Raw genomic sequence first — 72,089 nt, 5'->3', positions numbered from 1 at the left:
AGCATGAGGCAGCAGATGAACAGCAATCAGAGGAAGGGAGGACTAGGCTCAGATGGGCAGTTGCTGTGGGACCCACAGCATTTGTACTTGCTATACTAAGCTGCACTTATTAATCAGCAGAGGTTCTTCATACTGCCTTTTGAGAACTTTCAGAGATCCTCGAATGGGATAGGAGAGAACATGCAGCAATGCTGCTCCAACATCTGTCGAGGCATGCAAGATAGTTTTACAAACTTGCAGAGCACCATGGAATGAGCGACAACTCCAGAGGGCCCAAGTGCTGATGCAGTTTCGTTTGACATCACTGCTTTCGCGGCTAATTCTAATTTACAGGAGGTGGTCACTTCTGGTCTGCAGAGGCTAGGCGATTGGTTTGAGAGGACTTTGAACAGCTTCCATGTTCTTTGGTGTTGCCCATGGGTCTGTCCCCACAGATCCTGGTCATCTACAAAGGGGAGCCAGCAAGTGGTGCATAGCAGGATGAGAGACAGGTGTGGGAGGGCTTGACGTGGTAATTATCAACTTCATCGTCTGGGTGGTACTGTGGCGAAGTGGATCGCCAGCCTGTTATAGAATTTATCTGATTTTCAACCCATTGATAAAATGGTTGAACTTGCTTTGAAAAGTTTGGTTATGATTTGTTAGCCACAGCAAACATGCGAATGATGGCAAGCCCAATGGAATGTGCTTGCGAGGAACAAATAGGGGCAGCAGCAGTGCCATTGATGGAGATACGCACCAAAGGGTGCTGACTTGAAGTAAACCATTAGCAAGCAGCAGAAAAAAATGAATGCGCTGGCTCTAATGCCGCAGTTCAGTTCGTCAAGTTGAAAACAGCAGTCCAAATGCAGCTCTCTCCAAAATTGCAATCTTGCTGTAAGTGGTAATATTCTGGATAGAACAACAACAACTTGCATTTATATAGCACCTTGAACATAGTAAAATGTCCCAAGGTGCTTCACAGGAGCGTTATCAAACAAAATTTGACACCGAGCCACATAAGGAGATATTAGGACAGGTGACCAAAAGCTTGGTAAGGAGGGGCGAGGCTGTAGAGGGATTTGAAAACCAGGATATGAATTTTAAAATCAAGGCCCTGCTGGACCGGGAACCAATGTAGGTCAGTGAGCACAGGAGTGATGGGTGAACAGTTTGGAGGCCACTCACTGCCCATTTTATACAGGCACTCAGGAATCAGGAGCGGCACTACAGACAGCACAGGCAATTTGTCAAGGATGGCTTTGCATCCGTTTGAATAATGTTGTCGGGTCTAATAAGGCCAGTGCAAGCACACGGTAAGACCTCAAAAAAACAGAAATTCTTCTTCTCCCAAAGAAAGGAGAGTTCAGTGTCGAGCAGGCTGAGGCTGAGGCCTACCTTCCCGATTCCATAGGTGTCAGCTGCTACTAACAAGGGGCTGTTCCCAAGTGCTACATCAAAGAATATGCCCTATTGCGTTTTCTGCCTGCTGTATCCCCCAGATGCAAGCAGGTAATTTGAGTGTGTACCTTCGTGCAGTAGGCCTGAGAATGTGTGTGACTAAGCCTGAGTGGTCTATAGAAAATCTATGGGTTAATATAGAAGCTCGTATATGCGTCTACTCAATTACACTTTGGCCTTGCTTGAATATATTACACTTCATCACTCTCGCATCTGAGTCAGAAGGTTGTGGTTTCAAATCCCACTCCAGAGCCTTAAGCACAAAATCCAGGCTGACATTCCAATGCAGTAGAGAGGGAATGCTGCACTGTTGGAGTTGCCATATTTAGGATCAGACGTTAATCCGAGGCCCCATCTGCTGTAAAGTCAATGGAAATAAAAATAGGGAGAGATGTAACACTGGCTTTAGTGTTTTACACTATTGCACAAAGTCAAGATCTACCCCGCAACGATCTGAATGCTAGTTAAATTTTATAAAAGGCAAATTGTGTTAAATTAACTTGATTTGAGTTTTTTGATGAGGGCAATGTGGTTGATGTTGTGTATATGGACTTCGAAAAGGCGTTTGATAAAGTGCCACATAATAGGCTTGTCAGCAAAACTGAAGCCCATGGAATAAAGGGGGCAGTGGCAGCATGGATATGAAATTGGCTAAGTGACAAGAAACAGAGAGTATTGGTGAATGTTGTTTTTTGGACTGGAGGAAGATACACAGTGATGTTCCCCAGGGGTCGGTACTAGGACCACTGCTTTTCTTGATATATATTAATGACTTGGACATGGGTGTACAGGGCACAGTTTCAAAATTTGCAGATGACACAAAACTTTGAAGTGTAGTGAACAGTGAGGAGGATAATAATAGACATCAAGAGGATATAGACAAGCTGGTGGAATGGATGGACACATGGCAGATGAAATTTAACACAAAGAAGTGCAAAGTGATACATTTTGGCAGGAAGAAAGAGGAAAGGTAGTATAAATTAAATGGTATAATTCTAAAGTGGGTGCAGGAACAGAGAGACCTGGGGGTATATGTGCACAAATCTTTGAAGGTGCAGGACAGGTTGAGAAAGCGGTTAAAAAAGCATACAGGATCCTGGGCTTCATAAATAGAGCGATAGAGTACAAAAGCAGGGAAGTTATGTTGAACCTTTTATAAAACTCTGGTTCGACCACAGCTGGAGTATTGTGTCTAATTCTGGGCACTGCACTTAAGGAAGGATGTGAAAGCCTTAGAGAAGGTGCAGAAAAGATTTACTAGCATAGTTCCAGGGATGAGGGACTTCAGTTATGTGGATAGACTGGAGAAGCTGGGGTTGTTCTCCATAGAGCAGAGAAGGTTAAGAGGAGATTTGACAGAAGTGTTCAAAATCATGAAGGATTTAGATAAAGTAAATAAAGAGAAACTGTTCCCATTGGTGTAAGAACCAGAGGACACAGATTTAAGGTGATTGGTAAAAGAACCAAAGGCGACATGAGGAAATACTTTTTTACGCAGCGAGTAATTATGATCTGGAATGCATTGCCTAAAAGGGTGGTGGAAGCTGATTCAATCGTGGCTTTCCAAAAGGAATTATATAAATACTTGAAGGGAAAAAATTTGCAGGGCTACGGGGAAAGAGCGGGGAGTGGGACTATCTGGATTGCTCTTAAAGAGCTGCCATGGGCTCGATGGGCTGAAAGGCTTCCTTCTGTGCTGTAACCATTCTTTGATTTCAATGTTAGGAGAGAGCTAACATCAAAATAGAGTTTAAGAATCTCCCGGACAATTTAATGGTCGTCTGGCAATTCTTTAAACTTAGCTTCACAGGGGCTGCAGTTATTAATGCGGTCAATGAGAAGCTGAAGAAATGTGAAACTATCTCCTGGAGATGGCCTCACACCTCTTACTTTATGTGTGTTTCAGGTGACTTTGCACTGGAATTATAGTCACTGTAAATCGTCCCGGTTAACGGACTTAAAGTAACTCTTAGCTTATTACTGGTAGAATTTCACTGAACATCCAGCAAACAAAATCTGGTCAAAAACTAGCTAGAACCCAACAGCCTTTAAATTACACTGTGCAGATATGGCATTTACAGAATAAAACATGCTAGTCTGCATAAGCTGTAGTGTGACATCAGTGTGTTCAGCAGGTTTTGTGGCAACATGCACAGCAATTAGAGACAAGGTAATTATTTTCTGTCATTTTAACAGTGTTTGCGTGCTGTAGTATGTATAACTATACTAGCTCCAGGCTGTAGATTCATTTTTTGTTCTTGTCAAGGCATGTTTACTATGCTTTGGTCCTATGTCCTCAAAAGGCACACCCCTTTAAAAAAATAGACTAAATAAGGAAGAAAAGCAAGAGATGGACTGAAAATTCAAACCAGATCTCTTGAAAGATTAACAGGTTATTAACATTCTGGTCAGACATTGGATGGGAACGTCTTTTGCCATTCTCAATGAATTCCCATTCTGACACATTTGTTTCAACATAATGAGGAACTGTCAGCAGCAAAAAGGGCTATAAATTGCAACACTGAATATCGTGTGAAAAAATTCTGGTTTCTTTTTGTTGCCGGACAGGTGTTTGATAATTGTTGGGAAAGGGAGATTTTGTAACGTTGTTAAAAAGTTCAAATTTATTGCATCTACTTCAAAAAGAAATCTTGCAGTGTTAAAAGATGGAATTATGTTTAATTATTTTGAAGGAATTTTTACAAGACAGTTTCTGAGGCATGGGAGGGTTTTGTTTGTGTAACAGGGTAAAGCATAGAGTCCGAGCTAATAACGGGTGGTTATGTAAAGTTTTTTTACATGGTTGTTTATATAACTTAGAAACTGCAACTGCTAGTTTTCTTAAATTTGGAGGGTATATTGGTTACACTCAAATGATGGACCACAGGAATAGAGTGATACAGTGAGGTAGCACAACACCTTTCCATCTCCAGGGCCCAGCATCAAGCTCAGCCCAAATTATTAGGTGAAAAGAGTCCTCTCTGCCATTATAAAATGATGTGGAGATGCCGGTGATGGACTCGGGTTGACAAATGTAAGGAATCTTACAAGACCAGTTTACAGTCCAACTGTTTTATTTGAAAATCACAAGCTTTCGGAGGCTTTCTCCTTCGTCAGGTGAGTGTGGGATTCCATGGAAGGTTACCGCATTTATAGTCAGAGAACAATACCTGGTGATTACAGATAATCTTTCTAACTGCCCGTTGTCAAGGCAATCAAAGTGTTCAGACTGAGATGTTAACTACAGGACCACCGAATATACAAACGGCCAGAACACAAAACAGAGAGAGAGAGGGAGAAACATCCGAAAGGAAGAGAAAGACAGAAAATGACCCGTTGTATTAAAAACAGATAACTTTTATTCGCTGGTGGGGTTACGTGTAGCATGACATGAACCCAAGATCCCGGCCGAGGCCGTCCCCATGGGCGCGGAACCCGGCCATCAATTTCTGCTCGACGATTCCGCGTTGTCGTGTGTCTCGAAGGCCGCCTTGGAGAACGCTTACCCGAAGATCGGTGGCTGAATGTCCTTGACTGCTGAAGTGTTCCCCGACTGGGAGGGAACCCTCCTGTTTGGCGATTGTTGCGCGGTGTCCGTTCATCCGTTGTCGCAGTGTCTGCATGGTCTCGCCAATGTACCATGCTCCGGGGATCCTTTCCTGCAACGTATGAGGTAGACAACGTTGGCCGAGTCACAGGAGTATGAACCATGTACCTGGTGGGTGATGTCCTCTCGTGTGATGGTGGTATCTGTGTCGAAGATCTGGCATGTATTGCAGAGGTTGCCGTGGCAGAGTTGTGTGGTGTCATGGACGCTGTTCTCCTGAAAGCTGGGTAATTTGCTGCGAACGATGGTCTGTTTGAGGTTGGGTGGCTGTTTGAAGGCGAGTAGTGGAGGTGTGGGGATGGCCTTAGCGAGGTGTTCGTCGTCATCGATGACATGTTTTCCCAAAGGTAGGGGAGTCTATAACGAGGGGGCACAGATTTAAGGTGAGAGGGGAGAGATACAAAAGGATCCAGAGGGGCAATTTTTTCACTCAAAGGGTGGTGAGTGTCTGGAACGAGCTGCCAGAGGCAGTAGTAGAGGCGGGTACAATTTTGTCTTTCAAAAAGCATTTGGACAGTTACATGGGGAAGATGGGAATCGAGGGATATGGGCCAAGTGCAGGCAATTGGGACTAGCTTAGTGGTATAAACTGGGCGACATGGACATGTTGGGCCGAAGGGCCTGTTTCCATGTTGTAACTTCTATGATTCTATGATTCTATGATGTTGAAGGCTGCGGAGAACATGGCGTAGTTTCTCCGCTCCGGGGAAGTACTGGACGACGAAGTGTACTCTGTTGGTTGTGTCCCGTGTTAGTCTTCTGAGGAGGTCTATGCGATTTTTCGCTGTGGCATGTCGGAACTGTTGATCGACGAGTCGAGCGTCATATCCCGTTCTTACGAGGGCGTCTTTCAGAGTCTGTAGGTGTCCATCGCGTTCCCCCTCATCTGAGCAGATCCTGTGTATGCACAGGGCCTGTCCATAGGGGATGGCCTCTTTGACGTGGTTAGGGTGGGAGCTGGAAAAGTGGAGCATCGTGAGGTTGTCCGTGGGCTTGCAGTAGAGTGAGGTGCTGAGGTGCCCGCCTTTGATGGAGATTCGTGTGTCCAAGAAAGAAACCGATTCTGAGGAGTAGTCCATGGTGAGCTTGATGGTGGGATGGAACTTGTTGATGTTATCGTGTAGTCTCTTCAGTGATTCTTCGCCATGGGTCCATAGGAAGAAAATGTCGTCGATGTATCTGGTGTATAGCGTTGGTTGGAGGTCCTGTGCAGTGAAGAAGTCCTGCTCGAACTTGTGCATGAAAATGTTGGCGTATTGGGGTGCGAATTTGGTCCCCATGGCTGTTCCTTGTGTTTGGGGAAAGAACTGGTTATCGAAGGTAAAGACATTGTGATCCAGGATGAAGCTGATGAGTTGTAGGATGGCGTCTGGGGATTGGCTGTTGTTGGTGTTGAGTACTGATGCTGTTGCAGCGATGCCGTCATCGTGGGGGATACTGGTGTAGAGTGCCGAGACGTCCATCGTGGTGAGGAGTGTTCCTGGTTCAACTGGTCCGTGGGTGCTGAGTTTTTGTAGGAAGTCTGTAGTGTCGCGACAGAAGCTGGGAGTTCCCTGTACGATGGGTTTCAGGATGCCCTCGATGTATCCAGAGAGGTTCTCACACAGGGTTCCGTTGCCTGATACGATAGGACGTCCGGGTGTGTTGGCTTTGTGTATCTTTGGGAGGCAGTAGAAGTCTCCCACGCGGGGAGTACGTGGGATGAGAGCGCGTAGGATGCTTTGAAGGTCTGGATCAAAGGTCTTGATCAGTTTGTTGAGCTGGTGGGTGTGTTCTTTGGTCGGATCTGCGGGTAGCCGTCTGCAGTGTTCCTGGTTGTCCAGTTGTCGGTATGCTTCTTTGCAATAGTCCGTTCTGTTCTGTATGACGATGGCTCCTCCTTTGTCCGCTGGTTTGATGACGATGTTGCGGTTGGTCTTGAGAGCGTCGATGGCGTTGCGTTGTGCTCGGGTGACATTCTGGACTGTCTTCTGAGTGCGGCTGATGAATCTGGCATTGACGCATTTCCTGACAGCTTGAGCATACATGTCAAGCTTAGGGCAGCGACCCTCCGGAGGAGTCCAGTTTGACTCTTTCTTCTTCGGTTGCTGTACCGTGGATCCCTCTGTCTGCTGTTCCGGATCGTTGATTGTCTCATTGGGTTCGCTGCTGAAATCTTGGGATTTGTGGAAGAATTCCCGGTGCCTCATTCTCCTGATGAATTACTCTGTGTCCGCCGCGAGACCAATGGGGTCCATTGCCCCGGAGCATGGTACATTGGCGAGACCATGCAGACACTGCGACAACGGATGAACGGACACCGCGCAACAATCGCCAGACAGGAGGGTTCCCTCCCAGTCGGGGAACACTTCAGCAGTCAAGGACATTCAGCCACCGATCTTCGGGTAAGCGTTCTCCAAGTCGGCCTTCGAGACACACAACAACTCAAAATCGTCGAGCAGAAATTGATAGCCAAGTTCCGCACCCATGAGGACGGCCTCAACCGGGATCTTGGGTTCATGTCACGCTACACGTAACCCCACCAGCGGGAAAAAAAGTTATCTGTTTTTAATACTACGGGTCATTCTCTGTCTTTCTCTTCCTTTCGGATGTTTCTCTCTCTCTCTCTCTGTCTGTCTTTTGTCCTGGCCGTTTGTATATTCGGTGGTCCTGTAGGTAACATCTCTCTGTCTGAACACTTTGATTGCCTTGACAACGGGCAGTTGGAAAGATTATCTGTAATCACCAGATATTGTTCTCTGGCTATAAATGCGGTAACCTTCCATGGAATCCCACACTCACCTGACGAAGGAGAAAGCCTCCGAAAGCTTGTGATTTTTAAATAAAACAGTTGGACTATAACCTGGTGTTGGAAGATTCCTTACAATTATAAAATGATGTGGAGATGCCGGTGATGGACTGGGGTGTACAAATGTAAGGAATCTTACAAAACCAGGTTATAGTCCAACAGTTTTATTTGAAAATCACAAGCTTTCGGAGGCTTTCTCTTTCGTCAGGTGAGTGTCGAGATTCATTGAAAATTACCGCATATATAGTCATAGAATAATGCCTGGTGATTACAGATAATCTTTCCAACTGCCGGTTATCAAGGCCATCAAATGAATTGAATAATGCTCAGATAGAGAAACCTTAGATACCCCAGACAACTGAATATACAAACGGCCAGAACCAAAGAAAGAGAGGGAGAGAGAGAGTGAAACATCCGAAAGGAAGAAACATCAGAAAGGTTACCCGCAGATCCGGCCAAAGAACACACCCACCAGCTCAACAAACTGATCAAGACTTTCGACCCAGACCTTCAAAGCATCCTACGCGCTCTCATCCCACGTACTCCCCGCGTGGGAGACTTCTACTGCCTCCCAAAGATACACAAAGCCAACACACCCGGACGTCCTATCGTATCAGGCAACGGAACCCTGTGTGAGAACCTCTCTGGATACATCAAGGCATCCTGAAACCCATCGTACAGGCAACCCCCAGCTTCTGTCGTGACACTACAGACTTCCTACAAAAACTCAGCACCCACGGACCAGTTGAACCAGGAACACTTCTCACCATGATGGACGTCTTGGCACTCTACACCAGTATCCCCCACGATGACGACATCGCTGCAACAGCCTCAGTACTCAACACCAACAACAGCCAATCTCTAGACGCCATCCTACAACTCATCTGCTTCATCCTGGATCACAATGTCTTCACCTTCGACAACCAGTTCTTTCCCCAAACACACGGAACAGCCATGGGGACCAAATTCGCTCCCCAATACGCCAACATTTTCATGCACAAGTTCGAGCAAGACTTCTTCACTGCACAGGACTTCCAACCAATGCTATACACCAGATACATCGACGAAATTTTCTTCCTACGGACCCACGGCGAAGTCACACTGAAGAGACTACACAATAACATCAACAAGTTCCATCCCACCATCAAACTCACCATGGACTACTCCTCAGAATCGGTTTCTTTCTTGGACACACGAATCTCCATCAAAGATGGGCACCTCAGCACCTCACTCTACCACAAGTCCACGGACAACCTCACGATGCTCCACTTTTCCAGCTTCCACCCTAACCATGTCAAAGAGGCCATCCTCTATGGACAGGCCCTGCGAATACACAAGATTTGCTCAGACAAGGAGGAACACGATGGACACCTACAGACTCTGAAAGACGCCCTCGTAAGAACGGGATATGACGTTCGACTCGTTGATTGACAGTTCCGACGAGCCACATCGAAAGATCGCATAGACCTCCTCAGAAGACAAACATGGGACGCAACCAACAGAGTACCCTTCGTCGTCCAGTACTTCCCCGGAGCGGAGAATCTACGTCATGTTCTCTGCAGCCTTCAACATGTCATCGATGACGACGAACACCTCGCTAAGGCCATCCCCACACCTCCACTACTCGCCTTCAAACAGATGAACGGACACCGCGCAACAATCGCCAGACAGAAGGGTTCCCTCCCAGTCGGGGAACACTTCAGCAGTCAAGGACATTCAGCCACCGATCTTTGGGTAAGCGTTCTCCAAGGCGGCCTTCGAGACACGCGACAACGCAAAATCGTTGAGCAGAAATTGATAGCCAAGTTCCGCACCCATGAGGACGGCCTCAACCGGGATCTTGGGTTCATGTCGCGCTACACGTAACCCCACCAGGGGGAAAAAAAGTTATCTGTTTTTAATACAACTGGTCATTCTCTCTCTTTCTCTTCCTTTCGGATGTTTCTCTCTCTCTCTCCCTCTCTTTCTTTGGTTCTGGCCATTTGTATATTCAGTTGTCTGGGGTATCTAAGATTTCTCTGTCTGAACACTATTCAATTCATTTGATGGCCTTGATAACGGGCAGTTGGAAAGATTATCTGTAATCACCAGGCATTATTCTATGACTATATATGCGGTAATTTTCAATGAATCTTGACACTCACCTGATGAAGGAGAAAGCCTCCGAAAGATTTTCAAATAAAACTGTTGGACTATAACCTGGTGTTGTAAGATTCCTTACAATTATAAAATGAGCATGGTTAGCCTTAACTGAGTTCCCACTAAAAAAAAATTCAAAACACAAAATTGATTCTAATTTTGCAGTAGTGTCACAGGATGGCTAATGTGGGAAGACAAGCTACACTTAGGTAAGGGGAGATGCCCTTCTAAGGTCTTATTCAAAACATATTAGGGTAATTTTTTTCTGTGGGCCTCCAATCAGTGGTTAGTCAAGCAATGTATTAGCAGCTACTTGGCTGTTACATAGTGTCCCAAGAGCTCTGACACCATATTGGGACTGGTGGTGGGAGTTCACCAGAGTGGGAGAGCCCCTGTGGAAATTCACTCCCTATATCTAAATCCTTTCTGTGAAGAAATGGTCTTTCTGTCAAGAATCACAAAACGCAACAACCACCAATTGGAAAGTTAATTGAAATTATTTGAAATCAATCCTCTAACACGTAGGAATCAATCATTTCCTCTTTGGTAATGATTGTAGCTTTGAGCACACTATGTATCACCGAGGTCGTATTGTTTATTTTAGTGAACTATTCAATGGAACTGAAAGATGTAGTTCTAGGATGCAAACCAACAACGCCAACTAAGAAAGCCATCACCAGACCTAATCAATTAAAGCATTGCAAGTCAACAACAGTTCCAGCAGTCTATGAAATATTATGTAATGCAGAAAACACATCAACGATTTAAAACATGCTGTTAAATTCAGAATACCGCAATAATAATTGATGGAGGAACACAGCTAGAAATAAAGCTGATTGTGACAGAAAATTAATTGAAAATTCTACATTTTTTGTGTAAGTTAGTCACAGTGGCTCCTGAGCTTTCCAATTCTTGTAAGTAATAATACTGTTTGGCTGGGAATCGTTCCTGAAGCTATTGCCATTCTTCTGCCATAACGTCACTGGAAATGGGATAGGAAGTATTTAACCATTGCCAAATAATGTCTACAAATTCACTGGAAAGGCGATTGTAATTGAAGCATCTACAAGACTCCAGCAGAACAGGAAAAGCTTTAAAAAAGAACAGGATGAAGGTGGCTTTTATAATTAAAAAAACTTTCACTGCTGCTTGGAAAGCAATAGTCATCTAATTCCAAGTTACAGAATCCTATGCTGATTAGCATGACAATTTAAAATGAACAATGGAGGTTGGTTTATAGTCGCAAGTACAGTATTTCATGATTGAAATGGTACAAAAGTGTCAGCTTGGTTCAGTTGGTAGCACTCTTGTCTTAGAATGAGAAAACTGTGGACTCAAGCCCCAATTAAGGGTTTGAGGACAGGATCTAGCTTTATACTACCTTACTGAGGAAAGCATTGCATTGTTGGAGATACTATCTTTCGGATGAGATATTAAACTGAGGATCTGTCTGCCTGCTCAGGTGGATGTAAGAGGTCCTATTTCACTATTGCAAGATAAGCGGGGAGTTTTCCTAGTGCTCTGGTCAGCATTCCTCCCTCAACCATGACCACCAAATAAAGAATAATCTGGTCATTCATTCATTTGCTGTTTGTGGGGCCTTGTGCAATCTGGCCACCAAATGTGCCTTCAGACCAGCATTTCACAAGTAATCTATTTGTTGTAAAGCACTTTGGGATGTCACAAGAATGTGATAAGGTGCTATATATAAATGCATCTATAAGATGAAAAATGTCAAGCCTGGGAGATCAGCAGACACTGGAGCTGGACTGCTGACACTTGCCATTATGCTACCAACCATATTGCACACCCTGGGTCACCTACTTGGGAATGTCTGAGGAAAACTAACTCTGCAGGTTGTGGGTCAGCGTCAACCTGTGCAAAAAAGAAACAAGAAAGAACTTCTATTTGCATAGAAGCGATATTTCCATTTGTGGAAGAGTCCAAAACTAAGGGTCACAAATATAAGATAGTCGCTAATAAATCCAATAAGGAATTCAGGAGAAACTTCTTTACCCAGAGAGTAGTTAGAATGTGGAACTTGCTACCCCATGGAGTAGTTGAGGCGATTAGAATACCTTTTAAGAGGTAGCTAGATAAGGACAAGAAGGGGAAAGGAATAGAAGGATAGGCTGTTAGGGTTAGATGAAATAGGGTGGGAGGAGGCTCGTGTGGAGCATAAACACAGGCTTAGACCAGTTCGGCCGAATAGCCTGTTTCTGTGCTGTAAATTCTATGTAAAACATGTCCTCAGAATATCCCAAAGCACTGTTATTCTGTAGGCAAGTTTAAGTGTGCCAGACAAACCAGAGCTGTGCAAAATGCTGACAGGACACCTGTGGCCAACCTGCATTATCGAGAAGCCACTGCCAGGAATGACATCCCAAAGTGCTTTTCAGCCAATTAAGTACTTTTGAAGTATAGTCACTGTTGAAATGTAGGAAACGCAGCAGCCAATTTGCCCTCAAGAAGTCCCACGAACAGCAATGTGATAAGGACCAGCTAATCTGTTTCAAGTGATGCTGGTTGAGGGATAAATGTTGGCCAGGACACCAGGAGAATTCCCCAGCTCTTCTTCAAATAGTGCCATGGGACCATTTACGTCCACATGAGAGGGCAGACAGGGCCGCGGTTTAACATCTCCTCCAAAAGGTGGCATCTCCGACAGTGCAGCACTTCCTCAGTACTGCACTGGAGTGTCAGCCTAGATTATGTGCTCAAGTCTCTGGAGTGAGTCTTGAACCCACAAGCTTCTGACTCAGAAGCGAGGGAGCTGTCACGACTGACACTGAAATAATTGCCATCCCACAGACAAGAAAGCAGTTTGCTTTGGAAGATGAGACAAAATGGAGGTGGAAGCCTAGCAAGATAAACTGGATTATAGACAAACAGACAGACATGCGCATTCCTCTTGGCTGTCTTGTTCTAATCGAGACATCCTGACATGAAACAGTGCAGCTGAAAAAAGCAGCAGTTGCTCTTATGGTGGCAAAATGAGCTAAATTACCATTTCTAGAAAACTGCATCCCCACTCAAATTTCACCTTTTCAAAAACAGGTTGAAAGGTATGGTTTTACATAAAAATACTGTGAAGGAAAAATATTTTATTACCTGAGAGATAGTCAAGTTTTCCATGACACACCTTTTAGCTTAGGGCAATGAATCATTAATTGTGATGGATGAGTTAAGGTGAAATTTACTGATAACATAAGAAGCCTGTTGCTAGGAGAACCTGAGTGAATTGAGCTCTTTATTCAAAGCAACATTCTGTCAGTTTTTTGTAGCCTTTTGTGGATGCGTGTGGTGAAATGTAGTACTCCTGCTCCAATATCACTCTTGCAAGGATTAGAAAGTTTTGTATCATTATGGGAAGGTAGCCTATCGGCCAGTTTACATATGAACATGCGAAATAGAAGCAGGAGTAGGCCATCTGGCCCCTCGAGCCTGCTCCGCCATTCAATAAGATCATAGCTGATCTTTTGATAAGCTTCCACTTTAACCAACATGGTAAGTTACACTGTCAGAGGAAATGCCAAGGGAAGGCTAGGTGCTTCACGACAAGGAAGTAAATGACATTAAAGGGCATAACACATAGGTCACTTTCAAGAACCTTTGAGCGGACTGCTCACGAATGACATTTGCATAGGCATGGGAACAATTTTCTCACTTCTCAGTTGGGAATGTTACATGACGTACGGGGGTGGGGAGAGATCTAAAAACAGGTTTCAAAAGTTGACATGAAAGTGTTGTAAATTACACATAACAGAAAATGTATTTAAAAATAACTTATATAATAATTGTATTTTATGGGAGCCTATTACAAATCTTAGGTCTGCACTAGATATTTTCTCAGGTTCAGCATCACTGGGCACTCTAGTGAGTGCATCCCACATCCCCTATGAACAGGAGAGTAGCTCTACCATCTAATATCTAGTATAACCCCAGGGGGTGGGGTGGGGGATAACAAGAAGACTCTTCATTGTTTGGGCTGGATTCTGTTATCTTATATGTGCCACATGTATGTTTCTCCAATCTTCTGGAAGGTGGACTGATCAACACTCTATTGAGACAAGGCCAATTGTAAACCAATGAACTGGTTTAGTTTACATGAACTCTATAACTGAACAGAATTCAGTTTCCAGTGAATTTCACATCTATTTCCTGACTCTCCTCATAACATCAAAAATAACAAATTGCGCAAATTGAACCCTTAATATGGGCCGAGCTTCATCTTACAGTGTCAGCTGTGGCTCAGTTAGTAGCACTCTCGCCTCTGAGTCAGAAGATTGTAGGTTCATAGTCCCACACCAGAGACTTGAGCACATAATCCAGGCCAACACTGCAGTGCAGTACTGAGGGAGTGCTGCACTGTTGGAGGTGCCGTCCTTCGGATGAGACGTTAAACCGAGGCCCTGTCAGGTGGATGTAAAAGATCCCATGGCACTATTCGAAGAAGAGTCCTAGCCAATATTTATTCCTCAGCCAACATCGCTAAAACAGATTATCTGGTCATTATCACATTGCCTCTTATGGGAGCGTGCTGTGTGCAACTTGGCTGCCACGTTTCCTATATTACAACAGTGACTACACTTCAGAAGTACTTCATTGGCTGTAAAGTGCTTTGGGACCTCTTGAGGTCATGAAAGGTGTTATATAAATGCAAGTCTTCCTTTCTTTCTTACAATCAGTATTCGTTGAATTAACTAGCACTAACATTAGAAAAAGAGTTCTTTGCCTTTCTCTTTGTTTCCAAAGAAACACGGGCAGACTAAGCAGACCTCCAACCCTCCCCAGCTCTCTGTGTCAAGGAACCATCAAAACTACCATTGCACCTTTCCCTCCCCCTAAGCAGTGTGTGAGTCATAAGAACATATTGTCTGGTCAGCCCAAACTCCTGCTATGCTCAATAAAAATAATTGTAAACAATTTTACAACACCAAGTTATAGTCCAAAAATTTTATTTGAAAATCACAAGCTTTCGGAGGCTTCCTCCTTCCTCAGGTGAAGCCATTGTAGTGTTACATCCAGTTCCCCTATGGAATGTGTTAATGAACCTCATTGTCTCAAACTGATATGGTAAAGAAGAAACAAACTTCTGTTGCTTATTTCTTCTCCTCCCAATAGATCTAATCTACATCCCATATGGGACTTAACCCCTTGTAGGCTAAATTTAATTCAATAGCAACAACGTAATATGAAGTATCCCAAATTCTTTCTCCAAACTGATGTGACAAATGAGAAAAATCTCTTATTCATGTAGTGGAAAAAATGTCACACTGGTGCACTAATAGTCTGCTTGCTGAAGTTGTGTTAAGTCAATTTTTTTAGAGCAGAGTTTTAAGCCCAGAAGTTATTGTTGGAAATATTAGTGGGCAAACACTTCACACATTCTTATGGCATTCACTGAATGCTATTTTAATGGTGACATTAACCCATTTATTGTAAATGAATTAATACCTCTTAATCTAACAGCGAGAGGATGATGGACAGGCACGAGCATTCGTCTATTAATATCACCAACAAATAATTTTTAGGCCTCAAAGTTTCTGGCTCATGTTTTACAGCAACTGAGAGCATTAATGCTAACACTTAGTGCCAAAAGAGAGAGGATTCCATTTTTCATGGAAAATCAGCTGGCCCACCTTGTTTCACGATGGCAAAAATTGGCATCATGATTGTACTTTTATCCCCTGACATTGTCTCAGAATATAGGAGTTGTAATGAACATAAATCATTCCATTCTTTCCCACACCACACCTATTATGTAAATAACTACAGTTTATTTTAATCCACTCTCCAACACATATGGATTAGACATAAAGGATAAATGATGTCAAGAAGTGGGTCACTGAGAAATTACTCTGCCATGAAGCTTCAACTGCCTATTGTCCAAAAAGTATCAAAAGTTTTTGTTTCAAATTTCGACACAAAAGTCATTCCTTGTCACTTGCCTTTGTGTGGGTCTGAAATAAATTAACTTTGATTTATCCTAAGTTCATGATTTCAGGTGCGGCATGAATTGCAGTTTTAAAATAGGCAATTGTCACTCACCGTGAAATCCCATTGTGAAGCTAAAGGGTGGATGCAGACTTTGATGACTCTTTCAACATTTTCATTCTGTCTTTGACATTTAAGGTACATTGTTGTGTACATACTCCCATTCAGGGAGTTCACAAAGTACCTGATCACCTTCGAGTACAATCCTCCCAATGGGTGCCATTTGCACGATGTGATGTTAAGTTTCCAAAGGCTCCAGGAGACGTTAGGGTGAATTTCCGTGGGAGCACTCTCGATCATTCGCCTTAACCTTCACAAAAGAGCCACAGATGTTTTTCTGGGGTTTCTGCAACTCTTCCGCCGAAGTTATGGCTAATGAGCAGGAGAAACGCCAGGGAAATTCACCCCCATATCTCAGTCAGGTAACAAAGATAATATAATTGTCTTAAAACATCTTTTGTTTTTCATTCATCCTTACGATAATATACTTCAAAGACTTTTAACACATAATCTAGGCTGATAATCCAGTGCGGTACTGAGGGAGTGCTGCACTGTTGGTTGATGCCGCCTTTTGGAAGAAACATTAAACCAATGCTTTTTGAAGTAGACGTAAAAGATCCCATGGCACTATTTCGAAGAAGAGCACGGGAATTCTCCCCAGTGCCTTAGCCAATATTTATCCCTCAATACTTCATTGGCTGTAAAGCGCTTTGGGACGTCCTGAGGTCGTGAAAGGCACTATATAAATGCAAGTCTTTTTTTACATGAATATAGTCAGTTTGTGTCATTGGGAATATGGTGGGCTTTGAGGATGAATTCTAATGCTGCTTTTCTAACTAACTTGTCTTAGAAAGGAACAGCTGATTACTTTTAACAATTTTGGAAATGATGTATTCTTGTGGGACAAACCATAATTCTTCCCTTTACCTTCTCCATACTTTTGAAATCCCCCTTTCTGCCATGCTGCACATCTGAACTTCCTTTATTACTCTGTTCCAGATGTCACAGTTTTCCTATGTCTTTCACCTGCTTTCCATCCCCTTGAAATTCCCACATCCTTTCCATGTCTCAGATCTTTCCCGGTGTTTTCACATTTCCAAAATCCTCTCCTATGTTTGTGCTTTGACCTTCCCCATGCCCCTGAAACCCCTTCTCCCTCTCCATTGTCAATCTGGCTCAGTTGAGTCAGAAGGTCCAAATCTGGGATTTGAGAATATAATCTAGAATGGACACTTGAGTGCGGTACTGAGGAAGTGCTGGATTATTGGAGGTGTCATTGTCATGTGAAATATTCAACTAAGGCCCCATCTGCTTGTCCTGCTGTTTCAAACACTGTTAAAAGTCCATTGCACTATCCTTAAAAAGAACAGCAAAATCTTCCATTGTCCTTGCTGATTCTCCTTCCTCAACTAACACACCTAAAAACAGACTAACTGGTCATTCATCTCATTGTATTTGTGGGACTTTGCTGTGTACAAAATGGCTGCTGTGTTTGCACATATGAGGAGAGGTTTACATAAATGAATTTGTTTTCCATGGAAAATACTTGAAGGGGACATGATCCAGGCCTTTAAAATGTTAAAAGGCAAAGAAAAAGCAGATGTGAGCAGGTTACTTATCTTAAGCCATGATTGTAAAAGTAGGGAAGACAAAACAAAATTAAGAGACCTCAAGTGCGACTCAAGGTTTGAGTAACCTCCCTCACCAAGCAGTAGGTTTATAGAACATGTTGCCAAATGCAATTAATGTTATGTTGACTATTTCCTTTTAAAGGTTGCTGGTAGAACTTGGGATTCAAGGTTGGGAGATTATATATAGAACTAGATGATGCAACATTCTATGGAGCACTATTACCATAAGAGATAGGAGCAGGAGTAGGCCATTTGGCCCCTCGAGCCTGCTCCGCCATTTAATGAGATCATGGCTGATCTGATTTTTACCTCAACTCCACTTTCCCGCCCTTTCCCCATATCCTTTGACTCCCTTGCTGATCAAAAATTTGTCTAACTCAGCCTTGAATGTATCCAATGACTCAGCCTCCACAGCTTTTTGGGGTAAAGAATTCCAAAGATTCACGACTCTCTGGGAGAAGAAATTCCTCCTCATTTCCATCTTAAACGGGCAACCCCTTATTCTGAGACTATGCCCCCTAGATTTAGATTCCCCCATGAGGGGTAACATCCTCTCAGCATCTACCCTATCGAGTCCCCTCAGAATCTTGTATGTTTCAATCTACTATTATGGTCCCAGTCCTGCTGAAACCATGGTAATGTCATCTAAAAACTGCTATTGGTCAGGGTTTAATAGTGTAGGTTCTAATATTAGATAGTTATCCATTTTCATTTTCTGTACTTATGTTTGGAATTATTGACGTGCTCTGCCTCAAAAATACTCTAATTGTTACTTTGTAAAGGCCTCAGAAAAGCCATATGGCTAAAGATACATCACCTGATATGACAACTGCTATTAGTGAAACAATCCCACTGCTAACATTCCACTATCAACACTTCTGAAGTTACATTACGATCAATTTACAGCCCTCCAGAATTTGGTGCGCACACACCAAATCTCATGGTCAGCTCACAAAGGGCCTATTCAATGTATATACCTTGATGGTTGATGCTGTTCGATGCAGGGGAATTGTTTTTTTAAATTCAGAATCAAGAGTCATTCAATGCTAAGGAGCAAGTTACCAGTCAATAGCTGAACTCACCTGATGCTAAGACATCTCAAAGTTGCTTCCTGCCTTCCCAATTTTTGCACCAGCCAGACTCATGTATAAATACATTATTCAAGCAAGTGCATAGACAATTCGTAACTGTTGATGCTGACACATAACCATGCAGTGTGGTGGCATATGAGCCACTCAATTTTGCTCTGACTAAACATGCAAAAGTTAGATTCAGTTCTTAGCTTCAGTGCCATGAGGATAGGATTTTTGCCCCTAGTTTAAATGAGTCTTTTACAATGGAATTTGTCCCCTCTGGTAGTACTCGATAGGCTGATGGCTTTATGTGCTGGGGACCTATGTATCTGATTCCTGACACTGGATAGGTTCTTTTTGTTCGGATGCAAATGCCTGTCCAATTTTCTGCAGGGGGCCTAAAACGAGCGCTAGGTCCCTCATTTGCATAGGCAAGGGGCCTAATGCCTGTTCCAGGTGGGCGGTGGGGCAGCTGTCTATGCCAATGTGGCACGTCCTGATTCAGATAATTGATCCTTTACGCCCGTAAAATGAGCATAAGGTACACTACCCCTACCTTTTAAATCTGTGTGTCCATTATTTTAAACACAATTTGTGTATATTTTCACTTGGGTGGGAAGAGATTAATCAGAAAAATCTAATTACATTAGTCTAATCTCTAAAGAGCAATTTGCTGATGTGGGAATTAGTCACAGGTGTTGATGGTTGTCCTACCGACGTGAGACTTAATGTTCCCAGGGTAAAACCAGATGGAAAGGTTGAAGAGATTGCGTGATCAAGACGCATTTAGCACATTCCATACCTAATAACAGGTTTATTATCCTAAAGCTGTTGGATAAATTACATAAGGATGTCTGAATTGAAATCTAGATTCCTGAGGCACTTTTGTGCTAAAACCCTTTATCTGAAAATACACCTACAACCTAAAGCCAGATTCATAATCCATCCTGAAGAACTCAGTATCTGTGTAAAAACTAACTAGTGAAAATAAAAGAGAGTTGCGAGCTTTAACTCCAAGCATAGCTATGAATTCATATATTTTGGAAATGTGATGTTAGATAGCTAACAGAAATAGTGCTGAGTTATCAGCTCTGATTTTACTTCAGATTTAAGTCTCACAATTTCAAGACACCTATGACTGTGAAGATTCCCACTGGGCTCATGTGATTGACCTAATGCTGATCATTTATCACATTCTGTCACAAAAGGAAAGCATAATGTGGTGAACTAAGAATTCAGTACCAAGTTCCATCTACATGAATGTACTAAATCTGGACACTGTGAAAATGCAAATACAATAAAATTATTTGCAGTAAGGCTTAACTCGTTGTAATCCTGTAGTGGATGGAGGATCACATGTTGTACATTAACATGGACTAATTCAGTTCAGTTAAGTACTTAAGGAAAAGAAGTGTGTGTAATGTGTGTGTGTTTGTTTTGACAAAGAAAGCCAAGTGCTAAAATAAGCTGCACTAAAGCCTGCAATAAATACACATCTCTCAGTTCATTCACAATGGGAGTCACATTTAGTTATTTGTACTTTCATAGGAATGTATCTAATCTAAGCCTATTTTGCCCAGCCCAACTTGTCACCAGTTTACTGCTTAGCAGGGGTTACTTTGTTGCCATTTATTAATTGACAAATGTAAGGAATCTTACAACACCAGGTTATAGTCCAACGGTTTTATTTGAAAATCACAAGCTTTCGGAGGCTTTCTCCTTCGTCAGGTGAAGTGTGGGATTCCTTGAATGTTACCGCATTTATAGTCAGAGAACAATACCTGGTGATTACAGATAATCTTTCCAACTGCCCGTTGTCAAGGCAATCAAAGTGTTCAGACAGAGAGATGTTACATTCAGGACCACCGAATATACAAACGGCCAGAACAAAAGACAGAGAGAGAGAGAGAGAAACATCCGAAAGGAAGAGAAAGACAGAGAATGACCCGTTATATTAAAAACAGATAACTTTTTTTCCCGCTGGTGGGGTTACGTGTAGCGTGACATGAACCCAAGTTCCCGGTTGAGGCCGTCCTCATGGGTGCGGAACTTGGCTATCAATTTCTGCTCGACGATTTTGCGTTGTCGTGTGTCTCGAAGGCCGCCTTGGAGTACGCTTACCCGAAGATCGGTGGCTGAATGTCCTTGACTGCTGAAGTGTTCCCCGACTGGTAGGGAACCCTCCTGTCTGGCGATTGTTGCGCGGTGTCCGTTCATCCGTTGTTGCAGTGTCTGCATGGTCTCGCCAATGTACCATGCTCCGTGGCATCCTTTCCTGCAACGTATGAGGTAGACAACGTTGGCCGAGTCACAGGAGTATGAACCATGTACCTGGTGGGTGGTGTCCTCTCGTGTGATGGTGGTATCTGTGTCGATGATCTGGCATGTCTTGCAGAGGTTGCCGTGGCAGGGTTGTGTGGTGTCGTGGACGCTGTTCTCCTGAAAGCTGGGTAATTTGCTGCGAACGATGGTCGGCGGTAACATTCAAGGAATCCCACACTTCACCTGACGAAGGAGAAAGCCTCCGAAAGCTTGTGATTTTCAAATAAAACCGTTGGACTATAACCTGGTGTTATAAGATTCCTTACATTTGTCAACCCCAGTCCATCACCGGCATCTCCACATCACATTTATTAATTGATGAATAGGCTGGTTGTTTCATACTAAATGTAGAATCCTTTATTAACTCCATTGTAATGTGCTGAGACATCAAACACACATTACACTGTCCTGCATGAGGGTATCTCCTTAACACTCCAGCTAGATCATCCACAAATTTAGTCACTCGGGTCCTGCTACATTTAGAATTGGATTAGAATTATAGAATTTAACAGCATTGACAGAGAAGCTCAGCTCAATGCCCTTGTGCCAGTTCTCTGAATCAGCTATCGACTTAGTCCAGTTCCCCAGCCCTTTTCCCTAAACCCTTTTAAGTTTTTTTTCAAATATTTGTTCACTCTCCTTTTAGAAATGATTATGGATTCTGCTTCCACTGTTTTTCCAATCGAGCAGTTCACGTTCTTAAAAAAAACTCCTTACTTTGGTCTTTTGGTGATCATGTTAAACTTAAGCTCTCTAGTTTCACCAACATTGGCAATAATTTTTCTCTGTTTATCTGATCAAAACCTTTGATAATGTTGAACACCTCAGTCAGATCTCCTCTTAATCTTCTCTGTTTAAGTGAAAAGAGCCCCAGTTTCTCTAGTCCTTTAAAACTACAGTCTTTCATCCCAGCTATCATGTCTGTGAATCTTTTCTATCTCCTTTCCATGGGCTTATCCTCCTTCAGATGTCATCCTTGGCTCAGTGATAGCACTCTTGCTTTTGACTGAGAAGTGGAGATGCCGGTGATGGACTGGGGTGGACAAATGTAAGGAATCTTACAACACCAGGTTATAGTCCAACAGTTTTATTTGAAAATCACAAGCTTTCGGAGGCTTTCTCCTTCGTCTCCTTGTGATTTTCAAATAAAACTGTTGGACTATAACCTGGTGTTGTAAGATTCCTTACATTTGACTGAGAAGGTTGTGGGTTCTAAGCTCCACTCCAGAAACTTGATCATATAATCTCGGCTGACACTTCAGTGCAGTACTGAGGGAGTGCTACACTGTTGGAGGGGCCGTCTTTTGGATGAGACAATAAACTGACATCGGCTGTTTCAGGTGGATGTAAAAGATTCCGTGGGACTATTTGAAGAGCAGGGGCAGTGGCGGTGTCAGGCTAACATTTATCCCTCAACCAATATTAAAAACAGATTACCTGTTCATTTATCACATTGCTGTTTGTGGGACCTTGCTGTGTGCAAATAGACACCCAAGGTCAAGGGGGTGTCCGTGACTATGGGTAGGGGTGTTTATATGGGTGGAGAAATTATGGGAGGTTAGTTCACTGCCCTCCTATCCTCCCTTAATCTCTCCCTCCATATGAACTCCCCTACCCGTATTTACAGCCACCCCCTCAACCTTGCCATCTCACGTGGCCTCTCTACTCTCTCGTGTCAATCACGGATAAGGCTATCTCTGATCACTTCCTTCTATCCCTCTCCACCTACATCCCCCTTCACCCTCCCAACCCCATTTCCTTTTATGTTCACCCCTGGAAAAAACTCTCTCCCACAAGTCACATACAATGGCACTTTCAAATTCCCAACTGTCTAGCCTTTGGCTCTCCATCCACCACGACATTTCTGCAGCTACCGATCCGTTCAATCACACCCTCACCTCTATCTTTGATGCCCTTGTCCCCATTAAAACCAGTACTCTCTCACCCTGGTTGTTGCCCCTAGTACGACCCTCATCTGCTCCCTTAAGTCCAAGGGAAGCAGACTTGAACGTTTATGGCGGATAACTGGTTTATCCATTCATTGCCAGATCTAGCTGGACCACATAAAGCACTATTGGGTCCTGCTCTCCTCTGTCAAAATTGCTCACTATTGCAGGATCACCCTGGAATGCAAAGATAACCTCCGGCCTCACTTCTCCATTACAAAGAAGTGTCTTCTTAAACCACTCTTCCCTGCCTCCTCCACCCTTACCTCCAACAACAAGTGCGAGGAGCTCATGGACTATTTTGTCACCAAAAATTGAGACCATCCATTCAGCTGCTTCTGCCGGTTCCTCCCTGCCCTAGCCCTGAACTTGCATCTTTCTCTTGTTTCTCTCCTATCTCCCCTCATGCCCTTGCCAAGTTCACCTTGACTATGAGACCCACCTCCTGCTCCCTCGACCCTATTACCACCAACCTGCTGACAACCCAACTTCTCTTCCTGGCTCCCATGTTAGCTGATATTGTTAACAGTTTCCTCTCCTCAGGTACTGTCCCCTTCAAATCTGCCATCATCACCCCCCTCCTCAAAAAACCTACCCTTGACCCCTCTGCAAAATACCGCCCCATCTCCAACCTCGCTTTCCACTCTAAAGTCTTTGAATATGTTATCACCTCCCAAATCCATGCCCATCTTTCCTGCAACTTCATGTTTGAATCCCTCCAGTCAGGTTTCCACCCCTGCCACAGTACTGAAACGGCCCTTATCAAAGTCACAAATGACATCCCATGTGATGTGACTGTGGTAAACTATCCCTCCTCATCCTTCTCAACCTGTCTGCAGCCTTTGACAGGGTTGACCACACCGTCCTTCTCCAATGCCTCTCCTCCGTCGTCCAGCTGGGTGGAACTGCGCTCGCCTGGTTCCATTTTTATCTATCCAATCGTAGCCAGAGAATCACTTGCAATGGCTTCTCTTCCCACTCCCGCACCTTTACCTCTGGAGTCCCCCAAGGATCTATCCTTGGCCCCCTCCTATTTCTCAGCTACATGCTGCCCCTCGGCGACATCATCTGAAAACATATCAGGTTCCATATGTACACTGATGACGACACCCAGCTCTACCTCACCACCACCTCCCTCAACCCCTCCACTGTCTCTCATTTGTCACACTGCTTGCCCGACAAATGAACAAAAATTTCATTCAATTAAATATTGGAAGACTGAAGCCATTGTCTTTGGTCCCCACTGCAACATCCGTTCCCTAGCCACTGACTCCATTCCTCTCCTTGGCCACTGTCTGAGGCTGAACCAGACTGTTCACAACCATGGGGTCCTACTTGACCCTGAGATGAGCTTCTGACCACATATCTGCTGCACATATGGCTCGTCTCCGCCCCTGCCTCAGCTCATCTGCTGCTGAAACCCTCATCCACGCCTTTGTTACCTCTAGACTTGACTATTCCAATTCTCTCCTGGGCAGCCTCCCGTCTTCCACCCTCCGTAAACTTGAGCTCATCCAAAACTCTGTTGCCCGTATCCTAACTCACACCAAGTCCCATTCACCCAACACCTCTATGCTCACTGACCTACATTGGCTCCCAGTACGGGAACACCTCGATTTTAAAATTCACGTTCTTGTTTTCATATCCCTCCATGGTCTCGCCCCTACCTATCTCTGTAACCTCCTCCAGCCCTACAACCCTCTGAGATCTCTGTATTCCTCCAATTCTTGCCTCTTGCGCATCCCCAATTTTAATCGCTCCACCATTGGCAGCCGTGCCTTCAGCTGCCTAGGCCCTAAGCTCCCTCCTTAAATCTCTCCACCTCACTTTCCTCCTTTGAGATGCTCCTTAAAACCTATCTCTTTGACCAAGCTTTTGGACACCTGTTCTAATATCTCCTTATGTGGCTCGGTGTCAAATTTTGCTTGATAATTGCCTCTGTGAAGCACCTTGGGACGTTTTACTACGTTAAAGGTGCTATATAAATGCAAGTTGTTGTTGTGTTTCCCTACATTTTAATGGTGACTACATTTGGCTGTGAAGTGTTTGGGACCAATGAGATTCTGAAAGATGCTATATAAGTACAGATTCTTTCTTTCTTGTATAACCTATTTGGTTCAATGTTTCATGATCTGGTGACTTGCAAGTCAGTTTGTGAATCTATTTATGACCAATCTGTTTGTCTAATCATAAAGTTATTCAGGGTACACACATGTCTGTGGAACTCGCTGGGTGTAATTTTCATTATCAGAAAATCAGATGGGTTGCATAATGGTTGGAAGATCCTCTATCACCAATTTTCCACCCTTGTCACAAGTTAAACCCCCCACCCCCCCACTATTGTTATTCCTCACAATAGTTCCAATGGTCCATTCCTAAGTGCCTTTGCCATTTTTAACTGTTGTGCTTATTTTTTCTAAGGCATTGGGCAGGCTGTGGTTATAAATAATTTTCACTGATCCTGAGGCGGGAGGTAAACTGCTTTGACAGCATCTTTATTAACTTTGTTAGGGCATAGCAATACAGTAAATTATCAGCAATTTAATGTGTCTGGTGATGGATTTTCACTTTAGGGGATGGAGTGCTTCAGACGTTCAGAATACTATGATCTCTAACTAGATTGAAATATGGCTGGTCGCCTGAAGCTACTTCCCACAGCAAAGAACACCATAGGAATCAGATTCTGGAATGTGTGAACTCTACAACAGCTGTCAAAAAGTGAGCAATTAATGGAGGTAGACAGCCACAAGAGTGAGTGAACTGTGATGGACAGCGCTTGCAAGTGTAAGATAAGAAACAATAGTGTGGAAAAAGAAACTAGGTTATGAGGTGGAAAGTTGCCATGTTCCTGTTAAACAACGATCTGCCACAGTGGGGAGGAAAAATATTTATATTGTTTTTGTATTGAAAATGGTATTATATTTTTGGGTCATTTTTACCCTTCTTACTCTAGATTGTTCAGTTTCCATGTCAGATTGTCCTCACAGATGAGTCCCAACTCCCTATTACCTTGACACTATCTTCAGTAACCCAGACATCTGGATAAACTTTCAGTAACAGGCTCAGAATAATGTACAGAGAAATCTTTCTGTTAATTATTTTAGTTACTGAAATTATCCAGTACTTTCACAGAAAGTCTGGGGATGTAGCTCAGTGGTAGAGCGCATGCTTCGCGTGTATGAGGTCCTGGGTTCAATCCCCAGCGTTTCCAAAGTTATTTTTGTTTCCATGTTGTAACTTCTATGATTCTATAAGTGCAGGCAATTGGGACTAGCTTAGTGGTATAAACTGGGCGACATGGACATGTTGGGCCGAAGGGCCTGTTTCCATGTTGTAAACTTCTATGATTCTATGATTCTAAGCATTCTCCTATCAACAAAAAATGGTAGTGCAGCAGACCTCATTTTGACTGACCATAAAGCAAATGTATTTAACAACAGATAAACAAGCAAATAAATGTACTCTCTAGCTCCTCCAATGGAAACGATAAATGTTGACAAGCACTAAACTTAATTACAATTCTTTTCAATTAATATTCAACACTGATTTTTTTTCTCACATTTATCGCCGTTGTGGGAGCTGTAATGGTCTGGGATAATACTTGAAGGTTCCAAACTGATTCCTTCTGTGTTGAACAATTCAATTTAGTTATCCTTGAAACAATTGGCAAGGTGTCTTGGATTTTAAGAACTGACCACTCCACTAAAAAGTATATTTGCCACTGTAGTTGTAACATCTGTTTTCTATTGTTAATTATACACTTATTCATTAAGTATTAATGATTTTGTCTAGGAATTGCTCCATCAAGCAATTAACACAAGTGTTGGTTTGACACCTAAGGGTTAAAAGTAGGAGTTTGAAACCATATGCTAGTTCTCCTGAAAACTGATACTTGATCAGAATGAGAGGCTCATTATCACTCCCTGCTTGAAGAAAAAACTCATAAATAATGTTTGCCACGGGACAAAATCAGACTGGATTTTCTGTTCAGAAACAAAAATACATTTTTCATGGAATTTTCAGAGAATCTTGAACTCAATTTAAAGCCATTCCTATAAAGCATAATTAACCATTTACACACTTTCTCATTACATGTATTTATTTATATTGTACTTACATTGAGTTGCATTGAGTCTACAGCACAGAAACATGCCATTCAGCCCAACTGGTCCATGCCAGCGTTTATGCTCCAGACGAGCCTCCTCCATCCCTACTTCATCTACCCCTATCAGCATATCCTTCTATTCCTTTCTCCTTCATGTGCTTATCTAGCTTCCCCTTAAATTCATCTATGCTATTTGCCTCAACTACTCTGTGTTCCACATTCTTACCACTCTTTGGGTAAAGAAGTTTCTCTGGAATTCCCTATTGGATTTATTAGTGACTGTCTTATATTGATGACCTCTAGTTTTGGACTCCCTGACATGTGGAAACATTTTCTCTACATCTACCCTATCAAACCCTTTCATTATCTTAAAGACCTCTATCAGGTCACTACTCAGCCTTCTTTTTTCGAGAAAAGATCCCCAACCTGCTTAGTCTTTCCCGATAAGGATATCCTCTCAGTTTTGGAACCATCCTTGTGAATCTTTTTTGCACCTTCTCTAATGCCTCAATATCCATTTTATAACATGGAGACCAGAACTGTGCACAATGCTCCAAGTATGGTCTAACCAAGGTTCTATACAAGTTTAACATAACTTCTCTGCTTTTCAATTCTATCCCTGTAGAAATGAACCCCAATGTTTGGTTTGCCTTTTTTTTTATGATCTTGTTAACCTGCGTCGCTACTTTTAGTGATTTGTGTATCTGTGCCCTTAGATCCCTTTGTTCCTCCACCCCACTTAGACTCTTATTAACTAAGCAATATGTGACCTCCTTTTTCTTACTACCAAAATGCACCACCTCACACTTATCTATATTGAAATTAATTTGCCAAATACATGTCCACTCTGCAAGTTTATTAATGTCTTCTTGCATTTAAATGCATTTTTCCTTTTGTATTAACTACACCTCCCACCCCAATTTCATGTCATCTGCAAATTTTTGAAATTGTACTTCCAATTCCCGAGTCCAAATCACTGACGTAAATTGTGAACAACAGTGGTCCCAGTACTGATCCCTGTGGAACACCACTTCTCACCTTTTGCCAGTTTGAGTAGCTATTCTTAACCCCTACTCTCTCTTTTCTGTTTTGTAGCCAGCTTGCTATGCATTCTGCTACCTGTCTCCTGACTCCACATGCTCTGAACATAGTCATGAGTCTGTAGAATACTTTAATATTTCTTTTTATATTCCTTGATCATTTAATTTCGTAGTTCCTCTTTACTTACCTAATTGTTTTTTTGCCGTCCTTCCTAACCTCTTTGTATTCCCTTTTGTCATCATCTCCTTTATTGTCTATGTACTTAGAGTATGCCTTTCTTTTAGTTTCAATTTTACCCTTATCACTTTATTCATCCATGGTGTTTCATTATTGGCTAGATTGTTCTTGTTTTTAGATGAATATATTTCTCCTGAACTCTATTGATCACCGTTTTAAATATTTCCCACCGCTGTTCTATCCCTGTGGCTGTAAAGATGTTTTTATCCGTTTGCCTTTCCTTGTTCTATTCTCATCCCATCAAAATTAGCTTTTTTTCTATTCTATTACTTTGGTCTTTGTCTTACTTATGTCTTTCTCAATCATTATTTTAAACCTTATTATGTTATGATCGCTATTGCCTAGATGTTCCCCTAAGCTTTCTTCCCTTATCTGATCCAGTGATTCCTGTCTTGTTGGGCTTCTCACATACTGGGTAAGAAAGGAGTCATGTACACATTGTAAAAACCCATTCCATTTTCTCCTTTCCCTACCACTTCTTGCCAGTTTATTTGGGGGTAGTTGAAATCTCCCACGATTAATATTCAATATTTTTTACTTATTTCGTAGATTTTCTTACATATTTCTCCCTCCACTTCCCTTCCACTATTAGATGGTCTGTAGAATACACCTATTAATGTAATCGATCCCTTCTTATCCTTTGTCTCAATCCATATGATTTCTGTTTCTATCTTAATATTACTTATGTCACTTTTTTCTATTGCCATTATGCTGTCTCTAATTAGCATAACTACTCCACCCCACCCCCTTTTTCCTTCCCTATCCTTTCTAAATATATTCGGCGCTAAATTGGGCCATGGAGCACCTGTTGTTTTGGCACTACACGGCCTCTCCAACATCCAAGATGGCGTCTTGGATGCACATGCATATTTCCAGCCTTACATGCGCCGGACACCATCTTGGTATAGGAGTTAGCGCAGCCGCAGATAACGAACGCTGGAATCATGTAAAGTAGGGAGAAAATGGCTTCAATCCTTGTGCAATGCTGATTTAAAGTGATAGACACCATTTTGGGACTTAACGCTCCACTCAACGCACAGTCATAACTGTGTCTTAGAGTCCCTGGAGGACCCCCCCTGCGCTGTTTAAAGGGACCATGCAGGGTTTACAGGTTAGTGGCTGGATTATTGCTTCTGGCTGCTGAGACATTTGTAACTGTTTTTGGAGGTCCCCTAGACTTGAATACTAGGATGTGCGGACATAACCTAACATTTAGAGCCAGGACGTGCAGGAGTGAGGTTAGGAAATGCTTCTACATGCAAAGGGTGGGAGACGTTTGGAACGCTCTTCTGCAGATGGCAGTTGATGCAAGCTCACTTGTGAATGTTAAATCTGAGATTGATAGATTTCTGTGAACGAAGTGTATTAAGGGATATGGGGCTAAGGCGGGTATATGGAGTTAGGTCACAGGTCCACCATGATCTTAGTGAATGGTGGAACAGGCTCGAGGAGCTAAATGCCAAATGCCACTTGTTGCCTCCTGATATGCGCCACCTTCTCCTGTAAGAAAGCAGGGCGTGTGTCTGGGCGATGTGCCTGTCATGGTTGAATAGCTGCCAGTGTGTGTGGGCTGTGAGTTGTGGGTAGGTGGCTTGCAACAATGGTATTGTGTAAGGGTGAGAGGAAGCATTTGGTTGGAAGAGCTGAGTACTGATGGAAAGAGTTTGTTGGTATGTGGGTGATGGGGGGGTGTAGTGCTTGGTGCAGTTGGTAGGAGGCACCACTTGATAGTTGACCTCACTCACCTTGACCACTCATGTCAAAGCATCGAACTTCTTCCTGTACTGTATCCATGTTCATGATGCGACATTGACTTCGTTCCCCGCTGCCTCCCACTGCCTTTTGGATATATGTCTGGAGGGCCTCTTGCCCGCCCTCCCACCCCCCGCCCCCGTGCCCCTGCGGATATAGGATGTTCCTCCTTCTGTCCACCTCTTGCACCAAGGTCTCTAGTGCATCAGCAGAGAACCTTGGTGCATGCACTCTTGCAGGCCTGGTACCAACTCAAATCGGCAGATTGGTGAGGTCTGGCATGCAGATTGGAGGATGTGGGATTTAGTAGTGCACAAACTTTATTCAATGTTTTAACATAACTCATCAGTGTGTAAACATAGGGATGGGATCTGCATCTGTGTTTTACGTAAGCAATGTCTGATCTCCGTTCAGACTCCGTGCAGACAGAAGAGTATTATTTTCAGCAAATAACAGGTACCAGCTACCTTTAAGAGATTTCTAAGAAACATCCTCCCTTTAAGAGATTGCGCTCCCCGTGGTGGTGGAAAGTGCGAATTGCATTGATTCCACGTGCAAGGCCCGAGTGGAACACTGATTGCAGGCGAGTCCTCGGGCCAGACGAAACTTGTGTCCTGCCGGCGCTGGGGTCATTGGGCGTGGGGTAATAGCACATCACGCTACCTACACCCAAAAATGGCCCTTATCCAATTTTTTCCCCCCATTATATCTTGCAATATTTAACTGCCAGTCCTGTTCTTTATGTAGCCATGTTTAAGTTATCTCTACTACACCTGGCTTCTCACTATGAATTATTGCCACCAATTCCCCTGTTTTGTTTCAGATGCTGTGCACATTGCTGCACAGGCAATTTAATTTGTTTTTAGTAATTGATCCCCTCCCTTTGTTTTTAACAGTCATTTTGTACTTATGTTCTATAACAGTATTTGTTCCCTGACTGTTTATGTTACCCTTGTTCATTACCTTGGTCTGACATTTACTCTCATCTCCTATTTCTCTTTGAACATGTTATTCCTACCAGATCCCTCCCTCATCTCACTAGCTTATAGTTCTATCGACAGCCCTCTTTATCCTTTCCGCTAAGATACTGGTCCCATTCCAGTTCAGGTGGAGCCCATCCCAACGGTACAGCTCCTTCCTGTCCCAGTACTGGTGCCAGTGTCCCATTAAATGGAAGCCCTCCTTTCCACACCACTCTTTCAGCCACACATTCACCTTCTTATCTGCCTATCCCTATGCCAATTAGTACGTGGCTCAGGTAGTAATCCCGAGATTAGTGAAGAAATTCCTCCTCATCTCAGTCTCGTGCGGTCCTGTTTCTTAATTTAGTTCCTAACTTTTGATACCTCCTCCCTTTTCTTCCTTAGTAGGACCTCCTCCCTTTTCTTCCCTATGTCATTGGTCCCAACATGGACCACGACAACTGGATCTTCCCCCTCCCTTTCCAAGTTCCTTTCCAGTTTTTTAAAAATTTATTCGTTCATGGGATGTGGCCGTCGCTGGCGAGGCCGGCATTTATTGCCCATCCCTAATTGCCCTTGAGAAGGTGGCGGTGAGCCGCCTTCTTGAACCGCTGCAGTCCGTGTGGTGACGGTTTTCCCACAGTGCTGTTAGGAAGGGAGTTCCAGGATTTTGACCCAGTGACGATGAAGGAACGGAGATATATTTCCAAGTTGGGATGGTGTGTGACTTGGAGGGGAACGTGCAGGTGGTGTTGTTCCCATGTGCCTGCTGCTCTTGTCCTTCTAGGTGGTAGAGGTCGCTGGTTTGGGAGGTGCTGTCGAAGAAGCCTTGGCGAGTTGCTGCAGTGCATCCTGTGGATGGTACACACTACAGCCACAGTGCGCCGGTGGTGAAGGGAGTGAATGTTTAGGGTGGTGGATGGGGTGCCAATCAAGCGGGCTGCTTTATCTTGCATGGTGTCGAGCTCCTTGAGTGTTGTTGGAGCTGCACTGATCCAGGCAAGTGGCGAGTATTCCATCACACTCCTGACTTGTGCCTTGTAGATGGTGGAAAGGCTTTGGGGAGTCAGGAGGTGAGTCACTCGCCGCAGAATACCCAGCCTCTGACCTGCTCTCGTAGCCACAGTATTTATATGGCTGGTCCAGTTAAGTTTCTGGTCAATGGTGACCCCCAGGATGTTGATGGTGGGGGATTCGGCGATGGTAATGCCGTTGAATGTCATGGGGAGGTGGTTAGACTGTCTCTTGTTGGAGATGGTCATTGCCTGGCACTTATCTGGCGCGAATGTTACTTACCACTTATGAGCCCAAGCCTGGATGTTGTCCAGGTCTTGCTGCATGCAGGCTTGGACTGCTTCATTATCTGAAGGGTTGCGAATGGAACTGAACACTGTGCAATCATCAGCGAACATCCCCATTTCTGACCTTATGATGGGGGGAAGGTCATTGATGAAGCAGCTGAAGATGGTTGGGCCTAGGACACTGCCCTGAGGAACTCCTGCAGCAATGTCCTGGGGCTGAGATGATTGGCCTCCAACAACCACTACCATCTTCCTTTGTGCTAGGTATGACTCCAGCCACTGGAGAGTTTTCCCCCTGATTCCCATTGACTTCAATTTTACTAGGGCTCCTTGGTGCCACACTCGGTCAAATGCTGCCTTGATGTCAAGGGCAGTCATTCACACCTCACCTCTGGAATTCAACCCTTTTGTCCATGTTTGGACCAAGGCTGTAATGAGGTCTGGAGCCGAGTGGTCCTGGCGGAACCCAAACTGAGCATCGGTGAGCAGGTTATTGGTGAGTAAGTGCCGCTTGATTGCACTGTCGACGACACCTTCCATCACTTTGCTGATGATTGAGAGTAGACTGATGGGGCGATAATTGGCCGGATTGGATTTGTCCTGCTTGTTGTGGACAGGACATACCTGGGCAATTTTCACATTGTCGGGTAGATGCCAGTGTTGTAGCTGTACTGGAACAGCTTGGCTAGAGGTGCAGCTAGTTCTGGAGCACAAGACTTCAGCACTACAGCTGGGATGTTGTCGGGGCCCATAGCCTTTGCTGTATCCAGTGCGCTCAGCCGTTTCTTGATATCACGTGGAGTGAATCGAATTGGCTGAAGACTGGCTTCTGTGATGGTGGGGATATCGGGAGGAGGCCGAGATGGATCATCCACTCGGCACTTCTGGCTGAAGATGGTTGCAAACGCTTCAGCCTTGTCTTTTTCACTCAATTGCTGGACTCTGCCATCATTGAGGATGGGGATGTTACTCTGAGATATCCTTTACCTTTGCACCAGGTTGGCAACACACCCTTCTGGATTCAAGGTCGTGATTGCTGATGATGCTGTCTATCCCCCTAATTATTGAAACGTCTATGACCACAACCTTTCTCTTCTGATCTCTTCCCAACCCCACCCCAGCCTTGGACTGCCTCCTGCTGTACAGTGCCATGGTTAGCGTTCTGCCTGTCCATCTCACAGCCTGCATCCTTATCCTCACGGGTATCAAGTACAATGTACCTGTTGGACAGGACCAGTGTCTGTTGGACCTCCTTCCCTATCTCCCCATGGTTCCCATTACTCTGCTGACCAGCAGTCACACTCTCCCCTTCCTGTACCTGTGCTTTCCTCTGAGGTGTGACTGCACTCTGGAGAAAACTATCCTAAAATTCCTCCTCCTCCCTTATGTGTTGGTGTGTCTCTAACTCTCACCCCAACTCAAAGACTCTGAGCCGGAGTGTCTCAAGCCAGAGACATTTACTGCAGATGTGGCAATCTGGAACAGTCTCGTTATCCATAAACTCCCAAATATTACAGTCCCGACATATGGGCTGCACTGCCATTTCTAGTATTTATTTATTTATTTGTATTAATCTTGACAGGGTAGAAGCTGAGAGGTTGTTTACCCTCTCTGGAGAGTGTAGAACTAGAGGGCATAGTATCAGGATGAGGGGTCGGCCATTTAAGACTGAGATGAGGAGGAATTTCTTCACTCTTTAGAAATCTTTACCCCAGAGGGCTGTGGATGCTGAGTCGTTGAGTGTATTCAAGGCTGAAATCGATAGATTTTTGGACTCTAAGGGAATCAAGAGATATGGAAATCGGGCGGGAAAGTGGAGTTGAGGTTGAAGATCAGCCATGATCTTATTGAATAGCGGAGCAGGCTCAAGTGGCCTTATGGCCTACTCCTGCTCCTATTTCTTATGTTCTTATCTTAATTTAGTTCTAGATATAATACAATTACTTTACATCTAGGTTATATTTAATAGATGGATTTAGCTTGATTTCAGATTAATTTGTCGCTAATTAGCTTTGTATTTTGTTTATTAACTTCTTTATTTTATTATTTCCTTAACTCCTATCTATTTATATATACCACATTTTAATTTAATAAAATTCGGAACCCTTTAATGTTAGTATCCTCTATTTAGTTCATTTTCATTTTATCCCCTTAGATCTGATTGATTAATTAAACACTTAGTTTAATTATATAATAAATTAATCACTTAGCTCAATTATATAATAAATTAAACACGACTTATTTATAATAAATTAAGCACTTAGCTTAATTATATAATAAATTAAACATTTAGGTGTAATTCCTCCCTCTGCTCTGACACACTTTTTCAGATTCAGGTTTTTTTTTCATTTTGTTTTCCCTGCGTCTGCTTTATAGTGCTCTTCTCAGTCGCTTCTCCTGTGCTTTATAGTGCTCTTCTCAGTCGCTTCTCCTGTGCTTTATAGTGCTCTTCTCAGTCGCTTCTCCTGTGCTTTATAGTGCTCTTCTCAGTCGCTTCTCCTGTGCTTTATAGTGCTCTTCTCAGTCGCTTCTCCTGTGCTTTATAGTGCTCTTCTCAGTCGCTTCTCCTGTGCTTTATAGTGCTCTTCTCAGTCGCTTCTCCTGTGCTTTATAGTGCTCTTCTCAGTCGCTTCTCCTGTGCTTTATAGTGCTCTTCTCAGTCGCTTCTCCTGTGCTTTATAGTGCTCTTCTCAGTCGCTTCTCCTGTGCTTTATAGTGCTCCTCTCAGCTGCTTCTCCTATGCTTTATAGTGCTCTTCTCAGTCGCTTCTCCTGTGCTTTATAGTGCTCTTCTCAGCTGCTTCTCCTGTGCTTTATAGTGCTCTTCTCAGTCGCTTCTCCTGTGCTTTATAGTGCTCCTCTCAGCCGCTTCTCCCGTGCTTTATAGTGCTCCGCTCAGCCGCTTCTCCTGTGCTTTATAGTGCTCCTCTCAGCCGCTTCTCCCGTGCTTTATAGTGCTCCTCTCAGCCGCTTCTCCTATGCTTTATAGTGCTCCTCTCAGCCGCTTCTCCCGTGCTTTATAGTGCTCCTCTCAGCCGCTTCTCCCGTGCTTTATAGTGCTCTTCTCAGCCGCTTCTCCTGTGCTTTATTCAACTCCTCTCAGCCGCTTCTCCCGTGCTTTATCGTGCTCTTCTCAGCCACTTCTCCCATGCTTTATTGTGCCCCTCTCAGCCACTTCTCCCGTGCTTTATAGTGCTCCTCTCAGCCACTTCTCCCGTGCTTTATAGTGCTCCTCTCAGCCGCTTCTCCTGTGCTTTATAGTGCTCCTCTCAGCCGCTTCTCCTGTGCTTTATTGTGCTCCTCTCAGCTGCTTCTACTGTGCTTTATAGTGCTTCTCTCAGCTGCTTCTCCTGTGCTTTATAGTGCTTCTCTCAGCCACTTCTCCCGTGCTTTATAGTGCTCCTCTCAGCCGCTTCTCCTGTGCTTTATTGTGCTCCTCTCAGCTGCTTCTCCTATGCTTTATAGTGCTCCTCTCATCTGCTTCTCCTGTGCTTTATAGTGCTCCTCTCAGCTGCTTCTCCTATGCTTTATAGTGCTCCTCTCAGCTGCTTCTCCTGTGCTTTATAGTGCTCCTCTCAGCTGCTTCTCCTATGCTTTATAGTGCTCCTCTCAGCTGCTTCTCCTGTGCTTTATAGTGCTCCTCTCAGCTGCTTCTCCTGTGCTTTATAGTGCTCTTCTCAGCCACTTCTCCCATGCTTTATTGTGCCCCTCTCAGCCACTTCTCCCGTGCTTTATAGTGCTCCTCTCAGCTGCTTCTCCTGTGCTTTATTGTGCTTCTCTCAGCTGCTTCTCCTGTGCTTTATAGTGCTTCTCTCAGCCACTTCTCCCGTGCTTTATAGTGCTCCTCTCAGCCGCTTCTCCTGTGCTTTATTGTGCTCCTCTCAGCTGCTTCTCCTATGCTTTATAGTGCTCCTCTCAGCTGCTTCTCCTGTGCTTTATAGTGCTTCTCTCAGCTGCTTCTCCTGTGCTTTATAGTGCTTCTCTCAGCTGCTTCTCCTGTGCTTTATAGTGCTCCTCTCAGCTGCTTCTCCTGTGCTTTATAGTGCTTCTCTCAGCTGCTTCTCCTGTGCTTTATAGTGCTTCTCTCAGCCGCTTCTCCCATGCTTTATAGTGCTCCTCCCAGCCGGTTCTGTCCCCAGCTTTATAGTACTTGTACTGCTAGTGTTTACCAGTTATTATGCTTCACATTAATACTTATTTGTAAATAAATATATTAGTTTCTTTATCTACAAACATCTTGGGCTGTGTGGTATATCTGCTGCTTTGAAAAGAATTTGGTAACATGGTATAAATTATGTTAAATCTAGTAAGCAAGATTACTCTAAGTGGGATAATTGCCAACCACCAGGTACATCTGTCTGTGAGAACAGGTAATAGAAAAAGGTGCAATTTTGGACTGAAGGGGGCAAGATCCATTTATAGGACCCACTGTTAGTCCATTGAGAGAGAAAGTGGTACGGAAAGCCCTGAAGTTGTAACACAATATGATGTACAATATTTACCATATACTGGAATTACTTTATGCAGTAGCTTCAAAAAAACCTACTTCCCCTACACATGACAATTCTTTCTAGGATCTTTAACACAACACAGTAGATCCATTTGAAACCTGGCACTTGATTGTCCATGAATAAAATACTGTCCTGACGAGGGAAAGTACATTTTTTTTATTCATTCATGGGATGTGGGTGTCGCTGGCAAGGCCAGCATTTTTTGCCCATCCCTAATTGGCCTTGAGAAAGTGGTGGTGAGCCACCTTCTTGAACCGCTGCAGTCCGTGTGGTGAAGGTTCTCCCACAGTGCTGTTAGGAAGGGAGTTCCAGGATTTTGACCCAGCGACGATGAAGGAACGACGATATATTTCCAAGTCGGGATGATGTGTGACTTGGAGGGGAACATGCAGGTGGTGTTGTTCCCATGTGTCTGCTGCTCTTGTCCTTCTAGGTGGTAGAGGTCGCGGGTTTGGGAGGTGCTGTCGAAGAAGCCTTGGCGAGTTGCTGCAGTGCATCCTGTGGATGGTACACACTGCAGCCACTGTGCGCTGGTGGTGAAGGGAGTGAATGTTTAGGGTGGTGGATGGGGTGCCAATCAAGTGGGCTGCTTTGTCCTGGATGGTGTCGAGCTTCATCAGTATTTATTCCTCATGTCCACCTAAGCTTCAGTATATGTCCGTAGCAACATAACTCAAATACCTCCAATCTTCTTAATTCAGAGTTCAAGGTCCAGTTCTCACATCTGCTTAATGCAGTTGATGACATGTAAAAATTAACCATTCTACTTCACCCATCACACCTGTCCTTGCTGACCTATATTGGCTTCCAGTTCCCAATGTCAAAATACTAAAGCCTGATCTTCAGTTGCTTCCAAGCCTTTATTCACAGAGATCCACATGGTGCACCCCCTAGATAAGCTCTCATATAAATGGATAAAATTGATACACACCACCTGAATACAATTAACACTAATTGAGATAGATACAATTAACACCCAATGCCTCCAATTTAAAGTTCTCATCCTCATGGTATCACCCCTCTCTATCCCTGTAACCTCCTCCAGCCCGAATCCCCTCCCCGAACTCTCTCTTTTCCTGATTCTGACCTCTTGTGCATTCCCATACCTTTGCCCAACCATTAGTGTTCATGCCTCCAGTTATCTAGGGCCCACACACTGGAATGTCCTTCCTAAACTCCTCCACCTCCCTCTCCTCCTTTTGAGGCTCTCCTTAAAACTTACCTCTTTGACCAAGCTTTTCATCACTCCTTCTAATCATCCTTCTTTGTCTCGGCATCCATTTTTTTCTGATTGTGTATCTATGAAGTTTCTTTGTACTATTTTCTACATTAAAGATGCTATATAAATGTAAAATGCTGTTATCAGTTTAATTTTGCAATTGCATGGAAACTCCTTGTTGTTAAACCCTGTTGCTATGCTCTGTTTAACTTCTTTGTTACCTCAGCATTCTGATGTTGTTAGACTACCCAAGTTAATCATTTCACTTACTTGTTCTTTCCCCATATTGTTTACTTGAATGTCATAGTTTGCAAAGTCCTCTCTCTTTGTGACTACTATTGATTTTATCTTCTTATTATTTATGTTCAATCTCTATTCCACAGTGTTGTATGAGACAGAATTGAGTTAACTATAAACTCCACTTTTTGACAAGAATATTAAGTGTCATTAAATTTAACAGCCCCGCCTCACCCCCTCTAATTAGCAGTTACTGTTACAGAAAAATCTCATTTCCATTCTAATCAAAACATTAACTAACTTATCTCTTTGAAATGCTGACCAACCAAAGTACCGCAGGTGTTTACAGCACAGAAGCAAACCGTTTGGCGCATGGTGTCTTTACTTAAGCAATCCAAAACTATTCCCGATCTCCCCCACCAGAACTATATGTTTCGCTGCTTCAAACTTTTATCCAATTTCTGCTTTCATGACAACTTATTAGATATTCTATCACCAAAAACGTATATTGTAATTTACAGAATATTATATTTAATTAGCCACATCTGAGGCCCTTCTAAAAAGTCACTTAGAGATAGTAAATAGTGATGTTTTTGTTTTTTTTATCTATAATTAGTGGCCTGCTACCAAAATCGCAGCAGCTAACAACTTTGAAACGCGAGTTCTGAGAATATAATTTCATTAATAGGTCTTTAATTACAGGGAACAAGAAGCATTCTTCTGTTTTATTAAATGAAGAACTACACTCCCAATCGTTGCTATTATATGGTATCATAAACACCACACTGCTTTTTGATGAAGGATATAAACCCAAAACATTAACTTGTCTTCGCTCTTTGCAGTGCTGACTGATCTACTAAGTATTTCCAAGATTTTTCAGTTTGTTTTCCGTTCATGAAGACACAGCTGGTTTGTGTGTAGGCACATCTGTGATAGGATAATGCAGTATTGTGTGTCACTGTGTATTTAGGCTTCTTCAGGTGTGAATTGAATGGACTATTCTCCCTGAATCTTGCCCTGGTACAATACCGCTCACTCGTTGCCCGGCTGGTCGTGAGTGGGCGGGGCTTCATCCATTGCTGTCAATTTCAGTCTGCTGTCCCAGCAGTGGAGGAGACTGTGGAAGCAATTATAATTGTCTTTTGAGGAGCTTAAAGTAAATAGTATTGTTTATAGGTATTTGTACTTCAGAAGCAGTTAAAAAGTTTTGCAGGAAAGTATTCCAGGAATATTCTGGGACTAAATATTTAAAAATATTGGAGACCTTCAGGAAGTATGGAGTTTCCACTCGCAATTCCCTTGTTCCTTTGTTATGAGTAAGAAGGTGATGAGGATCGGAAGGAAGAGAGGATAGAAGCCAAGTTAGTCGAACAGTTGTAGTTGCTGTCAAACCTCTAGACCAAGAAGGCCTTTCCTTGATTTCTCTGCAAGGCAGTGTATGAGAAGGCTGTATTTCCCATCTGGGGCAATATCTGAATGATACCAACTTCTGGTTCCTGAATTGCAGCTTATTTCAACCAGGGTAGAGCCTTGTCCATGGCTGTGAAAGTAAGAATTGCTCTGAATATTTACAGCACCAGATCTTTCCAGGTTGCCCCAGGTAGCTAAGTCAGGAGTGCACCATTGCTTCAAGCAAGTGACATATACATTAATCAGGTACGTGTGACAATTGATATTGTCTCCTATGGACCAAGTGAAGCTGAGAGCGCATGCAGTTAACTTTTACAGAGCGGTATGATTTCCCTAGGTCTGTGGGAACCATGTGGCAACGAAGGCTCCAAATGAGCAGCCACTGAACTGCATCAACAGATAGGGTTTTCAATCACTCGATGTTTAACTGCTGTGTGATGTCAGCCACATAGTTCTTCATGCGAAAGCATACTGGCTAGGAAGCTGCCATGATTCCTTTGTGTTTCACCCATCTACTATCCCAGGGTCATCCAACCAGAGGCATGTCTCCAGAAGACTGCTCAATGACCAGGGATACCCCTTGTAACCATGGGTGATGACTCATGGAGACATAGTCAAAAATCCTGAAATGTGGCACCAGCTCAAGAGAAGAGGCAGAAAATTATTGAAACAGCTTCCACTAGATTAGAGACAGGCCACTGACAAGCGCCATCAACCAGTGGATGTATCTTTATCATGGCTCACTATTTGAATTTATATCCACGTCATTTCAAGTAATGCTGCTCACAGCCAAAGGTCAATCCCATTCATTCTCCAGCAATGAAAAGCAAATCTCAAGCTCAAAATCAAAAAATGCACAAGTGCAACTAAATGCCATGAAATTTTAACATACCTTTTCACACATTTAAAATAATCTTTTTATTTCTTCTCACTGTGTCTCCTCCTAGAGCGTATAACCTTACTTCCCTGAACACCTAGGGGTCAATTTTCTCTGCCTTCAGATGGCATTAATGGAGTGGTAACACCCTCCAAAATGGGATCGATAGCCTTACCGCCTCACTAACACTAATGATGCAGCCAACTCCATTTTGAAAGGGGCCCACAACCGGGTATCCAAAGTGCCTGCCTGTTTCAGGTGATAGGCCCCTTTTAATATGAAAATCAGGATCTTATGACTTAAATAGGACCCCGATTGCCATTTTTAGTCAGAACTGGTCGGAGCCTGTACTGCCGACCGCTTCTACGGGTGATGGAACCAAAGATGCCTACCAAAGATAAGTGTTGAATTACTTTTGTGGGCCCCGGAGGAGCAGGAGTGGTCTTCAGGGGCTGACAAAAATAATCTGGGATGCTGTCGCCCTGGGACCTCCGAGATCACACTTTACTTTGCTGGCAGCCACCTTGGTCCAATCTTGAGGCCTCATTCTGCCTGTTTGGTGCCCCATATTTAAGTGGGCATCAAAATCACCGGAATGAGCAGCCGGCCAAAAGTCAAATTCGACCCTCTGGACTTTTATTTCTGTGTGTTGCTCCCTGAGCATTAAGGGGCTGTAAGATGGGTTACTGAGGCAAATTCAATATCCCTCAAGGAGGTGCCCTTATCTCAGGGATGGCATTTTCCTTGATGGACCAAATTCTGGCTGCATATCTCTTGTGACTGGAATGTCAGTCTGGCCTACTTGGCATCAGAGGGGGCTAGAGGGATATCACTATCCTGAGAGCTAGTGCCATAATGCATTTTCACACCTGCCCTTAAGCTGGTGCTGGGCATTGGCTCTGATGGGCTAGTGGTCAGCGAGAGAGCTGGTCGAATTGTTCCAATCAAGTCAAGGGAGCCCTGAAAATTAGTAACGTTAAGGCTGGCTCGTGGGGCATCAATGATAACTGTCGCAGTTGCTATTCCGGAAGCGACAACTGTCTTCAGAGCCTTACATTTTCCTTAAGGCTTTTATGGCTACTTGTTTCTGTATCTGCTTTGTTATGATTCACCAGCTTGTTAGTTAAATAAGAACCATACAAAAATCAGATAATGCTGCATGCTGCTGGTCTCAGACACTGGAATAAATGAATACACAATATACAAAGCTCTTGTATGTCAAAAGATAAGGGGAATCCCACAGAAACTCTAACTCAGAAGCGATTTGATTCATAGCAACAAGATTGTTTTGAAGTTGGATTGAATAGAGGGGGTGGTAATATATTCAGCTGTGTTTTTGGCTGCTAGGATTGCCATATGGCTGCTTTTTCACCAGCCCGGACAGGTTTTGAAACTGCTTTTGGTTGCTGGTTGTAAGTTTAATCTGACAATACAGGGTCCATTTTGAAAAAAATATAAAGAACGGACAATATTAAACAAATATCTACAATAATCCCAGTTAGACTGTCAGTCGACAACTGGCGCCAATTTCAAAAAACAGGCGGGGCTGGTGAACATCCAGGTGGGTGGCATTTGTATTTGCTGCTAGAATCTCATAGAATCATACATCACAGAAGCAGGCCATTTGGCCCATTGAGCCTATGCTGGCTCTTTGAAAGAGCTATCCAATTAGTCCCACTTCCCTGCCCTTTCCCCATAGCCCTGCAAAATGTTCCTTTTCATGTATATATCCAATTCCCTATTACTATTGAACCTGCCTCTGCCTCCACCACCCTTCCAGGCAGTGCATTCCAGATCATAACAACGTACTGCATAAAAAATGTCTCCTCATCTCACCTCTGGTTCTTTTGCCAATTATCTTAAATCTGTGTCCATTTGTTACCGCCCCTCCTGCCAGTGAAAACATTTTAAAATAAAGATTTGAATCTAGCCCAGACAGATCAAGGGGAAATCCCTGCTCTCACTTGCCCCTTTATAATTCACCGTCTGAAAGAAGATAACATACTGTGAGGTCCTGTGTCATTCTGTATCACCAAACTAATGTTATGAATCTGAAGTCCTGTGTCATTCTTCATTATTGTAAACAATTTTACAACACCAAGTTATAGTCCAGCAATTTTATTTTAAATTCACAAGCTTTCGGAGATTTCCTCCTTCCTCAGGCAAATGTTTCAAGAGCTCCTTGAAGCCTACGCATTTATACATATAGAACAATACATGGTGTTTACAGACTGCCCCTGCAGTCTGTAAACTGCAGGGGCAGTCTGCAGTTTACAGTCTGCAGTCTGTAAACTGCAGACTGCCCCTTCATTATCACCTCTAACAAAAGAAGTGACAAAAATGTATCAATCTATACAAACAGGACATAGAGAAGTTCAGACAGTGATTCCATCTGAGGTTGAGAAAGACATGGATGTTAGGGAACTTGGGGAAATAAATAGTGATGTCTTGAGGAGTGTACATATTACAGAGAGGGAGGTGCTGGAAGTCTTAACGCGCATCAAGGTAGATAAATCTCCGGGACCTGATGAAATGTATCCCAGGACGTTATGGGAGGTTAGGGAGGAAATTGCGGGTCCCCTAGCAGAGATATTTGAATCATCCACCGCTACAGGTGAGGTGCCTGAAGATTGGAGGGTAGCAAATGTTGTGCCTTTGTTTAAGAAGGGCGGCAGGGAAAAGCCTGGGAACTACAGACCAGTGAGCCTGACATCTGTAGTGGGTAAGTTGTTAGAGGGTATTCTGAGGGACAGGATCTACAGGCATTTGGAGAGGCAGGGACTAATTAGGAACAGTCAGCATGGTTTTGTGAGAGGAAAATCATGTCTCACGAATTTGATTGAGTTTTTTGAAGGGGTAACCAAGAAGATAGATGAGGGCTGTGCAGTAGACGTGGTCTACATGGACTTCAGCAAAGCATTTGACAAGGTACCGCATGGTAGGTTGTTACATAAGGTTAAATCTCATGGGATCCAAGGTGAGGTAGCCAATTGGATGCAAAATTGGCTTGACGACAGAAGACAGAGGGTGGTTGTAGAGGGTTGTTTTTCAAACTGGATGCCTGTGTCCAGCGGTGTGCCTCAGGGATCGGTGCTGGGTCCGCTGTTATTTGTTATTTATATTAATGATTTGGATGAGAATTTAGGAGGCATGGTTAGTAAGTTTGCAGATGACACCAAGATTGGTGGCATTGTGGACAGTGAAGAAGGTTATCTGGGATTGCAACGGGATCTTGATCAATTGGGCCAGTGGGCCGATGAATGGCAGATGGAGTTTAATTTAGATAAATGTGAGGTGATGCATTTTGGTAGATCGAATCGGGCCAGGACCTACTCCGTTAATGGTAGGGCGTTGGGGAGAGTTATAGAACAAAGAGATCTGGGAGTACAGATTCATAGCTCCTTGAAAGTGGAGTCACAGGTGGATAGGGTGGTGAAGAAGGCATTCAGCATGCTTGGTTTCATTGGTCAGAACATTGAATGCAGGAGTTGGGATGTCTTGTTGAAGTTGTACAGGGCATTGGTGAGGCCACACTTGGAGTACTGTGTACAGTTCTGGTCACCCTATTATAGAAAGGATATTATTAAACTAGAAAGAGTGCAGAAAAGATTTACTAGGATGCTACCGGGACTTGATGGTTTGACTTACAGGGAGAGGTTAGACAGACTGGGACTTTTTTCCCTGGAGAGTAGGAGGTTAAGGGGTGATCTTATAGAAGTCTATAAAATAATGAGGGGCATAGATAAGGTCGATAGTCAAAATCTTTTCCCAAAGGTAGGGGAGTCTATAACGAGGGGGCACAGTTTTAAGGTGAGAGGGGAGAGATACAAAAGGGTCCAGAGGGGCAATTTTTTCACTCAAAGGGTGGTGAGTGTCTGGAACGAGCTGCCAGAGGCAGTAGTAGAGGCGGGTACAATTTTGTCTTTTAAAAAGCATTTGGACAGTTACATGGGTAAGATGGGTATCGAGGGATATGGGCCAAGTGCAGGCAATTGGGACTAGCTTAGTGGTATAAACTGGGCGACATGGACATGTTGGGCCGAAGGGCCTGTTTCCATGTTGTAACTTCTATGATTCTATGACTAAGGAACAGCTCAGCCTTCACTCTCGTGGTTTATAACATTCATAATATCATAGTAAGTGTGGCATAGGAGGAGGCCATTCGGCCCATCATGCCTGTGCCATCTCTTTGAAAGAGCTATCCAATTAGTCCCATTCCCCTGCTCTTCCCCCATAGCACTGTAAATTTTTTCCCTTAAAGTATTTATTCAATTCCCTTTTGAAAGTTACTATTGAATCCCTTTCAGGCAGTGTTTTCCAGATCGTTACAACTCGCTGTGTAAAAAAAAATGTCTCCTCATGTCACCTCTGGCTCTTTGGCCGATCACCTTAAATCTGTGTCCTTTGGTTACCGACCCTTCTACCACTGGAAACAGTTTCTCCTCATTTACTCTATCAAAACCCTTCATGACTTTGAACACCTCTATCAAATCTCACCTTTATTTCTGTTCTAAGGAGAACAACACCAGCTTCTCCAATCTCTCCACATAACTGAAACCCCTCATCCCTGGTACCATTCCAGTAAATCTCTTTTTTTATGATTCGTTCATGGGATGTGGGCGTCGCTGGCGAGGCCGGCATTTATTGCTCATCCCTAATTGCCCTTGAGAAGGTGGTGGTGAGCCGCCTTCTTGAACTGCTGCAGTCCATGTGGTGACGCTTTTCCCACAGTGCTGTTAGGAAGGATTTTGACCCAGCGACGATGAAGGAACGGCGATATATTTCCAAGTCGGGATGGTGTGTGACTTGGAGGGGGACATGTAGGTGGTGTTGTTCCCATGTACCTGCTGCTCATGTCCTTCTAGGTGGTAGAGGTCGCAGGTTTGGGAGGTGCTGTTGAAGAAGCCTTGGTGAGTTGCTGCAGTGCATCCTGTGGATGGTACACACTGCAGCCACTGTGCGCCGGTGGTGAAGGGAGTGAATGTTTCGGGTGGTGGATGGGGTGCCAATCAAGCGGGCTGCTTTGTCCTGGATGGTGTCGAGCGTCTTGAGTGTTGTTGGAGCTGCACTCATCCAGGCAAGTGGAGAGTATTGCATCACACTCCTGACTTGTGCCTTGTAGATGGTGGAAAGGCTTTGGGGAGTCAGGAGGTGAGTCATTTGCCGCAGAATACCCAGCCTCTGACCTGCTCTTGTAGCCACAGTATTTATATGGCTGGTCCAGTTAAGCTTCTGGTCAATGGTGACCCCCAGGATGTTGATGGTGGGGGATTCGGCGATGGTAATGCCGTTGAATGTCAAGGGGAGGTGGTTAGACTGTCTCTTGTTGGAGATGGTCATTGCCTGGCACTTGTCTGGCACGAATGTTACTTGCCACTTATGAGCCCAAGCCTGGATGTTGTCCAGGTCTTGCTGCATGCGGGCTCGGACTGCTTCATTATCTGAGGAGTTGCGAATGGAACTGAACACTGCAATCATCAGCAAACATCCCCATTTCTGACCTTATGATGGAGGGAAGGTCATCGATGAAGCAGCTGAAGATAGTTGGGCCTAGGACACTGCCTTGAGGAACTCCTGCAGCAATGTCCTGGGGCTGAGATGATTGGCCTCCAACAATCACTACCATCTTCCTTTGTGCTAGGTATGACTCCAGCCACTGGAGGGTTTTTCCCCTGATTCCCATTGACTTCAATTTTACTAGGGCTCCTTGGTGCCACACTCGGTCAAATGCTGCCTTGATGTCAAGGGCAGTCACTCTCACCTCACCTCTGGAATTCAGCTCTTTTGTCCATGTTTGGACCAAGGCTGTAATGAGGTCTGGAGCAGAGTGGCCCTGGCGGAACCCTCTCTAAGGCCTTGACATCCTTCCTAAAGTGTGGTGCCCAGAATTGAACATAATACTGCAGCTGAAGCCTATCCAGTGTTTTATAAAGGTTTTGCGTAACTTCTTTGCTTTTGTACTCTATGCCTCTATTAATAAAGCCCAGGATCCCATCTGCCTTTTTAACAGCCTTCTCAACTTGTCCTGCCGCCTTCAAAGATTTGTCTATGTGCACCCTCAGGTCTCTGTGTTCCTGCATCCACTTTAAAATTGTACCATTTAGTTTATATTGCTTCTCCTCATTCTTCCTACCAAAATGTATCATTTCACACTTCTCTGCATTAAATTTCATCTAACTTGTGTCTGTCCATTTCCACCAGTCTGTCTATGTCTTCCTGAAGTCTGCTACTATCCTCCACAATGTTTACTACATTTCCGAGTTTTGTGTCATCTGCAAGCTTTGAAATTATACCCTCTATATACCCAAGTACAGATTGTTAATATATTATCAAAAAGAAATACATACTTCCCTCCAGTCTGAAAGACAACCATTCACCACAACTCTCTGCTTTCTGTCCCTTACCCAATTTTGTATCCAAGCTGCCACTGTCCATTTAATCCCATGGGCTTTAACTTTGCTAACAAGTCTATTATGTGGTACTTTATCAAATGCCTTTCGAAAGTCAGTATACACGTCAATCGCACTACCCTCATCAACTCTCTCCATTACTTCATCAAAGAACTCAATTGAGTTAGTCAAACACGATGCCCTTTAACAAATCCGTGCTGACTTTCATTTATTAGCCCATACTTTTCCAAGTGCCAATTTATTTTGTCCCGGATTATTGTCGCAAAAAGTTTTCCCACCACCGATGTTAGTTTGACCGGCCTGCACTTGTCGGGTTCACCCCTCTCCCCTTTTTTGAATAGGGGTGTGACATTTGCAATCCTCCTGTCCTCTGGCACTGTCCCCATATCTAAGGAGGATTGGAAGATTATGGCCAGAGCCTTCACTATTTCCACCCTTACTTCCCTCAGCAACCTAGGATTTAATCCATCTGGACCGTGTGACTTTTCTACTTTGAGTACTGCCAATCTTTCAAGTACCTCCTCTTTATTTTTATCCTATCCAATATCGCTACGACCTCCTCCTATACTGCTACAATGGCAGCATCCTCTTCTCTAGTGAAGGCAGATGCAAAGTATTCATTTAATACTTCAGCCATGCCATCTGCCTCCACAAGAAAATCTCCTTTTTTGTCCCACCCTTCCTTTGACTCACCTTTTACTATTTATATGTTTAGAAAAGACTTTTGGGTTCCTCTTTATATTATCAATACTCTATAATTCTTGCATCTTTCTCTTACTCTCTCTCTTTGCTCCTCTTATTCTCTTTTTTAGATCTCCTCTGTACTTTCTGTATTCAGCCAGGTTCTCCACTGTATTATGGACCTTACATTTGTCCTAAGCCTCCTTTTTCTGTTTCATTTTAATCTCTATATCTTTAACTATCCAGGGAGCTCTAGCTTTGGATGCCCTTCGTAGCAATATGTCTACTCTGTACCCAAACCAACTCCTCCTCGAAGGCCTCTCAGTATTCATTTATTGTTTAGCCTGCAAATTTGATTCATAGAATCATAGAATCATAGAAGTTACAACATGGAAACAGGCCCTTCGGCCCAACATGTCCATGTCGCCCAGTTTATACCACTAAGCTAGTCCCAATTGCCTGCACTTGGCCCATATCCCTCGATACCCATCTTACCCATGTAACTGTCCAAATGCTTTTTAAAAGACAAAATTGTACCCGCCTCTACTACTGCCTCTGGCAGCTCGTTCCAGACACTCACCACCCTTTGAGTGAAAAAATTGCCCCTCTGGACCCTTTTGTATCTCTCCCCTCTCACCTTAAAACTGTGCCCCCTCGTTATAGACTCCCCTACCTTTGGGAAAAGATTTTGACTATCGACCTTATCTATGCCCCTCATTATTTTATAGACTTCTATAAGATCACCCCTTAACCTCCTACTCTCCAGGGAAAAAAGTCCCAGTCTGTCTAACCTCTCCCTGTAAGTCAAACCATCAAGTCCCGGTAGCATCCTAGTAAATCTTTTCTGCACTCTTTCTAGTTTAATAATATCCTTTCTATAATAGGGTGACCAGAACTGTACACAGTACTCCAAGTGTGGCCTCACCAATGCCCTGTACAACTTCAACAAGACATCCCAACTCCTGCATTCAATGTTCTGACCAATGAAACCAAGCATGCCGAATGCCTTCTTCACCACCCTATCCACCTGTGACTCCACTTTCAAGGAGCTATGAATCTGTACTCCTAGATCTCTTTGTTCTATAACTCTCTCCAACGCCCTACCATTAACGGAGTAGGTCCTGGCCCGATTCGATCTACCAAAATGCATCACCTCACATTTATCTAAATTAAACTCCATCTGCCATTCATCGGCCCACTGGCCCAATTGATCAAGATCCCGTTGCAATCCCAGATAACCTTCTTCACTGTCCACAATGCCACCAATCTTGGTGTCATCTGCAAACTTACTAACCATGCCTCCTAAATTCTCATCCAAATCATTAATATAAATAACAAATAACAGCGGACCCAGCACCGATCCCTGAGGCACACCGCTGGACACAGGCATCCAGTTTGAAAAACAACCCTCTACAACCACCCTCTGTCTTCTGTCGTCAAGCCAATTTTGTATCCAATTGGCTACCTCACCTTGGATCCCATGAGATTTAACCTTATGTAACAACCTACCATGCGATACCTTGTCAAATGCTTTGCTGAAGTCCATGTAGACGACGTCTACTGCACAGCCCTCATCTATCTTCTTGGTTACCCCTTCAAAAAACTCAATCAAATTCGTGAGACATGATTTTCCTCTCACAAAACCATGCTGACTGTTCCTAATTAGTCCCTGCCTCTCCAAATGCCTGTAGATCCTGTCCCTCAGAATACCCTCTAACAACTTACCCACTACAGATGTCAGGCTCACTGGTCTGTAGTTCCCAGGCTTTTCCCTGCCGCCCTTCTTAAACAAAGGCACAACATTTGCTACCCTCCAATCTTCAGGCACCTCACCTGTAGCGGTGGATGATTCAAATATCTCTGCTAGGGGACCCGCAATTTCCTCCCTAACCTCCCATAACGTCCTGGGATACATTTCATCAGGTCCCGGAGATTTATCTACCTTGATGCGCGTTAAGACTTCCAGCACCTCCCTCTCTGTAATATGTACACTCCTCAAGACATCACTATTTATTTCCCCAAGTTCCCTAACATCCATGCCTTTCTCAACCGTAAATACCGATGTGAAATATTCATTCAGGATCTCACCCATTTCTTGTGGTTCCGCACATAGATGACCTTGTTGATCCTTAAGAGGCCCTACTCTCTCCCTAGTTACCCTTTTGCCCTTTATGTATTTGTAGAAGCTCTTTGGATTCACCTTTGCCTGATCTGCCAAAGCAATCTCATATCCCCTTTTTGACCTCCTGATTTCTCTCTTAACTCTACTCCGGCAATCTCTATACTCTTCAAGGGATCCACTTGATCCCAGCTGCCTATGCATGTCATATGCCTCCTTCTTCTTTTTGACTAGGGCCTCAATCTCCCGAGTCATCCAAGGTTCCCTACTTCTACCAGCCTTGCCCTTCACTTTATAAGGAATGTGCTTACCCTGAACCCTGGTTAACACACTTTTGAAAGCCTCCCACTTACCAGACGTCCCTTTGCCTGCCAACAGACTCTCCCAATCAACTTCTGAAAGTTCCTGTCTAATACCATCAAAATTGGCCTTTCCCCAATTTAGAATTTTAACTTTTGGGCCAGACCTATCCTTCTCCATAGCTATCTTAAAACTAATGGAATTATGATCACTTGTCCCAAAGTGATCCCTCACTAACACTTCTGTCACCTGCCCTTCCTTATTTCCCAAGAGGAGGTCAAGTTTTGCCCCCTCTCTAGTCGGGCCATCCACATACTGAATGAGAAATTCCTCCTGAATACACTCAACAAATTTCTCTCCATCCAAGCCCCTAATGCTATGGCTGTCCCAGTCAATGTTGGGAAAGTTAAAGTCCCCTACTATTACCACCCTATTTTTCTTGCAGCTGTCTGTAATCTCCTTACATATTTGCTCCTCAATTTCCCATTGACTATTTGGGGGTCTGTAGTACAATCCTATCAAAGTGATCTCTCCCTTCTTATTTTTCAGTTCTACTCATATAGACTCAGTGGGCGAACCCTCGGATATATCCCCTCTCACTACTGCCGTGATGTTCTCCCTAATCAAGAACGCAACTCCCCCTCCTCTCTTACCTCCTGCTCTATCTTTCCTATAGCATCTGTACCCTGGAACATTGAGCTGCCAGTCCTGCCCCTCCCTTATCAATGTTTCAGTAATAGCTATAACATCCCAGTCCCATGTACCCATCCATGCCCTGAGTTCATCTGCCTTGCCCATCAGACTTCTTGCATTGAAATAAATGCAGTTTAATCTAGATTTCCCTTGGTCTTTGCCCTGCTTTCTCAGACTATCTGTCCGGTCATGTTCTATACACTCTCCCTTACTGCGTTTTGTTTCTGTCACCATTTTATTTCCCACTGACTTCCTGCATCGGTTCCCATCCCCCTGCCACATTAGTTTAAACCCTCCCCAACAGCACTGGCAAACACTCCCCCTAGGACATTGGTTCCAGTCCTGCCCAGATGCAGACCGTCCAATTTGTACTGGTCCCACTTCCCCCAGAACCGGTTCCAATGGCCCAGGAATTTGAATCCCTCCCTCTTGCACCATCTCTCAAGCCACGTATTCATCCTAGCTATCCTGTCATTCCTACTCTGACTTGCCCGTGGCACTGGTAGCAATCCTGAGATTACTACCTTTGAGGTCCTACTCTTTAGTTTAACTCCTAACTCCCTAAATTCAGCTTGTAGGACCTCATCCTGCTTTTTACCTATATCGTTGGTGCCTATATGCACCACGACAACTGGCTGTTCACCCTCCCCCTCCAGAATGTCCTGCAGCCGCTCAGAGACATCCTTGACCCTTGCACCAGGGAGGCAACATACCATCCTGGAGTCTCGGTTGCGTCCGCAGAAACGCCTGTCTATTCCCCTTACAATCGAGTCCCCTATCACTATAGCTCTGCCACTCTTTTTCCTGCCCTCCTGTGCAGCAGAGCCAACCACGGTGCCATGAACCTGGCCACTGCCTCCTTCCCCTGGTGAGCCATCTCCCCCAACAGTATCCAAAACGGTATACCTGTTTTGGAGGGAGATGACCGCAGGGGACCTCTGCACTGCCTTCCTACTCTTCCTCTGTCTGTTGGTCACCCATTCACTATCTCCCTCAGTAATTTTTATCTGCGGTGTGACCAACTCACTGAACGTGCTATCCACGACTTTCTCAGCATCGCGGATGCTCCAAAGTGAGTCCATCCGCAGCTCCAGAGCCGTCAAGCGGTCAAACAATAGCTGCAGCTGGACACACTTCCCGCAGGTGAAGGAATCAGGGATACAGGAAGGATCCCTGAATTCCCACATCTCACAAGAGGAACATGACATGGCTCTGGGATCTCCTGCCATGACTTAACCCTTAAGTTAGCTTAACAACAACTACAATGTCAAGAGAAAAAAAAGGAAAGAAAAACTACTTACCACTCCCTTTAAGGAGTTTACTCCTTTAAATTGTTCTCAATTTAGAGAATGTTAACTACACTAGGGACCTTGATTCACTAAAAAATAAACGCTACTTCCTATAAGACCAGCAGACCTTCCCTTTCCTTTTACTTCAGTTACTGTCGATAAGTAGAAATACTCACCTGAACCTACTCACCAATCAGGTGCCTCCCCTGTGTCGTGTCCCGATCTGATTCCTGACGTCACTTCGAACTCGGTCGCAGCTCCGCTCCGCTCGGCTCCTCTCAGCTGTTCTCAGCGCTCTGAAATCCCGCCTTTTATCGGACGCTCCCTCAAATTAAATGAATCCCACCAATTTCACTTCAATTAAAAAGGTATACTCAAGGGCCCTTGCTGAACAGCAGTCCCCCACTACACAACAGAGACCAGAGAATCCACAAACTCTAACCTTAGACAAATTCAGCAGGAAAATACTCACCAGCCAATCACTTACCTCTTCCTTGGTGACGTTCCAATTCATCTGGGCAAGATCCCTTTTTAACTCACTGAAATTAGCCCTCCTCCAGTCAAGTATTTTCACATTTGATTTTCCCTTGTCCTTTTCCATAACTATTCTAAACCTAATGATATTATGATCACTGTTCCCCAAATGCTCCCCCACCGAAACATGCTCCACCTGCCCCACTTCATTCCCAGAACTAGATCCAGCACTGTTTCCTTCCTCATTGGGCTGGAAACACACTGTTCCAGAAAGTTCTCTTGTACACATTTCAGGAATTGCTTCCCCTCTTTGCCTTTTACACTGTCACTGTCCCAGTCTATATTGGGATAATTGAAGTTCCCCATTATCACTACTCTATAGTTCTTGCATCTTTCTGTAATTTGCCTGCAAATTTGCTCCTCTACTTCCTTCCCACTATTTGGTGGCCTATAGTATACACCCAGTAGCGTAATAGCTCCTCTATTGTTCCTTAATTCTAACCAAATAGATTCTGTCTTTGACCCCTCAATTACATCATCCCTTTCCAGTGCTGTAATAGTTTCATTCATCAATACTGCCACCCCCTCCTTTCATTCCTTCCCTAGCTCTCCTGAATACCTTGGAGCCAGGAATATTAAATACCCAATCCTCCTTTTCTTTGAGCCAGGTCTCTGTTATTGCCACTATATCATAGTCCTACTTGGCAACTTGAGCCTGCAGCTCACCAACCTTATTTACCACGCTACGTGCATTTACGCACAAGCACTCCAAACTCATCTTGGTCTGCCTCGCATTTGCCCCCTGTCTGATCCCTTCTATTTCTGAACTATTCTTTACTCTAGTGCTATTTGTCCCTCCCAGTCCTCTGTGCACCTTTTTTCTCCTCTCTGGCGCCCTTCCTCCTGCCAAATTAGTTTAAACCCTCCCCCACAGCACTTGTTGACCTCCCTGTGAGGACATTGGTCCCAGCTCTGTTAAGGTGCAACCCGTCCATCTTGAACAAATCCCTCCTGCCCCAGAACTGGTCCCAATGCCCCTGGAATCTGAAGCCCTCCTGCCTGCACCATTTCTCCAGCCGCGCTTTTACCTGTCTTATCCTACTATTCCTATACTCAGTAGTGTGTGGCACTGGGAGTAATCCAGAAATTACTACCTTTGAGTTCCTGCTTTTCAACTTCCTCCCGAGCTCCTGAAACTCTGAGTGCAGGACCTCGACCCTTTTCCATCCCATGTCATTGGTTCCCACATGGACCATGACTTCTGGCTGTTCCCCTTCCCCCCTCAAAATATTTTGCATCCTCTCAGTGATGTCCTTTACCCTGGCACCAGGGAGGTAACACACCATGAGGGACTCACATCGGTGGTTGCAGAAACGCCAGTCTATCCTTCTGACCATCAAATCCCCTATAACAACTGCATTTCCTTTGCTCCTCTGTACAGCCGAGTCTCCCGTGGTGCCGTGGATTTGCTCCTGACTGCACTCCCCCGAGGTGTCAACACCCTCACTGATATTCAACACTGAATATCAGTTTGTGAGTGTCACACTCCCAGGGGACTCCTGCACTGCCTGCCTGTTGCTCCTCGTCTGCCTGGCGGTCGCCCACTCCCTCTCCGCCTGAACTCTCTGTAGCTGTGGGGTGACCACTTCCTGAAACGTGCTTTCCATGAAACTCTCAGCTTCCCGTATGCACTGTAGTGACGGCAGCCGCCCCTCAAGCTCAGAAACTCTTAGCTCGAGCTCGAGCAGTTGGCGGCACTTCCTGCACATGTGGTTTTCCAGGACACACACAGTGTTCTGGAGTTTCCACATGGCACAGGATGTGCATACAATGGGCCCCAGCTGTCCTGCCATGTTATCTAACAGTTATTTACGCTGTTTGTTTAGCTTTAAGGCAATTTACTGTTGATCCAACATTAAACACTAACTACTAAAAACACTAGCTAACCACTAAATTCACGAACCACCAAGAACAATAATCACTAAAAGCACTAACCAATGAACTAAATACTTACTCACTTACCCTTGGCGCTCCTCCTTGTCTTGCGACATCACTTTTTGACTTTTTTATGATTCTTTGATTCTTCATGTGGCTCCCTTAATACTCCGCTCAGCCGCCTCTCCCGAGCCGCACGCTCCGCTCAGCCGCCTCTCCCGAGCCGCACGTTCCGCTCAGCCGCCTCTCCGGAGCCGCACGTTCCGCTCAGCCGCCTCTCCGGAGCCGCACGCTCCGCTCAGCCGCCTCTCCCGAGCCGCACGTTCCGCTCAGCCGCCTCTCCGGAGCCGCACGTTCCGCTCAGCCGCCTCTCCCGAGCCGCACGCTCCGCTCAGCCGCCTCTCCCGAGCCGCACGTTCCGCTCAGCTGCCTCTCCCGAGCCGCACGCTCCGCTCAGCCGCCTCTCCGGAGCCGCACGCTCCGCTCAGCTGCCTCTCCCGAGCCGCACGCTCCGCTCAGCCGCCTCTCCGGAGCCGCACGCTCCGCTCAGCCGCCTCTCCGGAGCCGCATGTTCCGCTCAGCCGCCTCTCCCGAGCCGCACGCTCCGCTCAGCCGCCTCTCCCGAGCCGCACGCTCCGCTCAGCCGCCTCTCCGGAGCCGCACGCTCCGCTCAGCCGCCTCTTCCGAGCCGCACGCTCGGCTCAGCCGCCTCTCCGGAGCCGCACGCTCCGCTCAGCCGCCTCTCCCGAGCCGCACGCTCCGCTCAGCCGCCTCTCCGGAGCCGCACGCTCCGCTCAGCCGCCTCTCCCGAGCCGCACGCTCCGCTCAGCCGCCTCTCCCGAGCTTCACTTTCACGGGCTCCTCCGCTACGTCGATTGTGACGTCACTTTTGCAAATTTTCTCAGAGTTTGTTTTCCGCGCCCTGGCGATGCTCTGCCGCTGCTCTGCTTTAAATGCTCGTGGCCGCTCCCACTCCCATTCTGCCGACTCTCTCGTTTGTCTGAGCCTTTCATTTGGATTGCTGCCTTGTAAATTACTCTCATCCAGCCGACAGTCTATCGTTTATAGAAACTCTATTACATCACTGCAGGTTACAAAGGAGTAATGCCCAACGTTAAATCAGAGGGTACTGCTTCCTGTCCATTCAAATCATGTGATTTAGTCACAGTGCTATCCATTGTGCATAGTTGTTGATATTTAAATAGAATTCCTCACACAAACACTACATTAATAAACTTTAGAATAACATTGGCTGCTTTGGCCTTTGAGGATGCAGCACATCTCAAGCTTGGCCAAACTTTATTATCACAGTACAAGGCACAATTTTAATCCTGAATTGTGTTACAATTCAGTACCCTTTGTATGTCATGTTATAAAATTACATTTACAGCGAGCTTTGAATGAGGGTAGTTCGGGCACTTCATAAAACGGTCAGAGCATTTCCTGTATTGAATTTACAATGCATCCACATATAGAATCCATCCCATGAAAAATACCTAAAATAAGACAAATTAAACAACCTATAGCAGAATATCGGTGAGAACTAATCTTTTATTCACCCGACACTCGTAAAAATCCTTTTCCAGAACTCTTGAAAACGTAAAACCTAAAAGCTCCAATTTTAACCTGGAATGGGAGCTGGACGGGTGGGGCCGATGCGATGACAACCACTGCCCCTCTACCCCCACCCCCAAACAGGCAGCAGCAGCTGGCCGGTGGGAAGGAGCGCAATTTTGGGTGGCAGGTGGCTGGGCCCGAAAGAGCAGTCATCGGCACTCAGGAAGTCACAGAGAGAAGGTTCCAGAAGGGTCTTATGTTCGGGGAAGGGGAGGCGCAGGGCAGAGGAGGCCTCAAATCTCCTGCTGGGGCATTTTCTGCTCCAACTGGCCTCACAAGGAAAGTAAAAATAAGTAAAAGAAACTTGCCGTTTTCAGCCTCTTCTGGCCCAGACTCCCCTTCCCTCTATCTTCATCTGGTGGGAAAATTGCAATGGCTTCCCCGGTTAAAATAGCAGTCGGGTCAAATCTGCATATTTAAAGGACCCTGGCAGCTTCTGGTGTGCGTCCTTGCCGCCTACTCTGAAGAGCTGATTAAAATCGAAGACAGCAGGAATGGAACGGGATGTCTCCCGGGCATTGTTAACCCGCCTGCCCGGTTTGTGCCAGGCGGGTAGGATTTAAAATCTCCTTGAAAGAAAATGTGGCTCATGCTCAGTGTTCATTCTTTGCATCAGTCTGCCCACATCATAAGCACCAAGATAATTTGGTGGCATTGTGAAAACCCAATGCAATGTACATGATTTTGAAATAGCTCTATTAGTATCCTAATAGTGAAGATGGCATGCTGGTCTCCTTGGAGATTTTTGGGTCAATTTGGCCTGAACTAGCTCCAAACCAGCACTTTTAAATCGAGAACCAACTACAATCAGTGAATCACGGTCAAAATTACTTTGAAAACTTGTCTTGCCTATTGCTTTACTTTAGGTGTAATTACAGTCTGTTGATTTTGCAAGAAATAAAAACTCATCCAACGAAATCCTTTTCAAACAGCAATAAGGACTTACATTTATATAGTGCACCTCACACCAAAGAAGGTTTCAACGTATTTTACATGGAGGTAAATGGATACCAAGCAGAAAGTTTGGAGGGAAGAGTGAAGACAAATTTGAAGAAATAGGTTTCAAATAAGCTTTTGAAAGTAAGTAGAGAGATAGTGAGGCAAAATGGGTTCAGAAACAATTCCAGAGGGCAAGGGTGTCATGACTTCAAAAAAAAATCAAGCTCTAATGTTGAAGCAGTGGGATTGGAAAACAACCAGTAATTCAAGGTCAGAGGAACTGATGATGTGAGCATGGATGGAAGCATGGAGCGAGGCCATAGTTTTAAAAATGGGCAATTACCTGAGGCGCAGAGAGGCAGTGGAGTTTGACAAGTTGGAGTAGAGTGTCGATGATGGATGTGCAGGACGATCTAATTGGATAGGACTAGTGCCGCAGAGTTTGTGGTCATGTTTCAATCAATTTGACAATTCGACTCGATAGAATGGCTACTTCCAACTTGGTGTCTACTAAAAATGGTGTCCATCACGTAGATGAATGATAAATAGATCTTAGAAGAGCTTACAGGAAAGATAGAATCAGTAGGGGTGGGGGCGCTGGAGACAATTGCCCCAGAGAATACAACATGTTGGCCCAATTAGTATCAGCAGTTTTCTTCGTTGAAATAATTCTTGTTGGTAACTGCTGGTAATATTGCCTTTGTAACTGAAGCACTAAATAGCTGTGCCAATATGTTTGAAGTCAGTTTCTCTTTAATGATTAGCCCTTTCCGAGTCTGAAATAAAACTGTATATTTCCTCTTGTTCATGATATTGCTTATCTTCCACCCTTATGCACACAGACTGCAATCTTTCACCAGAAGGTATTGGATTGCAACAGGGAACACAACAATCAGTGTGTTAAAGCTCCCTCATACAGTGAACAAAGATGGAAAATAATACAACTCAGTTGAGAAATGGTCCAGTGACCTTGATGCTGTGTTCCAACAAAGGGTCATGATCTCGAAGCTGGTGTAAACTTATCTGGAAGAGGCCCTACTGATGATGATTCATCTGTTTGGATCAGAACAAGTAGACAATGAATCCGGCCAGACAAAACTACCGATCACTGAAACTGCAATTTGCAATCTTCTGCGGGTATTCTGTGGCGAGTGACTCACTTCCTGACTCCCCAGAGCCTTTCCACCATCTACAAGGCACAAGTCAGGAGTGTGATGGAATACACTCCACTTGCCTGGATGAGTGCAGCTCCAACAACATTCAAGAAGCTCGACACCATCCAGGACAAAGCAGCCCGCTTGATTGGCACCCCATCCACCACCCTAAACATTCACTCCCTTCATAACCAGCGCACTGTGGCTGCAGTGTCCACAAACCACAGGATGCATTGCAGCAACTCGCCAAGGCTTCTTCGACAGCACCTCCCAAACCCACGACCTCTACCACCTAGAAGGACAAGGGCAGCAGGCACATGGGAACAACACCACCTGCATGTTCCCCTCCAAGTCACACACCATCCCGACTTGGAAATATATCACCGTTCCTTCATCGTCGCTGGGTCAAAATCCTGGAACTCCCTTCCTAACAGCACTGTGGGAGAACCTTCACCACACGGACTGCAGCGGTTCAAGAAGGCGGCTCACCACCACTTTCTCAAGGGCAATTAGGGATGGGCAATAAATGCTGGCCTCGCCAGCGACGCCCACATCCCATGAATGAATATAAAAAAACAATTCAGAATTAATCTATTTTAGATGAGGTTCTTTGATGCGATTTTGAAAATTAAATCATGGAATGGAAAAGAGAGCAGGCAGTGTAATCCTTATTGAAAAACTTAACTGCCATTCAAAATGATTAGTTTATGTACTGTTCAATGTCGTGTGGCATTGAACATGGTAAGTCGGAGAATATGATCACTCCCTCACCTATTTCTGATGTCTTATTGCTGTTTCTTTCTGTCTTTCCTCTTCTACATCTGTCTCTCTCTCTTCTCTGCTGCTTCTCTCCCTTCCAACTCTTTTTTTGCTTCTTTCTCTGTCTTTGCCTGCTTTGCTTTGTCTTCTTTTCTCTTTCCCTTCAGGAGGGAGATGGTGGGTGGTACTGCATGGTGTAACAGGGAAAGGAGCTACCAATGGTTGCGAACTGCATTTGGAGTTGAGATTGCAAAGAAAATGTGGCCCTCATGTTATATTCACGCTGCATGCTGTTTTAAATGATTGCTACGTGCGGCCAGCACTACCTTTGCTGTTGATTGGCTGCATGCATCAGCAGGGGGCCCTAATATCGTGAGTGGCTCACGCTTCTTAAAGACAGCCTGCATCTCTTAAAGGCGAGGTGCATTGTGGCTGCAAGAAGTGGTGGGAGTCGTATCAAAACTGAGTCTGTGCTGTGAAACTTTGAAGAATGGCTGCGCCTGGGAGAGTGCATGCACCAAGGTTCTCTGATGATGCACTGAAGGCCTTGGTGCAAGAGGTGGAGAGGTGGAGGGGTGTCCTGTATCCACAGGGGGGCAGGAGGCCCTCAAGGCATGTGTTGAAGAGGCAGTAGGGGGAAATCGGGGAGGAAGTAAATGCCAGGAGCATAGCTCCAAGAACATGAATGTAGTGCCAGAAGAAGTTCAATGATTTAAAATGAGTTGTCAAGATGAGTGAGTTCAAGCTTTAAGTGGCATATCATACCAACTGTACCACCAGCGTCATTCACTGCTCAATTCACTACACCCCCATCACCCACCTACCAACAATCTCTTCCAGTCAGAACTCAACCGTTTTATCTCACCCTCACACACTTAGCACTATTGCAACTCACAACTCATTGTTCACACACACTGGTAGCTATTCATCCATGAAAGCCGCATCACCCAAACATCTTGCAGGACACTCACTGACACACGTCCCTCTTTCTTGCAGGAGAAGGTGGTGCATAACTGGAGGCAGCAAGTAGCAGTGGCTCCATGGAACATGAACCTGCTGTCCTCTCTCAGGATGACAGCATTCCTGCTCCTAGCCCTGCCATTCTGCCAGTGCTCTTGCTGTTCCCTTTCAGCAAGCCAGCCCACTCCCGGTAGAGTATTGAAACTTTATCCAAGTATAGGGAACCTCCAAAAACACGTACAAATGCACCAGCAGCCAGAAGAAATAATCCAGCAACTAACCTGTAATTTCTACATGATCCCTTTAAATAAATGGCACATGGGAACATCACCACCTGCACGTTCCCCTCCAAGTCACACATCATCCCGACTTGGAAATATATCGCTGGGTCAAAATCCTGGAACTCCCTTCCTAGCAGCATTGTGGGAGAACCTTCACCACACGGACTGCAGTGGTTCAAGAAGGAGGCTCACCACCACCTTCTCAAGGGCAATTAGGGATGGGCAATAAATGCTGGCCTCACCAGCGACGCCCACATCCCATGAACAAATAAAAAAAAATACTCCTTTAGGGGGGCGGGTCCTTCATGCCCTTTAAGTCATGTTCAGCAGTGCAAGGTTAAGATAGTGCATTAGATGGAGTGTGGAGTTCCAAAATAGCAGCGGTCCCTTTAAATCAACGTTGCACACTGATTCGCGTCATAATCTCCCTGCTCTGCATGCTGCCGGCGGTCGTTAGGCACACTGCGCAAACCACTTTACCAACACGGCGTCCTGCGCACTTCCTGTTGGAAGCGTGCGCTCGCATCTCTGACCCCATTTTCAAGGTTTAGTTGGCTGCATAGCACTTAAAAAAAAACGGGTGCCAAATGGGCCAAATTCACTCCCTACATCTGCAGGCACTCAATAAGGACTGTATCAGCTGTGATAATTGGTTGAATATTGTCCAAAATTTGTGGACGACACCAAATTGGGTGTATAGTTAATACTGAGGAAGATTGCGACAAAATGCAAGAACACATTAATAAACTTGCAGAATTGGTGTGTAATTGGCAAATAAATTTCAATATAGATAAATGTGTGGTGTTACATTTTGGTAGGAAGAAAAAAGAGGCCACATACTGCTTGGATAATAAGAGACTAAATGGGGTAGAGGAGCAAAGGGATTTCGGGGTACAGATACACAAATCACTAAAACTGGCGACGCAGGTTAATAAGGCCATAAAAAAGCAAATCAAGCACTGGGGTTCATTTCTAGAGGGATGGAATTGAAAAGCAGAGAAGTTATGGTAAACTTGTATCAAACCTTGATTAGACCACACCTGGAGTATTATGCACAGTTCTGATCTCCATATTATAAAAAGGATATAGAGGCACTGGAGAAGGCGCAAAAAAGATTCACAAGGTTGATACTACTACTGAGAGAATATATTTATCAGGAAAGGCTGAACAGGCTGAGAAGAGAAGTCTGAGGGGGTGACCTGAGGTCTTCAAAATTATGAAGGGGTTTGATAAAGGAGACGTAGAGAAAATGTTTCCACTTGTGGGGGAGACCAAAATTAAGGGCCATAAATATAAAATAGTCACCAATAAATCCAATAGGGAATTCAGAAGAAACTTCTTTACCCAAAGAGCTATCACAAGGAGTAATTGAGGCAAATAGTATAGGGAAGCTAGATAAGCATATGAGGGGAAGGGAATAGAAGGATATGCTGATAGGGTTAGATGAAGACGGTTGGGAGGAGTCTCGTGTAGAACACAAATGCCAGCATAGACCAGTTAGGCCGAATGACCTGAGTCTGTGCTGTAGACTTGATGTAATTCTATGAATAGGCTGCTGACAGTAGCTGACTAGGCTCATGTATAAAGAATGGGCACTTGGGAAAGATAATGGAGGGGTTCCAGTAGACATGGAACTATATCATGTAAAGGGTCAGTACCTTCAGGTTGAGAGAGAAGAATTTTTTTTTTGTTGGTGAGGTAAGTAACAACTTACTGTGCAGCAAAAAATAACACAGAGATGATTTTATAAGAAAAGCAGTCTTCTATAGCTCTATTGTATGGATGACCCAATTCAAAGGTCTCTAGTTCAGAGTGAGATTTTGAAATTACCATGCTGGTTGTGATGAATGTGTTTCATGACCTATATCGTGCACTGCACTTTTCTTTTGTATGCTGACCTACACCTGCAGAAAAGGGGCTCGATGATAAGGTGAGTGTTTGGAAAAGGAGGAGCTGCAGAGAGGCCTGATTAGGACACAGGAAAAAGAGGAGAAAAGTTCTCTTGAAGTCTAAGTGCTTTCATTAATAAACTTTTTCCTCACAAGATAGATACAAATGAAGAAGGTTATTAAGCCCATTTTAACTCAATAATACAATATCTAACTGTTCTTAAATGATTCCAAGGTTTTGCCTCCACAACCTTATCTGTCAGTCCACACATTAATCACACTTTAAACATTTGAACTGTAATCCTTTGTCCTATTGTTACAGTGTAGATTGAAATTGTGTTGCAGATTTACTTTTTGTATAGCAGTTACTATCTTGTACATCTTATTCAATCACTGCCTTACAAGACTGAAGAGCTCTATTTTTGCCAGTCTTTTCTCATATCTCAGCCTGCTGATACTAGAGATCACTTGTGGCTCTTCTTGAATTGCATTCATCCCTTGTTTCTCCCCGCCTGCCCTACCGCCTTTCCCTCACCTCCCAGGCATCGTCCCTCCTTTCGGCCTCTCCTTTCTACCCATCCCGTTTCTCCCTTTACATATCTGTTCAGTTATACAGTTCAACAATGCATTTATACAGTGGTCTGTTGGTGTAATTGTGCATATTGATATAGTAGTGTTATACGTTTCTGGGGAATTTATTTACAAAGTACTAATCAGTGTCGAATTTAATGGCAGCTTTGCGGGGTAGATATAGAATGGATACCTGAGAGCTCCCTGGAGACAGACCAGACTCATTCCATCATTCCATGTAATACTCCTCACCATCAGAGTGATGGTAAAGCTCCACAGATGCAATGAAAAAAGATTGCACTGAGTAACTAAGTATACTACCATACACTACAGCTATTTCATGTCTCAAAAATATAATGGATTAGTTAGTATGCTGGTTAAACATTTATTTATCAAAATACTAGCTTTTACAATAAGGGATAAATTGTTCATAAGTGAAGGACTAAGTCTGTATTTTATAACTTTTTTTTGTTAGCTCTGCGGAAACAATAGATAATGGAAGAAGATGGCTACACTTGCATTTCTGTTCTAAGGTTTAGAGAGCTGAGAGTGGGGTGAGTGAGGTTCCAATAATTTAATTTATAAGCAGTTGGTAAAGGATCTCCGACACATTCATCAGCACAGGCATGATGGGCTAAATAGCCTTCTTCTGTCCCATATGATTCTATGACATTTGAGCAGAAATCTAATCGGACAGTTATGGAGACACAATAAACTGTCACAGCAAACCTCCAGCAGTGCATAAGTGCCACACCTCAAAATGAGAATATTCCAGCCTATCTATTTCCAATCCAGATGGATAGGATAGTGTGCTTTCTCTTACAGCTGTCAATGGTCTTGACTGAAATCAGTCCTGATGTAGAGCCCAGTGCTGATGACTCCACTGCACAGAAATGCCCATAAGTTCGCCCCATTTGGCAATAACTGAACAGCTGCACTCCAGAAGTCAAAACAGTGGTTGATGTTGGGGCACTGAGAGGAAGTTCTGAACATTGTCTAAAGTCCCCCTTATGTTATTGGTGTCACAGCATTTTCTTCTTAATGATTTTATTGAGATGTAACCTAAGATGGCCTTGTTTACATAACTTCAGTATCTCTGTTTGCTAATATATGCTTTGATGCATGAGTCTCCTGAGACCATCAAGAAATATCAATGCATTTCTCTCTTTCTCTTGACCATATCACTTGGGAACAAAGGCACAAACTTCCTTGTATGTTAGAAGCAGTTGGATACAGAAACCATTGCAATATCAGAGAGCAGATGCTGACACCAATCCTGGGACCGATCAGACAACACCACCCATACTGTACTGCCAGACGATATAGAAGAATACTCCACCACTAAATTATCAAGGATTTGCTATGAATAAACCCCTATCCCAACTGTTTACAAGTAGATTAACAATAAAGACTTTAATTTTTTTTAAAACCATATACCTCTCCAACTGTGCTTTCAGTTTCAGAAAACATCTGTCTGATGTCAGGAAGGAAATGATGGAAAACAAAATGGTCATGCATACTGCTGATGGCAGCATATGAATAATGGTGGCAGCATGTTTAGAGAGACATTTTATCCCTTTAAATATACATTCATGTTTTATATCCTAGTTGAATTAAGCTGCAGAATATCACCACTGAGATAGGCGCCTGTGCCACTGTTATGTTGGGCGTGATTTTAACACAGCGGCGGGAAGTCAGTGGGTGGGTGAGTAGACGAATGGGAAAGTTGGAAAACTTTTCTGCGCATCAGCTCGAGCGATTGCGACTAAATTGAAGACCCTTAATGTTACTTCCGGGTTTTGCGTCTCCAAGCAGCACAGCGGGCATGCTGCGCAACCGAATGACGTGCTTTGAGCTGGAGTATTTAAACGGCCATTGCAACCGTGGATTTTGAAGGAGAAAGGAGGAAAATTGAAAAATGCAGCATCATAGGTCGTTTTAACTCGAGTTGCTACTGGCTGGTGTCAGATGCAGGAGGGAAATACTATACCCGGCTGACCGGAGGAAACGTTCTGCTTCTGTCACTAAGAAGGCATGGCTGGAGGTGGCAGAGGAAATTAGTAGCAGGAGTACCGTGGCTAAATTGTGGGTGCAGTGCAGGAAGCGCTTTAATGATCAAACCAGATCAGGAAAAGTGACTACTGATACTGATTCACCTACATCCTGTGGTGTACATTAACCCCCCCCTCACACTCTGTCTTGCCAAGCCTACTCCATCACATCACTCCTCGCACCCACTTAAGTCTCATCATCAACTTGCCTTCACTTTCTGTGCACTTCCTTACCTCCCCATTTGTGAACCCACCACTCCCATTCACCCCAATCCTGATGCGATGTGATGAATCTGTCTGATACTCACCCTCTGATGCATCAGTTTCATTGTCAGCCTCACCCAAAGCAATGCATCCATTGGATGACCACGTCACATTCACTCACTCACACGTCTGTTCTTTCTCCCCTTGTACGAGAAGAGAGCGCAAAACGTACGGGAGAGGAGTAGGATTGGAGGTGGCCCACCGCAAATCGTACCCCTGCGGAGGAGGAGGAGGCCTTAGAGCTCAGCCACACGGTTGTATCGGTGATGGCGAGACAGGCAACCCACAAACGGCTGGTGACAGAACTTTTAACATCCTTCACACACATCATGAATTGATGTTATCAATGATTGACCAGTTGCACACCTCAGTATGATGACTGCAAACTAACAGCTGCGATGATTTTTTAATATTGCTTTATGTTCTATTCCAGGGCTTTCATGGATTGATGATGAGGCAGGCGCCATGGAAGAAGGCGATTCCTCAGAGGAGCTCAATTCCTCTGAGGGTGCACCGTCACATGACATCCAACCATGCACCAACGCAGATATTGGCACTTCAGTGGGTCTTGTTAGGCAGATAGTTGGGATGTCAGCTGGTGATTCACCACTCACAAGCGTGCATGAGTAGATACTGGTGGCAGAGGCAGCTGTGGAGAGTCCACGATAGCGGAGAGGATGGAGGAGACCAACTCCATCGCTAGTGAATTGCTGGCTTTGATGGAGAGAGTGGCAGCCTCCATTGAGCTTCAAGCATGGCACTCAAATGAGTCCATTCAGGCCCTGACAACAGCCGTGTGGACTCTGGATGCCAACGTGTCTGCCGCCTTAAACAGGCAGACAGAAACTTCATCCGTGGCCTTAGAAAGCGCCACATCTCCTCACCAGCCTGCTGTCCAGCAGAGTGGTGGGAGTGATGTTGCGCCGGCCAGGGAGAGGGATAATGGAGAAAGGGGACTTGAAAGTGAGGACTCCACTCAAAGCGCTCCCATGACTCACCCACTGCCCCTCCCCCCAAACCATTGCCCACAATGCTGCCTCCTCTCCCGATGGCCGAGTCTGTTCCTGCACAGGTACAGGTGGACTCTCTTTGGCGGGGCCTTCATGGGCTCCAAAACCCAGAGGTCGTAGGCCCAGAGCATCTCAACAGTCAGGGCATGAATCTGAGCAACCTGCCACTACCTCTACTGAAGCCACAGGGAATGCACTACGTAAAAGCGTTAGGAAGAGAAAGGCTAAGGTTTTGTAATCACCAAGGGTCTGCACAAGGGTGTCTGACGGAATATCATGTTTTTCATTTATATTTGTTAAATGCACATTAAATGTTATAATTCTCACCACCACTGCCATGTCTTGCTCATTCTTGAGTCCGTTTTGTGAAAGTGCCCTTTCATGTGCTTCATCATGAACGCCAAGACTTGATGCCACCCATTGGGCACATGTACAATGGGTGTATGCGTGTTTGAAAGACTGTTTTGTGCAAACAGGGGTGCTGATAGTGGCCGTTCCAGGTGGTCTGAGTAGTTCACTATCTTCAGTTTGGAGATCTCATTATGATAACCTGTTAGATATGAGTGAATCCCTGGCATCACCAGCAGCCATGTGTGCTGCTGCTCTGGTGATGGGTTCCCCATCTTCATCCTCCTCCTCCTCATCCTCATCACTTCTTCACTGCTGCCGGCAGATGAGGATGCTTCATGGGCGTATTTAAGCTCCTCCACCTATAACCCTCTCTGTTGAGCGATGTTGTGCAGGACGTAACACACCATTATTATTCTGCATACCCTTGCCAGTGAGTACTGAAGGGCTCCCCAGATCGATTCAGGCACCTGAAGCGCATCTTCAGCATTCCTATGGCTTGTTCAATGACAGACCTGGTGTGATGTGACTGTCATTGAACCGCTGCTATGCCTCATTGGTGGGGTTTCTCACAGGTGTCATAAGCCATGTCTGCAGGGAGTATCCCTTGTCTCCAAAGAGCCAGCCCTTAAATCTGACTTGTGTGTGGAAGAGTTCCAGGATGTTGGACTAGCACAAAATGAAGGCATCATGGCAGCTGCTAGGGAATCTGGCACACACACCTGCAGAAACCTCCTCTGGTGGTTGCAACCCAGATGGAGTGATATCCCTTTCAGTTGATGAACAGTCCTGGCTCATGTGGAGGCCCTCGGATTGCTACGTGTGTGCCATCAATTGTGTCCTGCACCCATGGGAAACCAGCGAGAGAGTGGAAACCCACTGCCCTCTCAGTCTGCTGATGTCATCGCGAGGGAAGTTGACATAGTCGGATGCCCTGGCAAACAGTCCATCCATCACTTATCATATACAGTTATGTGCAGACAACTGAGTGCCATTGGTGGAAGGATCAGGAGATGAAGAAATTGAGGACAGTGGTATCTTTATCTGCAATGGGCAATGCGTGGCCACCAGGCCCAGCTGGGAGCAGCTCTGCATGAAGGAGCCTGCAGATGTCTGTGACCACCTGGCGACTCAATCTGACCCTGCGTAGGCACTGTTCCTCAGAGGTCCAGAAAGCTCATCCTCTGTCTGTAGACCCTCTCACGTGGGTAGTGCCCTCCGTTGGTCCTATCCCTGCTCTTCTGCAGGTCCTTGTGGCGCACCTCTGTCCTGTGCACCTGCAACTCTCAGAACTGCAGGCCTTGCCTGCCGTGGATGGTGATGTGCCCCCTCCTCAGATGTACTGTTGAATAGATCCATTGCGTCCCCCCATCCTGATGGTGTTAGTTTGAGGGTGTCCAAAATGTAGGTAAATTTGTCTGAAGCAAGAATTCTCAGGGTGAACAAAAAAATCTCAGTCTAAACACAAAGAACTCCCAGCCAAAGGTTTGTCTGAGAGAACTGAGTGTCCTGCTGCAATAACTCTCCTTTTATTCACGTGTCAATCACTGATTTAAAGGTCCAAATGAGGGTCGACTGCAACTCGCCTCTGTTTCCATGGCATGTTTCAGAGGCCACGGGAGACACGTTCAGGGAAAGTTAAAAGCTTTAAGTGCAGTGGAACTTCCGGGTGTCAGTAGCGCGCGTGCATCGAAACGCGTCTGGGTCAAACCCGGAAGTCAGCGAATCGGAGCCAGGATGCGGACCCACTCCGAATTCTTGTTATTTGCCCACCCGTTCCCAATCCACCTGTTCTTGAGGGTAAAAATTACCCCCTGTTATCTTTCCCAATTAGGCTTCCAAATGTCAGCCTGAATTTGACCTGGTTGCTCCAATAGCATGACCAGGGACTATTATTAATAATATGGGTCCCAAACAATTCCAGTGCTGTTGGATGGAGGAGGCAGGGGAACACTAGCTAACAAACGCATTTAAATTGGTAAGGTGTAAGATAGTAATGAGAACTTAATATGATTGAAATTAAAATTACAAGCATAGAAGAGAAAATGGGAAGAGAAAGTGAAGACAGGCAGAGCAGGAGTATCATTTTTTGGCCCTAAAATTATTATTGTTTGAAAATCCCTTCACTATTTTAGCAAGAGGCATTAACCTGTTACACTAAATGGGTTAACACTGCATAGAGCAGAGAGGTATTTCAGATGAATGCATTTGGTGTTCATATGTTAGCATCATGCATTGTAATTCCAGGGCCTTTATTTTTAAAATTTGTGGGGGTGAATGTCTGTGGGGATCCTCTTGCTCGTTCACAGTAACTTTTCTGGTGTTTCTGCGCCTCTTCTGCTGACATTAAATCGGACAAGCGGGAAAACCCCTGCGGAGATTCACCCCCTGTATCTTTTAATAGTGTACAATTAATATGATAAAAATGTTACTCTTGACATCTGACTAACATTACTACTGTAACATTAGTGTTTGTCTCAGTGTCACGGTTTGTGAGATGAAAACATAAAAAAATGGATGAGCCTGGAATATCGTTGGAGCTGCCAGCAGTCTAATATTTAATCCCAATCTAAAGTGATCTAAACTGAGGATCTTCAGGTCTTTTCAAATAGACCAAATTAGGCATTCATTCCTATTGCACCTTTTGAAAACAAGTTGAAAAAGTTAGTAGGATGCCTGTTTAATGCGACAGCATTATTTATATTACGAAGATGTTTGTATAAAGTTCAGGGTTGAGGAGTCTTATGCAGTTGTTGTTTCAGTTGAATATTGATAGTATAAACTGAGCTTGATCTGCTCAGAGAAAGAGTTCCCAAGTACTGCAACTCAATGAGCACCAAATCACCACAGAATAAAAATTACAATACAAAATACAAATGATAGGCTTGCTTGATCTGTGGAACTATATTGCCACTACTATGTGAGTGGTTGCTCTCTGAATAACAGCATTGATAATATGGTGATATGATGATGCCATCAACATCACATCTAGATGTTCCAATGGAAGTTTCTGGCTTGTAAGCCAGAAACAATTGTTGATACAGCCCATTGAACAGGCACAGAAATAAGACCACCATCCACAAATTTTTCCAGTACTATAATAGAACAAAGTTGCCATTGTTGCCAGGAATTTTGAAAGCAAATAGAAACTGGGCTGTGATGAAATATTTCTTTAGAAATGAGTATAAAGGCCTATTTATCTTGCCATTCTTGTGGTTTGAAGTTAAGCATCATAACAGAAATGTACATCCATGGTAACCAATGAGAAGAACTCGAGTGTTTGCACTCTGAGACAAAACACATCTGTCCTGAAACCAATGACATTGATAAATGTGTGGCACAGTAACATCCTACTGAAATTAGGCATATTACCAGCTAGCGAGCAATTCCTGTTAACCTGATGCTGTTTTTTCACTGTAGTCAGCTTTGTTGTGAAATGCACTGCCACCTCAGTGGTTTTACTTATGCAGTTGTCCACATAGAAGCTGCCAATTAGAACTAGGGTTTTGGGAGGAGACCAGACCAGAAACTTCCCCAAAGGGAGAGGGGATGAAAATAGAATATGAATCAAGATTATGCTTGCGTTGTTAATTGAAATGAGACAGTGGGTTGCACTGATTATTAAACGTATGAATAATAAGAAAAATATTATACCATTTTTGGATCGAGACTTTGCTCCCTACATCAGGATCTCTTTATAATGAGTGCCTGAGGAGCATTTGGTGTAATGTTAGGCTCCACAATATTATATATGACTTATTGTCTAGGAATGCAGCATGTTATGCCAGAGAATGGTGGGAGGTGATTCTGTGCCAGTAATTTCAACAGTGGCATCATAGACTGGTGCTGGGGCAGGTAGCCAGTCCCCAAAGGTCACTCTTGTCCATCTTCTAGCAGCAAACAGTAGACAGCATTGGCAAAGGCCTGGGGCCAGCTCACCAGCCTGCCCTCTAGCCACTGGATATATGTGAGATAGGGATACTACAGTAAAGGAAGAAAATAATAAAATGAATTACAGAAAATTACATTGTTCTATTAGGAATAATATAGTTCAGAAGCAATTGTATTTTTATTTTCTTTGTAAAAATTTGAAAATGAGAAATAGGCCACATTTTGTGAATAATGAAAAGTTAGCATTGTTACAGGTCTATTTAGCCGTAACTGCAAGTCTTCCTGAATAATGGATCCCATGTCAAACACTTTTTTCATTTATTTCAAAATATACTTTATTTCATGAAATTTAAGGATACACACAGTTCAATGTAAAAGGACACAATTTCAAGCAATATAGTTCAAACCAATAGAATGCAGATCGTACATATTATGATCTCATTTTACAATTCAAAACACAGTTTCTAATATTCTTCTAATACATTCTGTATAATACAAAGTGGGGTGGCCTTACACGATGGCCCATTATGTAAAAAGAGACCAGACTGCTATATTAGTACGAATTAATGGTGACTTGGGGACCAAGTCTCAGCTGTTTGGTGGAACAGGAGGCCCTAATCTCATGGCATAGAAATTGGAGCAAGAGTAGGCCATTCAGCCCTTCGGGCCTGCTCCACCATTCAAAATGATCATAGCTGATCGTCTAACTCAGTACCCTGTTCCTGCTTTTTCCCCATATCCCTTGACCCCTTTAGCATTAAGAAATATATCTATCTCCTTCTTGAATACATCTAATGACTTGGCCTCCACTGCCTTCTGTGGTAGAGAATTCCATAGGTTCACCACCCTCTGAGTGAAGAAATTTCTCCTCATCTCAGTTCTAAATGGCATACCCCATATCCTGAGACTGTGACCCCTGGTTCTGGACACCCCAGCCATCGGGAACATCCTCCCTGCATCTAGTCTGTCTAGTCCTGTTAGAATTTTACATGTTTCGATGAGATCACCTCTCATTCTTCTAAACTCTAGTGAATATAGGCCTAGTCGACCCAATCTCTCCTCATACGTCAGTCCTGCCATCCCAGGAATCAGTCTGGTAAACCTTTGTTGCACTCCCTCCATGGCAAGGACATCCTTCCTCAGATAAGGAGACCAAAACTGTACACAATACTCCAGATGTGGTCTCAATAAGGCCCTGTATAACTGCAGTAAGACATCCCTGTTCCTGTACTCAAATCCTCTTGCAATGAAGGCCAACATACCATTCGCCTTCCTAACTTGCTGCACCTGAATGCACACTTTCAGCGACTGGTGTACAAGGACACCCAGGTCTCGTTGCACCTCCCCTTTTCCCAATCTATTACCATTCAGATAATAATCTGTCTTTCTGTTTTTACAACCAAAGTGGATAACCTCACATTTATCCATGTTATACTGCATCTGCCATGTTCTTGCCCATTCACCCAACTTGTCTAAATCACATTGGAGCCTCTTTGCATCCTCCTCACAGCTCATATTCCACCCCAGCTTTGTGTCATCTGCAAACTTGGAAATGTTACATTTAGTTCCCTCATCCAAATCATTGATGTATATTGTGAATAGCTGGGGCCCAAGCACTGATCCCTGCAGTACCCCACTAGTCACTGCCGGCCACCCGGAAAAAGACTCGTTTATTCCTACTCTCTGTTTCCTGTCTGTCAACCAATTCTCAATCCATGCCAGTATATTCCCCCCAATCCCATGTGCTTTAATTTTGCACACTAACCTCTTGTGTGGGACCTTATCAAAAGCCTTCTGCAAATCCAAATACACCACATCCACTGGTTCTCCCCTATCTGTTCTACTAGTTACATCCTCAAAA

The 72,089-nt window shown here is 44.3% G+C and overlaps 1 non-coding gene across 1 annotated transcript; it reads left to right on the top strand.

Annotated features, from left to right (window-relative positions):
• The first annotated feature begins 26,082 nt into the window (after positions 1-26,082).
• Positions 26,083-26,154, top strand: trnaa-cgc (transfer RNA alanine (anticodon CGC)). The gene has a single exon. It is a non-coding gene; the product is annotated as a tRNA-Ala (tRNA).
• Positions 26,155-72,089: the final 45,935 nt, after the last annotated feature.

The sequence above is a fragment of the Heptranchias perlo genome, chromosome 15 (genome assembly GCF_035084215.1).
Source record: "Heptranchias perlo isolate sHepPer1 chromosome 15, sHepPer1.hap1, whole genome shotgun sequence".
Lineage (NCBI taxonomy): Eukaryota > Metazoa > Chordata > Chondrichthyes > Hexanchiformes > Hexanchidae > Heptranchias > Heptranchias perlo.
Note: the sequence above shows the minus strand (reverse complement) of the source record. Positions and strands in the feature narration are given on the sequence as shown.